The sequence below is a fragment of the Arachis hypogaea genome, chromosome 14, assembly GCF_003086295.3.
Source record: "Arachis hypogaea cultivar Tifrunner chromosome 14, arahy.Tifrunner.gnm2.J5K5, whole genome shotgun sequence".
NCBI lineage: Eukaryota > Viridiplantae > Streptophyta > Magnoliopsida > Fabales > Fabaceae > Arachis > Arachis hypogaea.
The window spans coordinates 112,885,357-112,957,445 of record NC_092049.1 but is presented as its reverse complement, the minus strand read 5'-3'; the positions used below and the strand labels follow the sequence as shown (position 1 = coordinate 112,957,445).

At 35.2% G+C, this 72,089-nt stretch overlaps 2 protein-coding genes and 2 non-coding genes across 6 annotated transcripts; 1 reads left to right on the top strand and 3 right to left on the bottom strand.

Moving 5' to 3' along the window:
- Window positions 1-4,242: 4,242 nt before the first annotated feature.
- On the bottom strand, window positions 4,243-4,350 carry LOC112745936 (small nucleolar RNA R71). Its single transcript, XR_003173840.1, has one exon. It is a non-coding gene; the product is annotated as a small nucleolar RNA R71 (small nucleolar RNA).
- Window positions 4,351-25,094: 20,744 nt separating this feature from the next.
- LOC112746359 (small nucleolar RNA R71) lies at window positions 25,095-25,202 on the bottom strand. The gene has a single exon (XR_003174248.1). It is a non-coding gene; the product is annotated as a small nucleolar RNA R71 (small nucleolar RNA).
- Window positions 25,203-48,167: 22,965 nt separating this feature from the next.
- On the top strand, window positions 48,168-50,066 carry LOC112742947 (uncharacterized). Its single transcript, XM_025792187.2, has 4 exons — window positions 48,168-48,214; window positions 48,464-49,103; window positions 49,231-49,452; window positions 49,558-50,066. Exons 1-4 carry the CDS (start codon window positions 48,168-48,170, stop codon window positions 49,921-49,923), a joined length of 1,275 nt encoding a protein of 424 aa, XP_025647972.1. The 3' UTR covers window positions 49,924-50,066.
- A 4,584-nt stretch (window positions 50,067-54,650) lies between these two features.
- Window positions 54,651-61,644, bottom strand: LOC112743725 (protein DETOXIFICATION 44, chloroplastic). 3 transcript variants are annotated; one of them, XR_011871094.1, is made up of 13 exons: window positions 61,285-61,644; window positions 60,596-60,720; window positions 60,036-60,188; window positions 59,774-59,916; window positions 58,731-58,866; window positions 58,128-58,224; window positions 57,922-58,022; window positions 57,096-57,259; window positions 56,692-56,763; window positions 56,456-56,572; window positions 55,670-55,765; window positions 55,248-55,540; window positions 54,651-55,099 (listed from the first exon to the last, which is right to left on the bottom strand). XR_011871094.1 is itself a non-coding variant. In XM_025793040.3 (13 exons), exons 1-13 carry the CDS (start codon window positions 61,563-61,565, stop codon window positions 55,039-55,041), a joined length of 1,668 nt encoding a protein of 555 aa, XP_025648825.1. In that variant the 5' UTR covers window positions 61,566-61,644; the 3' UTR covers window positions 54,651-55,038. The 3 variants fall into 3 exon arrangements, 2 of the variants coding, with proteins under 2 accessions (XP_025648825.1, XP_025648826.1); XM_025793040.3 differs by having other exon boundaries at window positions 55,419-55,540; XM_025793041.3 differs by having other exon boundaries at window positions 55,419-55,540; window positions 60,039-60,188.
- Window positions 61,645-72,089: the final 10,445 nt, after the last annotated feature.

Here is a 72,089-nt window from a genome sequence, read left to right as displayed (position 1 = left end):
TTCACCAACCGATCGTCCATGCGATCTCATCGCCACTGATGAGCGAATAATTTATACGCTTTTTGGCATTGTTTTTAGTATATTTTTAGTAGAATCCAGTTACTTTTAGGGATGTTTTTAATAGATTTTATGTTAAATTCACATTTCTGGACTTTACTATGAGTTTGTGTGTTTTTCTGTGATTTCAGGTATTTTCTGGCTGAAATTGAGGGACTTGAGCAGAAATCAGATTCAGAGGTTGAAGAAGGACTGCTGATGCTGTTGGATTCTGACCTCCTTGCACTCAAAGTGGATTTTCTGGAGCTACAGAACTCGAAATGGCGCGCTTCCAATTGCGTTCGAAAGTAGACATCCAGGGCTTTCTAGCAATATATAATAGTCCATACTTTAGCCAAAAATAGACGATATAAACTGGCGTTCAACGCCAGCTTTCTGCCCAAATCTGGCGTCCAGCGCCAGAAAAGGAGCCAAAACCAGAGTTGAACGCCCAAACTGGCACAAAAGCTGGCGTTCAACTCCAAGAAGAACCTCTACACGTGCAACACTCAAGCTCGGCCCAAGCACACACCAAGTGGGCCCCGGAAGTGGATTTATGCATCAATTACTTACTTCTGTAAACCCTAGTAGCTAGTTTATTATAAATAGGACCTTTTACTATTGTATTAGATATCTTTGGTCTCAGTTTTAATCCATTGTTCATCTTAGGAGACTATTGATCACGTTTTAGGGGGCTGTCCATCTCGGCCATGCCTGGACCTTTCACTTATGTATTTTTAACGGTAGAGTTTCTACACTCCATAGATTAAGGTGTGGAGCTCTGCTGTTCCTCAAAGATTAATGCAAAGTACTACTGTTTTCTATTCAATTCATCTTATTTCGCTTCTAAGATATTCATTCGTACTTCAATCTGAATGTGATGAACGTGACAATCATCATCATTCCCTATGAACGCGTGCCTGACAACCACTTCCGTTCTACCTTCGATTGAATGAGTATCTCTTAGATCTCTTAATCAGAATCTTCGTGGCGTAAGCTAGAATGATGGCGGCATTCAAGAGAATCCGGAAGGTCTAAACCTTGTCTGTGGTATTCCGAGTAGGATTCAATGAATGAATGACTGTGACGAGCTCCAAACTCGCGATTGCAGGGCGTTAGTGACAGACGCAAAAGGATAGTAAATCCTATTCCAGCATGATCGAGAACCGACAAATGAATAGCCGTGCCGTGACAGGGTGCGTTGGTCATTTTCACTGAGAGGATAAGATGAAGCCATTGACAAAGGTGATGCCTCCAGACGATTAGCCGTGCCGTGACAGGGCATTGGATCATTTTCCCGAGAGATGACCGAAAGTAGCCGTTGAAAATGGTGATGTATCACATAAAGCCAGCCTTGGAAAGGAGTAAGACTGATTGGATGAAGATAGCAGGAAAGCAGAGGTTCAGAGGAACGAAAGCATCTCCATTCGCTTATCTGAAATTCTCACCAATGAATTACATAAGTATTTCTATCCCTATTTTATTATATTATTTTCGAAAACTCCATAACCATTTGATATCCGCCTGACTGAGATTTATAAGGTGACCATAGCCTGCTTCATACTGACAATCTCCGTGGGATTCGACCCTTACTCACGTAAGGTATTACTTGGACGACCCAGTGCACTTGCTGGTTAGTTATGCGAAGTTGTGAAGATATGTTTAGACCATGGTTCTGTGCATCCATTTTTGGTGTCATTGCTAGGGAATCAATTTCGAACAACAATTCACAACCTGAGTAGCAATTTCGCATACCAAGTTTTTGGCGCCGTTGCCGGAGATTGTTCGAGTTTGGACAACTGACGGTTCATCTTGTTGCTCAGATTAGGTAACTTTCTTTTTGTTTTCTCTTCAAAAAATTTTCAAAATTCTTTCAAAAAATTCTTCTTTTGTTTTCGGAAAAAAAAAAGAAAAAAAAATTTTATAAAAATGTTTTCAAAAATATAATTTTTCTTCAGAATTTTTAAGAATGAATTCTAGTGTTTCATGAAGCATGGCTGGCTGTAAAGCCATGTCTAATACGACTGTAGGGCATGTTAGACATGTCATGTTTGAATTACATGCTGAAGCTTGGCTGGCCATTGGCCATGTCTAGTGTTTTGGACCGGAGCTTTCATTGAAAGCTTGGCTGGCTCATGAGCCATGTCTAATTCCTGGACTGAAGCTTTAGACTAAACATGGCAAGATTCCTGGAATTCATGTTAAAAATTTTGGAATCCTTATTTTTTTCTTTTTCATATAATTTTCGAAAAAAAAATACCAAAAAAAATTAGAAAATCATAAAAATCAAAAATATTTTTCTGTTTCTTGTTTGAGTCTTGAGTCATGTTATAAGTTTGGTGTCAATTGCATGTGCATCTTGCATTTTTCGAAAACTCCCATGCATTCATGGTGTTCTTCATGATCTTCAAGTTGTTCTTGGTAAGTCTTCTTGTTTGATCTTGATGATTTTTTGTTTGTGTCTTTTATTGTTTTTCATATGCATTCTTGAATTCTTAGTGTCTAAGCATTAAAGAATTCTAAGTTTGGTGTCTTGCATGTTTTCTTTGCATTAAAAATTTTTCAAAATTGTGTCTATGATGTTCATCTTGACATTCATAGTGTTCTTGGTGTTCATTTTGACATTCATGGCATTCTTGCATGCATCACATGTTTTGATCTAAAAATTTCATGCATTGCATCTTTTTAGTGTTTTTCTCTCTCATCATAAAAATTCAAAAATCAAAAAAATATCTTTCCCTTTTTCTCTCATCAATTTCGAAAAGTTGGATTGACTTTTTCAAAAATTTTAAAATCAAGTTGTTTCTTATGAGTCAAATCAAATTTTCAATTTGAAAATCTTATCTTTTTCAAAATCTTTTTCAAAAATCAAATCTTTTCCAAAATTCTTAGTTATTTTTGAAAATTCCAAAAATATTTTTCAAAAATCTTTTTCTTATTTTTATACCAAATTTTCGAAAATAACAATAACAATTAATATTTTGATTCAAAAATTTCAAGTTTGTTACTTGCTTGTTAAGAAAGATTCAAACTTTGAGTTCTAGAATCATATCTTGTGATTTCTTATGAATCAAGTCATTAATTGTGATTTTAAAAATTAAATCTTTTTCAAAAACTAATTTCTATCATATCTTTTCAAAAATATCTTCTTATCTTATCTTTTTCAAAAATTTGATTTCAAAAATATCTTTTCTAACTTCCTAACTTCTTATCTTTTCAAATTTGTTTCAACTAACTAACTAACTTTTTGTTTGTTTCTCATCTTTTTCAAAACCACCTAACTAACTCTCTCTCTCTCTAATTTTCGAAAATATCTTCCCCCTTTTTCAAAAATTTCTTTTTAATTAACTAATTATTCTTATTTTTATTTTTGATTTTAAAAAAAAAATTCGAAAAATACTAACATTTTTCAAAAACCATTTTCGAAAATCACTAACTCTTTTTCAAAAAACTTTTCGAAAATTCTCTCTCTCCCATCTTATTCTATTTATTCATTCATTTACTAACATCTCATCTCACATCTCAACCCTCCTCACAGTTGTGTTTCTTCCATTATATTACATTCTTTGTCTCCCCCTCTTCTTCTACTCACTCAGGGATCCCTATACTGTGGTATAAAGGATCCATATTATTATTATTATTATTATTTTTCTGTGCCCTCTTCTTTGTCATATGAGCAGGAGCAAGGACAAGAATATCCTTGTTGAAGCAGATCCAGAACCTGAAAGGACTCTGAAGAGAAAATTAAGAGAAGCTAAATTACAACAATCCAGAGATAACCTTTCAGAAATTTTCGAACAGGAAGAGGAGATGGCAGCCGAAAATAATAATAATGTAAGGAAGATGCTTGGTGACTTTACTGCACCTAATTCCAATTTACATGGAAGAAGCATCTCCATTCCTGCCATTGGAGCAAACAACTTTGAGCTGAAACCTCAATTAGTTTCTCTGATGTAGCAGAACTGCAAGTTTCATGGACTTCCATCTGAAGATCCTTTTCAGTTCTTAACTGAATTCTTGCAGATATATGATACTGTTAAGACTAATGGAGTAGATCCTGAAGTCTACAGGCTCATGCTTTTCCCTTTTGCTGTAAGAGACAGAGCTAGATTATGGTTGGATTCTCAACCTAAAGACAGCCTGAACTCTTGGGATAAGCTGGTCAAGGCTTTCTTAGCCAAGTTCTTTCCTCCTCAAAAGTTGAGTAAGCTTAGAGTGGATGTTCAAACCTTCAGACAGAAAGATGGTGAATCCCTCTATGAAGCTTGGGAAAGATACAAACAGCTGACCAAAAAGTGTCCTTCTGACATGCTTTCAGAATGGACCATCCTGGATATATTCTATGATGGTTTATCTGAGCTATCAAAGATGTCACTGGACACTTCTGCAGGTGGATCCATTCACCTAAAGAAAACACCTGCAGAAGCTCAAGAACTCATTGACATGGTTGCTAATAACCAGTTCATGTACACTTCTGAAAGGAATCCTGTGAGCAATGGGACGCCTATGAAGAAGGGAGTTCTTGAAGTTGATACTCTGAATGCCATATTGGCTCAGAATAAAATATTGACTCAGCAAGTCAATATGATCTCTCAGAGTCTGCATGGAATGCAAGCTGCATCCAACAGTACTCAAGAGGCATCTTCTGAAGAAGAAGTTTATGATCCTGAAAACCCTGCAATAGCAGAGGTAAATTATTTAGGTGAACCTTATGGAAACACCTATAACTCATCATGGAGAAATCATCCAAATTTCTCATGGAAGGATCAAAAGCCTCAACAAGGCTTTAATAATGGTGGAAGAAACAAGTTTAGCAATAATAAACCTTTTCCATCATCCACTCAGCAACAGACAGAAAACTCTGAACAAAATACTTCTAATTTGGAAAACTTAGTCTCTGATCTGTCTAAGGCTACTGTAAGTTTCATGAATGAAACAAGATCTTCCATTAGAAATTTGGAAGCACAAGTGGGCCAGCTGAGTAAAAGGATCACTGAAATCCCTCCCAGTACTCTCCCAAGCAATACAGAAGAGAACCCAAAAGGAGAGTACAAGGCCATTGACATAAGCACCATGGCCGAACCTACAAGGGGAGTGGAGGACGTGAATCCCAAGGAGGAAGACCTCCTGGGACGTCCAGTGATCAATAAGGAGCTTCACTCTGAGGAACAAAAGGACTCTGAGACTCATCTAGAGACCGTAGAGATTTCATTGAACCTCCTTATGCCCTTCATGAGCTCTGATGAGTATTCCTCTTCTGAAGAGAATGAGGATGTTACTGAAGAGCAAACTGCCAAGTTTCTTGGTGCAATCATGAAGCTGAATGCCAAATTATTTGGCATTGATGCTTGGGAAGTTGAACCTCCCTTGTTCATCAATGAACTAAGTGATCTGGATCAACTGACATTGCCTCAGAAGAGACAGGATCCTGGAAAGTTCATAATACCTTGTACTATAGGCACCATGATCTTTAAGGCTCTGTGTGACCTTGGTTCAGGGATAAACCTCATGCCCCTCTCTGTAATAGAGAAACTGGGAATCTATGGGGTGCAAGCTGCTAAAATCTCATTAGAGATGGCAGACAATTCAAAAAAATAGGCATATGGACAAGTAAAGGACGTATTAGTAAAGGTTGAAGGCCTTTACATCCCTGCTGATTTCATAGTCCTGGATACTGGAAAGGAAGAGGATGAATCCATCATCCTAGGAAGACCTTTCCTGGCCACATCAAGAGCTGTGATTGATGTTGACAGAGGTGAACTAGTCCTTCAATGGAATGAGGACTCCCTTGTATTTAAAACTCAAGGATCTCCCTTTGCAACCATGGAGAGGAAGCATGAAAAGCTTCTCTCAAAACAGAGTCAACCCAAGCCCCCACAGTCAAACTCTAAGTTTGGTGTTGGGAGGCCACAACCAAACTCTAAGTTTGGTGTTGAACTCCCATATCCAAACTCTAAGTTTGGTGTTGGAGAGTTTCAACAATGCTCTGAACATCTGTAAGGCTCCATGAGAGCCCACTATCAAGCTATTGACATTAAAGAAGCGCTTGTTGGGAGGCAACCCAATGTTTATTTATCTAATTTTTATTTTCATTGTTTTTCATGTCTTTATAGGTTCATGATCATGTGGAGTCACAAAATAAATAGAAAAATTGAAAACAGAATCAAAAACAGCAGAAGAAAAATCACACCCTGGAGGAGCATCTGTCTGGCGTTCAGCGCCAGAACAGAGCATGGTTCTGGCGCTGAACGCCCAAAATGGGCAGCTTCTGGGCGCTGAACGCCAGAACAGGCATGGTTCTGGCGTTCAACGCCAGAAATGGCACACAAATGGGCGTTGAACGCCCAAAATGGCCACCAACCTGGCGCTGAACGCCCAGAGTTGTATGCAAAGGCATTTTTACATGCCTAATGGATGCAGGGATGTAAATCCTTGAATACCTCAGGATCTGTGGACCCCACAGGATCCACTCAGGATCTGTGGACCCCACAGGATCCCCACCTACCTTCACTTACTTCTTCTCACCACTCTCTTTCACACAACCCCATAAACACTCTTCCCCATCACCTCTTCACCACTCACATCCATCCACTCTTCCCCATAAACCTACCTCATAAACCCCACCTACCTTCAAAATTCAAAACCAATTTCCCACCCAAACCCACCCATATGGCCGAAACCTTCCCCCCCTCCCTTCCCTATATAAAGCCCTCCATTCTTCTTCATCTATTCTTTCTTTTATTGCTCGAGGGCGAGCAAAATTCTAAGTTTGGTGTGGTAAAAGCATAAGCTTTTTGTTTTTCCATTACCATTGATGGCACCTAAGACCGGAGAATCCTCTAGAAAGGGGAAAGGGAAGACAAAAGCTTCCACATCCGAGTCATGGGAGATGGAAAGGTTCATCTCCAAAGCCCATCAAGACCACTTCTATGATGTTGTGGCCAATAAGAAGGTGATCCCTGAGGTCCCTTTCAAACTCAAAAGAAATGAGTATCTGGAGATCCGACATGAAATTCAAAGAAGAGGTTGGGAAGTTCTAACAAATCCCATCCAACAAGTCGGCATCCTAATGGTTCAAGAGTTCTATGCTAATGCATGGATCACCAAGAACCATGATCAAAGTAAGAACCCGGATCCAAAGAACTATGTTACAATGGTTCGGGGGAAATACTTAGATTTTAGTCCGGAGAATGTGAGGTTGGCGTTTAACTTGCCCATGATGCAAGGAGATGAACGCCCCTACACTAGAAGGGTCAACTTTAATCAAAGGTTGGACCAAGTCCTTATGGACATATGCGTGGAAGGAGCTCAATGGAAGATTGACTCCAAAGGCAAGCCGGTTCAACTAAGAAGAGTGGACCTCAAGCCTGTAGCTAGAGGATGGTTGGAGTTCATTCAATGCTCAATCATTCCCACTAGCAACCGGTCTAAAGTTACTATAGATCGGGCCATCATGATCCATAGCATCATGATTGGAGAAGAGGTGGAAGTTCATGAGATTATACCTCAAGAACTCTACAAGGTGGCTGACAAGTCCTCCACTATGGCAAGGTTAGCCTTTCCTCACCTCATTTGCCACCTATGCAATTCAGCTGGGATTGACATAGAGGAAGATGTCCTCATTAAAGAAGACAAGCCCATCACTAAGAAAAAGATGGAGTAAGCAAGAGAGCCCATTCATGGAGCTCAAGAGGCGTATGAAGCTCATCACCATGAGATCCCGGAAATGCCTCAAATGCACTTTCCTCCACAAAACTATTGGGAGCAAATCAACACCTCCCTAGGAGAATTAAGTTCCAACATGGGACAACTAAGGGTGGAACATCAAGAACACTCCATCATCCTTCATGAAATAAGAGAAGATCAAAAAGCAATGAGGGAGGAGCAACAAAGACAAGGAAGAGACATAGAAGAGCTCAAGGACATCATTGGTTCCTCAAGAAGGAAACGCCACCATCACTAAGGTGGATTCATTCCTTGCTCTTATTTCTTCTGTTTTTTCGTTTTCTATGTTATGTGCTTATCTATGTTTGTGTCTTCATTACATGATCATTAGTAGTTAGTAACTTTGTCTTAAAGTTATGAATGTCCTATGAATCCATCACCTCTCTTAAATAAAAACTGTTTTAATTCAAAAGAACAAGAAGTACATGAGTTTCGAATTTATCCTTGAACTTAGCTTAATTATATTGATGTGGTGACAATGCTTCTTGTTTTCTGGATGTATGCTTGAACAGTGCATATGTCTTTTGAAGTTGTTGTTTAAGAATGTTAAATATGTTGGCTCTTGAAAGAATGATGACTAGGAGACATGTTATTTGATAATCTAAAAAATCATAAAAATGATTCTTGAAGCAAGAAAAAGCAGCAAAGAACAAAGCTTGCAGAAAAAAAAAATAGGCGAAAAAAAAATATAGAAAGAAAAAGAAAAAGCAAGCAGAAAAAGCCAAAGCTCTTAAAACCAAGAGGCAAGAGCAAAAAGCCAATAACCCTTAAAACCAAAAGGCAAGGGAAATAAAAAGGATCCCAAGGCTTTGAGCATCAGTGGATAGGAGGGCCTACAGGAATAAAATCCTGGCCTAAGCGGCTAAACCAAGCTGTCCCTAACCATGTGCTTGTGGCGTGTAGGTGTCAAGTGAAAACTTGAGACTGAGCAGTTAAAGTCAAGGTCCAAAGTAAAAGAAGAGTGTGCTTAAGAACCCTGGACACCTCTAATTGGGGACTTTAGCAAAGCTGAGTCACAATCTGAAAAGGTTCACCCAATTATGTGTCTGTGACATTTATGTATCCGGTGGTAATACTGGAAAACAAAGTGCTTAGGGCCACGGCCAAGACTCATAAAACAGCTGTGTTCAAGAATCATCATACTGAACTAGGAGAATCAATAACACTATCTGAACTCTGAGTTCCTATAGATGCCAATCATTCTAAACCTCAATGGATAAAGTGAGATGCCAAAACTATTCAAGAGGCAAAAAGCTACAAGTCCCGTTCATCTGATTGAAGCTATGTTTCATTGATAGTTTGGAATTTATAGTATATTCTATTCTTTTTATCCTATTTTGATTTTCAGTTGCTTGGGGACAAGCAACAATTTAAGTTTGGTGTTGTGATGAGCGGATAATTTATACGCTTTTTGGCATTGTTTTTAGTATATTTTTAGTAGAATCCAGTTACTTTTAGGGATATTTTTAATAGATTTTATGTTAAATTCACATTTCTGGACTTTACTATGAGTTTGTGTGTTTTTCTGTGATTTCAGGTATTTTCTGGCTGAAATTGAGGGACTTGAGCAGAAATCAGATTCAGAGGTTGAAGAAGGACAGCTGATGCTGTTGGATTCTGACCTCCCTGCACTCAAAGTGTATTTTCTGGAGCTACAGAACTCGAAATGGCGCGCTTCCAATTGAGTTGGAAAGTAGACATCCAGGGCTTTCCAGCAATATATAATAGTCCATACTTTAGCCAAAAATAAACGATGTAAACTGGCGTTCAACGCCAGCTTTCTGCCCAAATCTGGCGTCCAGCGCCAGAAAAGGAGCCAAAACCAGAGTTGAACGCCCAAACTGGCACAAAAGCTGGCGTTCAACTCCAAGAAGAACCTCTACACGTGCAACACTCAAGCTCGGCCCAAGCACACACCAAGTGGGCCCCAGAAGTGGATTTATGCATCAATTACTTACTTCTGTAAACCCTAGTAGCTAGTTTATTATAAATAGGACCTTTACTATTGTATTAGATATCTTTGGTCTCAGTTTTAATCCATTGTTCATCTTAAGAGACTATTGATCACGTTTTAGGTGGCTGTCCATCTCGGCCATGCCTGGACCTTTCACTTATGTATTTTTAACGGTAGAGTTTCTACACTCCATAGATTAAGGTGTGGAGCTCTGCTGTTCCTCAAAGATTAATGCAAAGTACTACTGTTTTCTATTCAATTCATCTTATTTCGCTTCTAAGATATTCATTCGTACTTCAATCTGAATGTGATGAACGTGACAATCATCATCATTCCCTATGAACGCGTGCCTGACAACCACTTCCGTTCTACCTTCGATTGAATGAGTATCTCTTAGATCTCTTAATCAGAATCTTCGTGGCGTAAGCTAGAATGATGGCGGCATTCAAGAGAATCCGGAAGGTCTAAACCTTGTCTGTGGTATTCCGAGTAGGATTCAATGAATGAATGACTGTGACGAGCTCCAAACTCGCGATTGCAGGGCGTTAGTGACAGACGCAAAAGGATAGTAAATCCTATTCCAGCATGATCGAGAACCGACAGATGAATAGCTGTGCCGTGACAGGGTGCGTTGATCATTTTCACTGAGAGGATAAGATGAAGCCATTGACAAAGGTGATGCCTCCAGACGATTAGCTGTGCCGTGATAGGGCATTGGATCATTTTCCCGAGAGATGACCGAAAGTAGCCGTTGACAATGGTGATGTATCACATAAAGCCAGCCATAGAAAGGAGTAAGACTGATTGGATGAAGATAGCAGGAAAGCAGAGGTTCAGAGGAACGAAAGCATCTCCATTCGCTTATCTGAAATTCTCACCAATGAATTACATAAGTATTTCTATCCCTATTTTATTATATTATTTTCGAAAACTCCATAACCATTTGATATCCGCCTGACTGAGATTTACAAGGTGACCATAGCCTGCTTCATACCGACAATCTCCGTGGGATTCGACCCTTACTCACGTAAGGTATTACTTGGACGACCCAGTGCACTTGCTGGTTAGTTATGCGAAGTTGTGAAGATATGTTTAGACCATGGTTCTGTGCATCCATTTTTGGTGCCATTGCCAGAGAATCAATTTCGAACAACAATTCACAACCTTAGTAGCAATTTCGCATACCAGCCACCGCTTTTTGAATCTCCTCAAACTCAGTAGAAAACACATATATATACAATACAAGTAAAACACAGGTAGAATCATATATGGCAATTAATTCAAATAGCAATTAGACATTTTATACAGGTAGGAAAACAGTATCAAGTCGGCAAAGCATACAAACAGATAGAAAATGTACATGATGAATGCCTGCCCTACTGGCTGTGATATCACATTGTCGGTTCAACTGCCAACCCGACACATCTCCATGGAGACGTCGCCCTTCAGATTTCTAATATGGGAACCCCCGAGATATAGTGCCCAGATCACTGTCCAGGTACCGGCGCCTACATGCCCTATAGATCCGAAGGGATGCGAGCGGGATCTATCGCCACCGACCTCACATCTAAGCGCAAGCGGGATGAACCACCGCCCTTACGCCACTGACGCTACCTCAAATAGGCGGGATCCAACCTCAGCCCCTGCCCGGGCGCATAGCGTCTCATAATCTCAGAAAATCATTAGTTCAGTGGTTTTCAAAAAGCATTTTTACATATACAGAGATCCATCACCTCAATTCGAGCCCCGACTTATCTCAATCACTGTCATTCATAACTCAGTTTCCAAATATCAATAATTCATCATTCCTCATCCCATATATCATTCATGCTTCACCTAACGTCAAACTCCTTATCAGCACACCAGAAACCTAGGCTTCCGTTTTCTAATTTATCTTAAAACCATATACTAGAATCCTTAAGTTACATCCCATGTTCTAATACTCAGAACTAAGCCCGAAAATCTTAAAATGGTGTTTTAGGAGCTCACAACCTTGTTAGGAAGGTAGAATAGTTGAAAAACAAGCAAAATTTGAGAAACAGGACGTGTGCGGCCGCACAGGGGTGTGTGCGTGCGCACGTCCAAGAAATTTTTAATAGTGTGCGTATGCACAGGTGTCAAAACTTAAATTGGTCTGTTCACTCGCACGACCTGTGCTAGCGCCCCCAACAGACTAACCATCCCGACGTGTACGTCCGCACAGGTTGAAGTTTTTCCTTAGATATGTGCGCGCACAAGCTGTGCTAGCGCTGCAAACAGAGCGCACTTCCCTGCCTGTGCGTGCGCACAGGTTGAAATTCTTGCAGGGTGTGCGTCCGCACGAGAGTGTGCGCCCGCACATATCAGTAATCATGAAATTCTGCAACATTGTAGAATTTCAGATTTTTAACATCAACTTTGAGTGATCATAACTTCCTCTATAAAATTCTAATTTTTACAAACTTTATATCGATTTAAAGGATTTTCAAAGATCTTTAATTCTAAACAAATTTCAATCAATTTTGAAAACTGAGGCAAGAGTTATGATCGAGCAAAGTTCACCAAAAACCCAATTTTACCAAATTTTACAATTACCACCATATCTTACCATACCCATACCAAAATCATACCAAACCATCCAAAACTCCTTATTCATCAAATTGTACCTGTTGTATCATAATACACCAACCTTACCACATTCTCCTTCTCATTTCATTACTCTCAATTCCAACATCAACTATATAACACTTATAATCAAAATCACCATTTCATAAATCACAACACTACAATTATCATAAGGAACCAACTTCCAATCCATACAACATTCAACATCATCTCATCATTATAATTCATCATAAATCAACCCAACATTCATCATTTCATCAACATTTAACACACCAACCATCATTTTAGTTCAACCTATCTTATTGGTCACTAGCCTATGTGTCCAAGAATATTATATACTACATAGAGAAAACTGAAATCATACCTTAGCTGATCCCCAATATGCACCAAAACCCCAAATTGAGCCCAAGACAAGCTTTCAAGCACAATCTATGCCACCAAGAATCTCCACAAGCATCAACAAGCTCCAAACATCACCATAAACAAGCTATATGTACATAAACCATCATAAATCAACCTAGGGCTCATTATAATTGAAATTTCACAAGAGTTTCAATGCCTCTTACCTTGCTCAACAGTTTTGGAAGCCAAAACCAACACCAATCAAAGGCTAGGGTGTACCTAAACACCCAAAAATCACAAAACCTCACTTAGCCAAAACCCTAAAAACTCAAAACTTTGAAGAGAGGAACTGGGAATATTTCGTGATTAGCTCAAGAGTTTCTTGGGTGAGTTTTATAGAGCTCTTCACAAAGAATGCGTAGCCGCAAACGGTGCGGCGATCAGAGCTCTCTAGCTCAAGATATGAGCTTTGGAAGATTGAGATGAATAGTGCTCAATCTCTTCTCCTCTCCTCCTTTCAATTTCTGATTGTGTGTGTTTGTTAGTGTGTTGTGATGCTGATTGGTTCATTAATTGAGCCTTTTATATGTTGGGCTTGGGCCCAACTTGGACCCGGTCCAATCTGTTAGCGTTTTTAGCCCATTTGGCCTAACTTCGGGCCAAACCTTTAAAATTAACGCCCAGTTTTCAACTTCTAATATTTTTCTAAGGTTTTTGCCGGTTTTCACTTTTTCTCATGCGGTACCGGCCAGACTTGAACCGGTTGAACCGGTTCAACTGTCGGTTTGCGATTTTTCACAGTTTTTCGCAGAAAGCACATTTTCTGACTCAGAAAGACCTACCAAGTCCGAAAATCACCTTTAAATCCTCAAATTCTCACTTTAACTTTTCAAAGTCTAATTAGGGCAATTTATCACTTAATTAACCGATTGATTAGTTACGGTTCTTACACTTACTACTAGAATGTCACGCTCCAGCTGCACCACTTTGATAGTGAGGAGTATTACGACGACTCCTATATACTTAATAACAAAATATGAGCCTTTCCAAAACTTGAGACCCTATAAACCATTCGTTTAAAAGAAACAGAAATACTTTTTATTTGAAAATGCACATACATACACACAAATCAATCACAACCACTAAAATATATATATATACACACAATAACTAAGTTCTTTATACAATAACTTACAAACATAATCATCACGACTCCTAACCCTCTTTACAAAATACAATATTAATGGCGAGGAGAAAAAAATAAATAACTAAATTAATATAACAATATCGTATAAACAAAACGCAATTAAACTCTTCGTAAGCTTCATCCGATTCTTGAAAAGGTAAAGTTGTAGGAGGTGAGAATCTAATCACATGGTCTGACCACGAATTTTCAAAATTGCCATAAGGAGATATTTAATAAGAAAATTATTTTCAAACACAGTGATCATCGCTTGTCTTATGAATCTTTTGAAAAGAAACGGTTTAACATTCAAAAATCCAAAATCTTTTTTAAAGAAAATCAGTTAATTATCCAAAATCCAAAACCTTTCTTTTCTTATAAGAAAATCTTGAAAGTTTTCTAGACCTTATGAATGACCAACCTGTTCCAAGCATAGGTTCAATAAGTCTATGATGAATCAGCTTGATTTTTCATACTTAACTAAACCTTAATCAGAGACCAATCATGTAATCAATTAACACTATCATTAATTCTGCACCAATACTCAATTTCAAAAGTACCTCACCAGAACAAACACAGGCAAAACAGACAAGAAAAATACAGGTATAGATAATAGTTACAATAAGTAGCTCAGATAACAGTTAATAATAGTTAAGCAATTAGGCAAACCAAAACAAACTCAAACCCAAACAATGCATGCAAATGCATATGATGTATGTCTGCTCTATAGCTGATGAGTCTCATACCTTATCTGGTGCAAGTAACCAACGCCACTGCCTCTTACCCGGTCATATATATCTCAATCAAATTCAAATTTATTTTCAAATTCATTCTCAATATCATTCAATTCATTCAACAATCAAACTTTAAAATCAATCCTCATCATCCTTCATTCCTTATTATCACACTCCCATTTCGTTCATCAACAATTCATACTTAAAACATAATTCATTATTTTCTAAATAAATTAACTCAAAATATAATCTTTTTCTTAATAACTCAAAATTAAATAATAAAATCCTTAAAATCCAAATCTTTCTAAATAACCATTTCCAACGAAAGCTTCAATTTTTATAAAAATTTTGGCAGCATCTCCTCTAAAATTCGGACTTTGCCACCCTTCAAGGGTCCTAACCAAACTATTTCTCAAACTCTTTTCAAATCATTTCCAAAATCAGACCGAATTTGATATCTCAATTCATTTTCAATTCTCAAAAATCATTTCCAATAAATCAAATAAATCAAACCCAACATCTCAAACCATTTTCAATCCTCAAATATCATTTTCAATAAATTAAACAAACCAAATCCAATTTCAACCATTTTTAATATAAATTTATTTTTCAATATCAATTTAACTTCAAAACCAAGAAAACCACTTTTCATAATACTCAATCAAATTAACTTTCCAAATTCATTTTTTTTATCAACAACCACACACAACTCAAGCAACCAATAATTTCATCAAGCAAACAATCACATCCATAAGATTCACATAATCACATAAATATGTTTTTCATATCAACACCTATTTATAACAATTCTGTAATATAAAATAAACTAAAAGAACCCTACCACAATCGCTACTTAACCACACGACAAAATTCCTTTAAAACCCTTAATTCGCAACAGTAGCGTCAACTTAGTCCATCCTTGTAGCAGCAACAATTCATCAAACAAAGCATGTAAGAAATAAAACTCAACCCTGAGATATTAACGCCACGTAAAACTCAATAACTTATAAGAGAATAACAACGGTAAGGGTTTTGGGATAAGATCGACTTACTGAACTCAGAGAAGAACCAAAGAACGGAACTGCTGCAGCTCCAACGGTTAACTTCAACGATGTCCAAGTCATTTTCTCGTGCCCAGGCACGGCGGGCATCCCTCAACAATGGTTCAATGACAGCAAGGATGGTAAATCCAGCCTTCCTTCTCACATGCAACAATACCAACATTCACCACGGTCACCCCTTCCTCCCAGACAACCCAACAGCAACGGCGGCGACCACCGCGATGGCTCCTACTCCCCTTCCTCGTCGCAATTCTTCCTCCCCCACTAAATAGCGTCGACAGCGACGGATCTATCTCCCTCTTGCTCGTTTTTTACTTGGCGGCAGCATTGGAAGCGACGAACGATGACCCGTGACACTAATGGCGACAAGGCACTGCCTCTAACAGCTTGACATCTCTCTTTTCCTCTATCGCTGGCAACGACGATGCGCAAAGCTCCTCCAGCGGCGGCGACGCATTGGTGACAGCTCCTCCCCTCTCATCGTCGCACTCTCACCCTCTCTCAAGTTTGACATCAGCGGCGGCGATGAGCTGGACAGTGGCAGTAACGGTGGAACGACCCTCCCTGGGCGCAACACTCTCTTTCAGATATCTTTCTTTCTTCTTCTACTCTCTCCTCTCTTGCCATTAGTGTGTGTGTGTTGATGAAGAAAGGAAAGGGAAAATGGCGGCTAGGTTTAGGGGAAAAAAGGGTGAGTCTGTTGTAATAGATCTAGGGTTAGGGTTATGGTTTTAATTTGGAAATTTTTGGGTAATTTGATAACTTTAATAAAATTAGGGATAATAGAGTAATTGAAAACCAATTTTAATCTAATAATAATATCTATAAAAATACTATTTAATTATCAACTTAAATTTTATTTTCAAATAAATACTCTAATTTAATAATTGAAGATAATCAAGTTAGTTTCCTTTAAATTATAAAATAAAGTTCAAAATATAATTATTCAAATTCAAAGCATATAAAATCATCATCATCATCATCATCATCATCATCATCATCATCATCATCATCATCATTATTATTATTATTATTATTATTATTATTATTATCACTAAAATTTTAAATCAATAATAAGAAAGTACTCAATTAATATAAAAATCTCTAAAAATATATTCTCGAATAAATAAATAAATCATAAATAACTGTTTCTTGATGGTTTAAGGATTATGTTTATGAGAATTGGTGAAGTAACTGGTTCTTGATGGATGTTGAGGATTTCAGAATGTAATTGGTTGGATATGAGAAAACCTTTAATGGTGGTTAAGTCCAATTTTAGAGAAGTTATGTCAAAAGTTTTCTAAGATTACAAGTAAGAGTAACTAGCATAAATCTTAATAAGCTTTAAATATTCTATCTCTAAAGGTTTGTGATTTTCTTGAGGATTGTAATTTTGATTGAGATTCTTATTATAATGTAATTATTGAGATTAAGAATTTTGGTGAGAATTAATAAATAAAGATTTTTATTGACGTTGAGGATTGAAATGCAAAGTTATGACCGATTAGATGTGGTCAATTAATGTGAATAATAATTGTGATTAAATGAGTGAATTGTTATATATGTACATAGACTATGCTTGAGAAAAGAGTAGCTGAGAAATGGTGAATTTTTCTTGGGTCGGTTGAGGTATTACGACCCTTAAAGTTTAAGATTTCTGTTATTCAAATTAGTTTGAAAGAATGAGATTTTGGTTAAATTTAGAAATGTATTAAGGAACTAAAGTGGAATTTGAGTATTAGGATGAACCTAAGCATTATTTGGGTCAGCTTGAAAAAGCTCAAAAGTGAATGATATGTTTTATTATCTGACAACAAAGTATGAATTTGATTAAGTTTTTGAAGGGTATGCAAACTCGATTGTAAATTTAAGAATAAATAAGTAAGGAATGTGATTCCATGCATAGTGTGGACCTAATATATTATTATTGAAAGTAAAGGTCAAAGTATGATTTTAAAAAGAAAAGGTTTAATATATGATTAAAGAAAGTATGTTATTTGAATTGTGATATGATTTTTAATTAGCAAGGACATGGATTTTGTCCCGCTTGTGTGATTTTGAGTTGTTAAGCCTTTCTGGCAAGCCTGTATTCTCCAGTTACCTCCGTATGGAGTCTAAGAACCATTCTAAGGGTTTGAAATGTGTCAAGGATGGATTTAATAAGTCTAATTGAAATAATTCCCCTATAAAACTTGTTAAATGAAATAAGAGAGTTGTGGGGATGCTGGTTTCGTCCTGCCTACGGTGAGAATGGTGGCTTTGTCCCACTCACGAATTGACAATGATGTTAAATGTTCTAGTGATATAGGGGTTTATGATGAATTATAACTTATGAAATTGGTTAAGATTGTGATTATGATTGAATATGATTATAATTGTGATATAACAATTGAATTGGCAAGGAAAAATGTTTTGTCTCATTTGCGTGATTGTGATTGAGATGTGATTATTGATTGACAAAGACATGGGTTTTGTCCCGCTTGCGTAATTGTGATTGAGATGTGATTATTGATTGACAAGGACGTGTGTTTTTTTCTGCTTATGTGATTGTGATTGAGATATAACTACTGATTGGTAAGGATGTGAATTTTGTCCCACTTACATTACTGATAAGACACCTGCACCTGACAAAGATGGTGGTTTTGTCCCACTTGCTCTATGTTGAGGTGGATAAGTGAGGTTGAGGATTCTTTCTCTTGTTGCATCAGAAAATTGGATAAAAGATTAATGATTCCCTTCGATTCAATTTTCAGCTGTGGTGTGAACAAGTTAGGTTGATGATTCACTTTCTTGTTGCATCATAGTCTCTCTTGTTGCAAGGTGGAAAGGCACTCTCCTTCGTTTTATATGGCACGGCCTCACAGGAAAAAATGGTAGGGCACTCTCTCTCGATTTATTCACCCTGATGATATATCCAAGAAAAAGTGGTAGGGCACACTCCCTCGATTATATTCCTTTTGGGGATGCGCAACAGAGATATGATGTCAATGTTAGCTACCGGATGTATCAAATTTGGCAGTATAACCGACACATGAGTTCATGGCTAGTAGGACAGGCATGCATCATATTGAATTTGTTTGTATATTGCTTGAAATTGTTTGTCTATTGTCTATGCTTGTGTAATTGGAATGTGTTATGATTATTTGCTTGATTGTATGCTTGCTTGTGATTGAGATTGTTTGTTTGGAATTATAATGAGTGATAGTAGTCTTTAAAGAAAGAGATTGACTGGATGGTAAATTCTAAAAAGAAACAATAACATACTCATAATTAGAAATAAGAAAAGTAAACAACAGCAAATTAAATTGGTTAATTGTGAGAAAAGGATAATTAAAAAAGATAAAGGTAGTGAGGAATGAGTTATGAGAGAGAAGCAGTTGAATCCTAAAAGTTAGAAAGACGAAGGAAATTTGCAAGAGAATGATTCATAAGACAAGCACTAATCAACTGCCGTAAGGTAATTTATGTTTTATATCTTCTTATGACAATTTTGAAACCCCTTATTGAGACCGTGTGGTTTGGTTCTTACCTATTACATTCCAATATTTTTCAGGTAACGGATGAGGAAGCCTTTACAGAGATTACTAAGTATTAGACATGCATCACTTTATTTTATTTTTTTTGAGTGCCTTGCTTATTTCTTAGATGCCTCGCTTTGTTATTGTTATGAATTCTTGTAAAAATGATAGGAACTACTGTTATTAATATATGTTTGTATGATACTTGTAGAAACTATTCTTGTAAATGAAGTATATTATGTGTATAGAAGTATATTAGATTTAGTTGTTTGAGTTGTATTGATTGTTGATTATCTTGTGCAGTCAAAATATGGAATGTATGTATGTATTTAAAAAATGCCTTTAGCTTTAAGTTTTGTTCTTAAAGGCTCCTATATATATAAGTAAGTAATATAGGGTATACATGTAATACTTTTATCATTAGCGATATCATGACTTAAGTATGATATCATGATAGTAAGGGTGTTACAATAAATCTCTCTAAAGATCTTCGATAATTCTAAACTTTAGTGACGACAAACTAAACTTATCAAGTTTTTATATAAAGTTTACCCCACTTGAAAAGGTGGTGTATGGATTGAGAAATTGGTTACGAAACTTACTGTTTTTATATTACCCTAAGTGAAAATCTAAATTTACAGCCTAATCTCCTACTAGGAATAAAGATCATCAATCATTGAGCAAAGTCTAGCACATCAAACTCAAATATACAAATCATATAAATCACATGCAAGGGCATAATTAGCCACATATCACTAAATCAATCATATGCATTTACTTAAGAGAAATTAGACAAGTTAATCTTATTTGTTTATGGTGCAGATTGTGAGTTCTTTGGTCTCTTATTTTCAGAATTATTCCTATTATAATTTGTCACCTATTATTCTATATGAGTATATGCATAATATTCTATTTATTTTTTTGATTGTTTTGAGAATGTCTCATGTGCATTTGCCTATATCTTTAAGTACGAGTAGAATGTTCCTAGGCAAGCGATGTTTTAACATTGGCACATATACATTTGACTAAATAATTACGGTGATAAGTGTCAAATAATACATTTGGGAGCATAATAACCTTTAGCAAACACTACTAGATGATCACACATTTCTAATCTTATTTCATCACATAGAAGAGATTTAATTGCATGACATTAATTATAACTAAATGATAATGAATTAATCTTGCAAGCATAGAATTGCTCTGATAAAAAAATGTAACACCCTAATATTTTTAAATTAGGCTTAATCCTTATTTGGATTATATTGGTTGTTGATACTCAAATTTTACGAAATTTTTGAAATAAAATATTTATATAAAATAATTTATAAAAAATAGTGGATAACTAGTTTTTATTTTTGAAAGCCATTTGAAAATAGAGAGAGTCTTGATCATTAGAATCATTACTAGTTGAAAAATATAAGTGGACCTAGTGATACTAATACAAAAAAATGGGCATACTAAATTATAAAGGTAAAAATAGTGATAAACTTTACTCATATCAAATAATCATATAATATAAAAACAAACGTCATAGCCACAATTGTAGTCACTCAATAAAGATAAAACAAGACACACAAGAAACCCTAATTCTCTCACTTTGCATAGCTATGTCTAAAACAATTACTTATCCTCAATCTTTAATATGAATTTGAACAAGTGCTTAACATTCCATATCTATGTCCTTGATATTCCACTCCTAATTATCTTATATAGTATATTGGTCTTTTCAGCTCAACTGCGTAGCATATTGCTTTGCACCGCATTGTTCCTGTAGATAGTATAGGGAGAGGGGTGAGTGATGAGCGGATAATTTATACGCTTTTTGGCATTGTTTTTAGTATGTTTTTAGTAGAATCTAGTTACTTTTAGGGATGTTTTCATTAGTTTTTATGTTAAATTCGTATTTCTGGACTTTACTATTAGTTTGTGTGTTTTTCTGTGATTTCAGGTATTTTCTGGCTGAAATTGAGGGACTTGAGCAAAAATCAGATTCAGAGGTTGAAGAAGGACTGCTGATGCTGTTGGATTCTGACCTCCCTGCACTCAAAGTGGATTTTCTAGAGCTACAGAACTCAAAATGGCGCGCTTCCAATTGCGTTGGAAAGTAGACATCCAGAGCTTTTCAGAAATATATAATAGTTCATACTTTTCCCAAGTTTAGATGATGCAAACTGGCGTTCAACGCCAGCTCTCTGCCCAATTCTGGCGTCCAGCGCCAGAAACAAGCTGCAAAGTGGAGTTCAACGCCCAAACTGGCACAAAAGCTGGCGTTCAACTCCAAGAAGGACCTCTACACGTGTAACACTCAAGCTCAGCCCAAGCACACACCAAGTGGGCCCCGGAAGTGGATTTATGCATCAATTACTTACTTCTGTAAACCCTAGTAGCTAGTTTATTATAAATAGGACTTTTTACTAGTGTATTAGACATCCTGGATTATATTTTGATCCTGTGATCACGTTTTGGGGACTGGCCATTCGGCCATGCCTGGACCTTTCACTTATGTATTTTCAACGGTAGAGTTTCTACACTCCATAGATTAAGGTGTGGAGCTCTGCTGTTCCTCAAAGATTAATGCAAAGTACTACTATTTTCTATTCAATTCAACTTATTCCGCTTCTAAGATATTCATTCGCACTTCAACCTGAATGTGATGAACGTGACAATCATCATCATTCCCTATGAACGCATGCCTGACAACCACTTCCGTTCTACCTTAGAATGAATGAGTATCTCTTAGAATGAATGAGTATCTCTTAGATCTCTTAATCAGAATCTTCGTGGTGTAAGCTAGATTGATGGCGGCATTCAAGAGAATCCGGAAAGTCTAAACCTTGTCTGTGGTATTTCGAGTAGGATTCAATGATTGAATGACTGTGACGAGCTTCAAACTCGCGAGTGCTGGGCGTAGTGACAGACGCAAAAGGAGGGTGAATCCTATTCTAGTATGATCGAGAACCTCCAAGATGATTAGCCATGCAGTGACAGCGCATCGGACCATTTTCACATAGAGGAATAGGATGCAACCAACGACAAGGGTGATGCCTCCAGACGATTAGCCGTGCTGTGACAGAGCATTTGGACCATTTTCCCGAGAGGATTGAAAGTAGCCATTGGCACCGGTGACATCCTTACATAAAACCAGCCATAGAAAGGAGTAAGACTGATTGGATGAAGACAGCAGGAAAGCGGAGGTTCAGAGGAACGAATGCATCTCCACACGCTTATCTGAAATTCTCACCAATGATTTACATAAGTATTTCTATCCTTCTTTTATTACTAAATTTCGAAAACTTCATAACTATTTTATATCCGCCTGACTGAGATTTACAAGGTGACCATAGCTTGCTTCATACCAACAATCTCCGTGGGATTCGACCCTTACTCACGTAAGGTATTACTTGGACGACCCAGTGCACTTGCTGGTTAGTTATGCGAAGTTGTGAAGATATGTTTAGACCATGGTTCTGTGCATCCGTTTTTGGTGCCATCGCCAGGGAATCAATTTCGAACAATAATTCACAACCTGAGTAACAATTTCGCATACCAAGTTTTTGGCGCCGTTGCCGGGGATTGTTCGAGTTTGGACAACTGACGGTTCATCTTGTTGCTCAGATTGGGTAACTTTCTTTTCGTTTTCTTTTCAAAAAGTTTTCAAAAATCTTTCAAAAAAAATCTTTCAAAAAAATTTCTCCTTTGTTTTCAAAAAATTTTTAAAAAAAAAATTTATTAAAAATGTTTTCAAAAATATATTTTTCTTCAGAATTTTTAAGAATGAATTCTAGTGTTTCATAAAGCATGTTGAAGCCTGGCTGGCTGTAAAGCCACGACTGTAGGGAATGTCAGGCGTGTCATGTCTGGATTACATGCTAAAGCTTGGCTGGCCATTAAGCCATGCCTAACCCTTTGATTGGAGCTTTAGACAAAAGGAGAATGCTAGATTCCTGGAATTCATATTAAACATTTTGGAATCCTTATTTTTGTTTTTCAAATAATTTTCGAAAAAAAATTATAAAATCATAAAAATCAAAAATATTTTTTGTGTTTCTTGTTTGAGTCATGTGTCATGTTATAAGTTTGGTGTCAATTTCATATTCATCTTGCATTTTTCGAAAAAATTCATGCATTCATAGTGTTCTTCATGATCTTCAAGTTGTTCTTGGTAAGTCTTCTTGTTTGATCTTTGCATTTGCATGTTTTGTGTCTTTTCTTGTTTTTCATATGCATTCTTGAATTCTTAGTGTCTAAGCATTAAAGAATTCTAAGTTTGGTGTCTTGCATGTTTTTCTTGCATTAAAAATTTTTCAAAAATGTGTTCTTGATGTTCATCATGATCTTCATAGTGTTCTTGGTATTCATCTTGACATTCATAGCATTCTTGCATGCATTCATTGTTTTGATCCATAACTTTCATGCATTGCATCATTTTTCTTGTTTTTCTCTCTCATCATAAAAATTCAAAAATCAAAAAAATATATTTCCCTTTTTCTCTCTTAAAATTTCGAAAATTAGATTTGACTTTTTCAAAAATTTTTAAAATCTAGTTGTTTTTATGAGTCAAATCAAATTTTCAATTAAAAAAATCTTATCTTTTTCAAAATCTTTTTCAAAAATCAAATCTTTTTTTCAATTTTTTAGTTATTTTCGAAAATTTCAAAAATATTTTTCAAAAATCTTTTTCTTAATTTTATATCATATTTTCGAAAATAACAACATCAATTAATGTTTTGATTCAAAAATTTCAAGTTTGTTACTTACTTGTTAAGAAAGATTCAAACTTTAAGTTCTAGAATCATATCTTATGATTTCTTGTGAATCAAGTCATTAATTGAGATTTTAAAAATCAAATCTTTTTCAAAAACTAATTTCAATCATAACTTTTCAAAAATATCTTCTTATCTTATCTTTTTCAAAAATTTGATTTCAAAATATCTTTTCTAACTTCCTAACTTCTTATCTTTTCAAAATTTGTTTCAACTAACTAACTAACTTTTTGTTTGTTTCTTATCTTTTTCAAAACTACCTAACTAACTCTCTCTCTCTAATTTTCGAAAATATCTTCCCTCTTTTTCAAAACTTCTTTTTAATTAACTAATTATTTTGATTTTTTTTTTAATTTTCGAAAAACTACTAACCTTTTTCAAAAACTATTTTCGAAAATCACTAACTCTTTTTCAAAAAAATAATTTTCGAAAATCCTTCTCCCTCATCTCCTTCTAATTATTTATTCATCTACTAACATCTCTTCCTCACATCACTCACCAAAAATCCGAACTCCCTCTCTCTCTCTGAGTTCAGATTTTCTTCTTCTTTTCTTCTACTCACACAAGGACCTCTATACTGTGGTATAAAGGATCCCTATTATTATTATTTTTTTTTCTGTGCCCTCTTCTTTGTCATATGAGCAGGAGCAAGGACAAGAATATTCTTGTTGAAGCAGATCCAGAACCTGAAAGGACTCTGAAGAGAAAACTAAGAGAAGCTAAATTACAACAATCCAGAGATAACCTTTCAGAAATTTTTGAACAGGAAGAGCAGATGGCAGCCGAAAATAATAATAATGCAAGGAGGATGCTTGGTGACTTTACTGCACCTAATTCCAATTTACATGGAAGAAGCATCTCCATTCCTACCATTGGAGCAAACAATTTTGAGCTGAAACCTCAGCTAGTTTCCCTGATACAGCAGAACTGCAAGTTTCATGGACTTCCATCTGAAGATCCTTTTCAATTCTTAACTGAATTCTTGCAGATCTGTGATACTGTTAAGACTAATGGAGTAGATCCTGAAGTCTACAGGCTCATGCTTTTCCCTTTTGCTGTAAGAGACAGAGCTAGAATATGGTTGGACTCTCAACCCAAAGACAGCCTGAACTCTTGGGATAAGCTGGTCACGGCTTTCTTAGCCAAGTTCTTTCCTCCTCAAAAGCTGAGCAAGCTTAGAGCTGATGTTCAAACCTTCAGATAGAAAGAAGGTGAATCCCTCTATGAAGCTTGGGAAAGATACAAGCAGCTAACCAAAAAGTGTCCTTCTGACATGCTTTCAGAATGGACCATCCTGGATATATTCTATGATGGTTTATCTGAGCTATCAAAGATGTCATTTGATACTTCTGCAGGTGGATCCATTCACCTAAAGAAAATGCCTGCAGAGGCTCAAGAACTCATTGACATGGTTGCTAATAACCAGTTTATGTACACTTCTGAGAGGAATCCTATGAGTAATGGGACGCCTATGAAGAAGGGAGTTCTTGAAATTGATACTCTGAATGTCATACTGGCTCAGAACAAAATATTGACTCAGCAAGTCAATATGATTTCTCAGAGTCTGAATGGAATGCAAGCTGCATCCAACAGTACTCAAGAGGCATCTTCTGAAGAAGAAGCTTATGATCCTGAGAACCCTGCAATAGTAGAGGTGAATTACTTAGGTGAACCTTATGGAAACACCTATAATCCATCATGGAGAAATCATCCAAATCTCTCATGGAAAGATCAACAAAAGCCTCAACAAGGCTTTAATAATGGTGGAAGATACAGGTTTAACAATAGCAAGCCTTTTCCATCATCCACTCAGCAACAGACAGAGAATTTTGAGCAGAATCCATCTAGCTTAGCAAATTTAGTCTCTGATCTATCTAAGGCCACTGTGAGTTTCATGAATGAAACAAGGTCTTCTATTAGAAATTTGGAAGCACAAGTGGGCCAGCTGAGTAAAAGGATCACTGAAATCCCTCCTAGTACTCTCCCAAGCAATACAGAAGAGAATCCAAAAGGAGAGTGCAAGGCCATTGAATTAATTACCATGGACGAACCCAAAGAGGGAGAGGAAGACGTGAATCCCAAGGAGGAAGACCTCCTGGGATGTCCAGTGATCAATAAGGAGCTTCCCTTTGAGGAACCAAAGGAATCTGAGGCTCATCTAGAGACCATAGAGATTCCATTAAACCTCCTTATGCCATTCATGAGCTCTGATGAGTATTCCTCTTCTGAAGAGAATGAGGATGTTACTGAAGAGCAAGCTGCCAAGTTCCTTGGTGCAATCATGAAGCTAAATGCCAAATTATTTGGTATTGAAACTTGGAAAGATGAACCTCCCTTGTTCACCAATGAACTAAGTGATCTGGATCAACTGACATTGCCTCAGAAGAAACAGGATCCTGGAAAGTTCATAATACCTTGTACTATAGGCACCATGATCTTTAAGGCTCTGTGTGACCTTGGTTCAGGAATAAACCTCATGCCCCTCTCTGTAATAGAGAAACTGGGAATCTATGGGGTGCAAGCTGCTAAAATCTCATTAGAGATGGCAGACAATTCAAGAAAACAGGCTTATGGACAAGTAGAGGACGTGTTAGTAAAGGTTGAAGGCCTTTACATCCCTGCTAATTTCATAGTCTTGGATACTGGAAAGGAAGAGGATGAATCCATCATCCTAGGAAGACCTTTCCTAGCCACAGCAAGAGCTGTGATTGATGTGGACAGAGGAGAATTAATCCTTCAATTAAATAAGGACAACCTTGTGTTTACAACTCAAGGATCTCTTTCTGCATCCATGGAGAGGAAGCAGAAAAAGCTTCTCTCAAAGCAGAGTCAATCAAAGCCCCCACAGTCAAACTCTAAGTTTGGTGTTGGGAGGCCACAACCAAACTCTAAGTTTGGTGTCAAACCCCCATATCCAAACTCTAAGTTTGGTGTTGGGAGGTCTCAACAAAGCTCTGCACATCTGTGAGGCTCCATGAGAGCCCACTGTCAAGCTATTGACATTAAAGAATCGCTTGTTGGGAGGCAACCCAATGTTTATTTATCTAACTATATTTTTCTTAGTTATATGTCTTTATAGGTTCATGATCATGTGGAGTCACAAAATAAACAAAAAATTTAGAAACAGAATCAAAAACAGCAGAAGAAAAATCACACCCTGGAGGAAGCATCTACCTGGCGTTCAACGCCAGAACAGAGCATGGTTCTGGGCGCTGAACGCCAGAATTGCACCCTGGAAAGGAGCTAGCGCTGAACGCCCAGAACAAGCATGGTTCTGGCGTTCAACGCCAGAAATGGGCAACAAATGGGCGTTGAACGCCCAAAATGGGCACCAACCTGGTGCTGAACGCCCAGAGTTGTGTGCAAGGGCATTTTACATGCCTAATTTGGTGCAAGGTAGTAAATCCTTGAACACCTCAGGATCTGTGGACCCCACAGAATCCCCACCGACCTCCACTCACTTCTTCTCACCCCTCTTTCACACAATCCCATAAACACTCTTCCCCAAAAACCCTTCACCAATCACCTCAATCTCTCTTCCCCATCACCTCTTCACCACTCACATCCACCCACTCTTCCCCATAAACCTACCTCATAAACTCCACCTACCTTCAAAATTCAAAATCAATTTCCCACTCAACCCCACCCTAAATGGCCGAAACTTACCCCCCTCCCTTCCCTATATAAAGCCTTCCATTCTTCCTCATTTTCACACAACACAACCCTCTCTTCCTCTTCTTGGCCGAAACACACCTCCCCCCTCCTCTCCATATTTTCTTCTTCTCCTTCATCTATTCTTTCTTCTCTTGCTCGAGGACGAGCAAAATTCTAAGTTTGGTGTGGTAAAAGCATAAGCTTTTTGTTTTTCCATTACCATTGATGGCACCTAAGACCGGAAAATCCTCTAGAAAAGGGAAAGGGAAGACAAAAGCTTCCACCTCCGAGTCATGGGAGATGGAAAGGTTCATCTCCAAAGCTCATCAAGACCACTTCTATGATGTTGTGGCCAAGAAGAAGGTGATCCCCGAGGTCCCTTTTAAACTCAAGAGAAATGAGTATCCGGAGATCCGACATGAAATTCAAAGAAGAGGTTGGGAAGTTCTAACAAATCCCATCCAACAAGTCGGCATCCTAATGGTTCAAGAGTTCTATGCCAATGCATGGATCACTAGGAACCATGATCAAAGTAAGAACCCGAATCCAAAGAACTATGTTACAATGGTTCGGGGAAAATACTTGGATTTTAGTCCGGAAAATGTGAGGTTGGCGTTTAACTTGCCTATGATGCAAGGAGATGAACACCCCTACACTAGAAGGGTCAACTTTAATCGAAGGTTGGACCAAGTCCTCATGGACATATGTGTGGAAGGAGCTCAATGGAAGATTGACTCCAAAGGCAAGCCGGTTCAACTAAGAAGATTGGACCTCAAGCCTGTAGCTAGAGGATGGTTAGAGTTCATCCAACGCTCCATCATCCCCACTAGCAACCGATCTGAAGTTACTGTGGATCGGGCCATCATGATCCATAGCATCATGATTGGAGAAGAAGTAGAGGTTCATGAAGTCATCTCCCTTGAACTCTACAAATAGCCGAAAAGCCCTCTCCTGGGGCAAGGCTAGCTTTTCCTCATCTTATCTGCCATCTATGTTACTCAGCTGGAGCTTCCATAGAAGGAGACATTCACATTGAGGAAGAGAAGCCCATCACTAAGAAAAAGATGGAGCAAGCAAGAGAGCCCATTCATGGAGCTCAAGAGGCGCAGGAAGCTCATCACCATGAGATCCCGGAGATGCCTCATATGCATTTTCCTCCACAAAACTATTGGGAGCAAATCAACACCTCCCTAGGAGAATTAAGTTCCAACATGGGACAACTAAGGGTGGAACATCAAGAGCACTCCATCATCCTTCATGAAATAAGAGAAGATCAAAAAGCAATGAGGGAGGAGCAACAAAGACAAGGAAGAGGCATAGAAGAGCTCAAGGACATCATTGGTTCCTCAAGAAGGAAACGTCACCATCACTAAGGTGGACTCATTCCTTGTTCTTACTTTCTCTGTTTTTCGTTTTCTATGTTAAGTGCTTATCTATGTTTGTGTCTTCATTACATGATCATTAGTAGTTAGTAACTTTGTCTTAAAGTTATGAATGTCCTATGAATCCATCACCTCTCTTAAATAAAAAATGTTTTAATTCAAAAGAACAAGAAGTACATGAGTTTTGAATTTATCCTTGAACTTAGTTTAATTATATTGATGTGGTGACAATGCTTCTTGTTTTCTGAATGTATGCTTGAACAGTGCATATGTCTTTTGAAGTTGTTGTTTAAGAATGTTAAATATGTTGGCTCTTGAAAGAATGATGACTAGGAAACATGTTATTTGATAATCTGAAAAATCATAAAAATGATTCTTGAAGCAAGAAAAAGCAGCAAAGAACAAAGTTTGCAGAAAAAAAAAATATAGAAAGAAAAAGAAAAAACAAGCAGAAAAAGCCAAAAGCTCTTAAAACCAAGAGGCAAGAGCAAAAAGCCAATAACCCTTAAAACCAAAAGGCAAGGGTAAATAAAAAGGATCCCAAGGCTTTGAGCATCAGTGGATAGGAGGGCCTAAAGGAATACAATCCTGGCCTAAGCGGCTAAACCAAGCTGTCCCTAACCATGTGCTTGTGGCGTGAAGGTGTCAAGTAAAAACTTGAGACTGAGCAGTTAAAGTCAAGGTCCAAAGCAAAAAAAGAGTGTGCTTAAGAACCCTGGACACCTCTAATTGGGGACTTTAGCAAAGCTGAGTCACAATCTGAAAAGGTTCACCCAATTATGTGTCTGTGGCATTTATGTATCCGGTGGTAATACTGGAAAACAAGGTGCTTAGGGCCACGGCCAAGACTCATAAAATACCTGGGTTCAAGAATCATCATACTGAACTAGGAGAATCAAAAACACTATCTGAATCTATAGATGCCAATCATTCTGAACCTCAATGGATAAAGTGAGATGCCAGAACTATTCAAGAGGCAAAAAGCTATAAGTCCCGCTCATTTGATTGGAGCTATGTTTCATTGATAGTTTGGAATTTATAGTATATTCTCTTCTTTTTATCCTATTTGATTTTTAGTTACTTGGGGACAAGCAACAATTTAAGTTTGGTGTTGTGATGAGCGGATAATTTATACGCTTTTTGGCATTGTTTTTAGTATGTTTTTAGTAGAATCTAATTACTTTTAGGGATGTTTTCATTAGTTTTTATGTTAAATTCACATTTCTGGACTTTACTATGAGTTTGTGTGTTTTTCTATGATTTCAGGTATTTTCTGGCTAAAATTGAGGGACTTGAGCAAAAATCAGATTCAGAGGTTGAAGAAGGACTGCTGATGCTGTTGGATTCTGACCTTCCTGCACTCAAAGTAGATTTTCTGGAGCTACAGAACTTAAAATGGTGCGCTTTCAATTGCGTTGGAAAGTAGACATCCAGAGCTTTTCAGCAATATATAATAGTCCATACTTTGCCCAAGTTTAGACGACGCAAACTGGCGTTCAACGCCAGCTCTCTACCCAATTCTGGCGTCCAGTGCCAGAAACAAGCTGCAAAGTGAGTTCAACGCCCAAACTGGCACAAAAGCTGGCGTTCAACTCCAAGAAGGACCTCTACACGTGCAACACTCAAGCTCAGCCCAAGCACACACCAAGTGGGCCCCGGAAGTGGATTTATGCATCAATTACTTACTTCTGTAAACCCTAGTAGCTAGTTTATTATAAATAGGACTTTTTACTAGTGTATTAGACATCCTGGATTATATTTTGATCCTGTGATCACGTTTTGGGGGCTGGCCATTCGGCCATGCCTGGACCTTTCACTTATGTATTTTCAACGGTAGAGTTTCTACACTCCATAGATTAAGGTGTGGAGCTCTGCTGTTCCTCAAAGATTAATGCAAAGTACTACTGTTTTCTATTCAATTCAACTTATTCCGCTTCTAAGATATTCATTTGCACTTCAACCTGAATGTGATGAACGTGACAATCATCATCATTCCCTATGAACGAGTGCCTGACAACCACTTCCGTTCTACCTTAGAATGAATGAGTATCTCTTAGATCTCTTAATCAGAATCTTCGTGGTGTAAGCTAGATTGATGGTGGCATTCAAGAGAATCCGGAAAGTCTAAACCTTGTCTGTGGTATTCCGAGTAGGATTCAATGATTGAATGACTGTGACGAGCTTCAAACTCGCGAGTGCTGGGCGTAGTGACAGACACAAAAGGAGGGTGAATCCTATTCCAGTATGATCGAGAACCTCCAAGATGATTAGCCATGCAGTGACAGCGCATCGGACCATTTTCACAGAGAGGAATAGGATGCAACCAACGACAAGGGTGATGCCTCCAGACGATTAGCCGTGCTGTGACAGAGCATTTGGACCATTTTCCCGAGAGGATTGAAAGTAGCCATTGGCACCGGTGACATCCTTACATAAAGCTAGCCATAGAAAGGAGTAAGACTGATTGGATGAAGACAGCAGGAAAGCGAAGGTTCAGAGGAACGAATGCATCTCCACACGCTTATCTGAAATTCTCACCAATGATTTACATAAGTATTTCTATCCTTCTTTTATTACTAAATTTTGAAAACTACATAACTATTTTATATCCGCCTGACTGAGATTTACAAGGTGACCATAGCTTGCTTCATACCAACAATCTCCGTGGGATTCGACCCTTACTCACGTAAGGTATTACTTGGACGACCCAGTGCACTTGCTGGTTAGTTATGCGAAGTTGTGAAGATATGCTTAGACCATGGTTCTGTGCATCCGTTTTTGGTGCCATCGCCAGGGAATCAATTTCGAATAATAATTCACAACCTGAGTAACAATTTCGCATACCAGTGAGAAATATATGTTTCTCAGTAGTTTATCTATATGGTGCATTATATCAATTCCTAACTACTCTGAGTTTTAAAATAGAAACAACAATGATGTAATATCATTCAATTATTATTTTCAAAAGTCCTTGTTAGTCAAAGTGATGTCACTTTTAGATGCTTCTTGTTTACTTATGTTATGACACACGTGACTCATGATTGAATGCCTATAATGTTAAATTATACAGAATGCAAATATATGAATATTGACTTAGTTTTTCTTGATATTCTCCTAACTTCTCTTTATATGAAAAAAAATGATCTCTTATTGTAACACCCTACCACACAGAGCTTTACGCTTAAGTCGTAAAACACAGGTGGCGTGGTATTACGACTTAAGCGTAAAGCTCTGTGTGGTAGGGTGTTACACTTATTGACATAAATTCTTATGCAATTTATGAAATTTACTTTAACTTTTAAATATTCTATATGTCAGGAGTTTCACAGCCTAGGGAGATCAAGATCAATGAACACAACTGATGAGCGGATATTTCATACACTTTTTAGTACTGTTTTCCTAGTGTTTTTGGTTATATTTTGTTAAGTTTTATCAAGTTTTAGTAGGTTTTAGTGCAAAAATCATTTTTTGGATGCTACTTTTAGTTTTGATATTTTTCCTATGATTTTAGGTAATTTTTGGGTGATTCTGGCAAGTTCTGGAAAAGTATGATTCAGAGACAGAGAAATAACTGCAGATGTTGTCAGATTCTGACCTCCGTACATTCGAACGAGCATTTTTAGAGCAATAGAGGTCCCATTGATGCGCTATTGATGGCGTGTGAAAGCTAAAATCCAGGACTTTCTAGTAATATATAATAGTTCATAATTATCTTTGAAAATGATGGCCCAAAACGGGCGTTAAACGCCCTACTGACCCCCTGCCTGGCGTTTGGATGCCCCAGAAGGACCAAGATGGCGTTTGGACGCCCAAAAGGAAGCAAGCCTGGCATCCAACGCCCCAAGAGGAGTCCCAGAACGTGGAGTCACCCCAAGCTCAACCCAAACACTAACCAAGTGGGTCCAAGAAGTGGATTTTTTGCACCTCTAAGTCTAGTTTATCATATTTTTGTATTCTTTTCATTATTAGATTAGTATAAATAGAACAAAGATCACCATTGTAAAGAGGATCTCTCTTTGGCTTATTCGAACTTTTTACTACTATTTTCTGTAAGCTATGTGTAAGAACCGGCTTAACCGCTTTAGTAAAATAATAGTTTTTAAGTGCCCGGAGTAGATTCAAAATTTAGAAGTTTTAATTTGAAAATTTAAAGGTGAAATTTGATTTCAATAAATTTTTCTGAGTTGGAAAATGTATCTTTTTCGAAAAGTTTTTGTAAAAATGCGTATTGGCGTTTAAGCTGGCAGTACCGGCTCTAGTCTGTTCAGTGCCACGTATTTCAGAAAATAAGATTTTAAAAGTTGATTTATTGTTTTGACAGGATAAAAAATAATTTAGAATCGAAAACCGGGCGCTAATCTTAAAGGTTTTAGCCCAAAGTGGGCCAAACGGGCTAAAACCGCTAACGGGTTGGATCGGGCCTAAACCGGACCCAAGGTCCAACATATATATGTGTGTTTAATGAGTTTTAAACTCATTTTGTTGGAGAGAGAGAGAGAGAGAGATAGAGAGAGAGAGAGAGAGATATGGTGATGGTGGGGGGTGGAACCCCATTGTCATTATTCATCATCACCTTCCGAGAGCCATAACTTGAGCTACGGAACTCCGATTGACAAGCCGTTTGCGGCCACGCAAAGCTCTTGCCGAGCTCTTTGTTTCTATCTAAGAAAATCTGGTAAGATATCTCAACTTAAGCCCCAGTTTTCTGGCCTAACTTTCTGCGTTTTGGGATTTGGTTTTTGAGTAAGTTTTGTGATTTTGGTTGTTTAGGTGATCTCTAGTAGTGGGTAATTATTGAATTTTACCCCTAATCTCATTGGGCAAGGTAAGGTCTTACTAAACTCTTGTGTTTAGTTATTTTTGTGAACCCTAAGCTTGATGTTGGTATGTTATATGTGTATGGCTTGATAGTTGGTGAGTCTTGGAGGTGGTGTTGGTGCTTGAGGCTTGTTGATCTTGTTGGAATCAAGCTTTTGGTGTTTTACGCATATTGAAAATCGGTCAAGGTATGGTTTCGGTTTTCTTTATGTAATATGTAATGTTTCTGGACAGTTACGCTAGTTGGCCTTAAGATAGGATTGGATGTTTGGGTGTATGTTTAATTGTATGTGATTTTGATGTTTGAAGATAAGTTGTATGCTGGGAATGATGATATAGAGTTTTGGAATATGGAATATATGAATTTTGATGTTGATTGTTGGTAATTAATGACTATGAAGATTAATGGTGAATGATGCAATTTATTATTGTTTATGAGGATTGTGGGAAAGTGAATGTTGATAATGATTGCTAATGTTGAAATTAATTGTGGAGGAGTATGAATATTAATGTTGATGATAAATGGGTGAAGGATGTGAGTTTTATGAGAATAATGTGAAGAATGAACATTTTGATGAATTTGGGTAATGTTAGATATTGTTTGGTGATGATTATTGTGATTTATAAGGAATTGTAATGGTTGTTGATGTTGTTGTTGATTGATGATGATTATGAATATTTATGACGATTTTGGATGTTGATGATTAAGGGTTTTGATGGTGTTGAATGGTGTAATTGGGATATTATGGATGGTTGCGTTGGAAGAGGAAGGGTATAGACTTCTATGTTGTTTTGTTATTGTTTGGGTTGTGATTAGTTTGGTTTTGGATTGGAAGTTTTAGTAAAACTGAGGTTTTTAGACTTTTGGTAAAAATAAATTTTTGGTGAACTTTGACGGATCATAACTTGAGCCTCAGTTTTTAAATTTTGTTGAAATTTACTTTAAATTAAAGTTCATTGAAAAATCTTTAAACGGATATAAAGTTTGTAGGAAATGGATTTTTGTAGAGGAAGTTATGATCATTCAAAGTTTGATGTCAAAATCTGAATTCTATACATGCTGCAGAATTTGTGATTTCTGGTTTGTGTACGCACGCACACCCCTGTGAGTTTTTTAACCTGTGTGCACGCACAGCCTTGTGTGCAAGCACACACAGGGGAAGGCTTGCTGTTGAGAGCACTAGCACGACCTGTGTGCACACACAACCAACGAAGTTTTACAACCTATGCGCACACACAGCCCTGTGCGCACGCACACGTTGGAAGGTGCACTCTATTGAGGGCATTCGCATGCCTTGTGCGGATGAACAGGGTCGAAATTTTACTATCTGTGCGTACGCACACATTTTGAAAATCCTCCTGGGCATGCGCACGCACACCCTTGTGCGTACACACATGCCCTATTTTTCAATTAAAATCTTGTTTTTAATTGTTTCAACTTTCCAACAAGCTTGTAAACTTCTGGGACACCTATTGAAGGCTTTTTGGCTTGTTTTTTAATGTTGTTGTTGCTTTCCTCGGAATGATTTATGAGGAAATAGATGTTGTTATTGCTTTCCTTCTCTGCCGCAAGAGTGTGCCGGGCACTATATCCTCAAAATGAGCATGCAAGTGTGACAGGCACTATATCCTCGAAACGATAGTATGCCTGGCACTATATCCTCGGAATAAAAGCATGCCAGGCGCTATATCCTCGGACGTGGCAGAAAGGCGACATTCGGAAGGATGTGTTGGGTTGGCATTCATAGACCGACAAGTGATATCACGAGCCAATAGGACAAGCATTCATCATATGCATCTCTTATGTGTTTGTTTGCTTTGATTACTTGAGTTTGCCTAATTGTATAATATGCCTACTTGCTTCTTGAATTACTTGTTATATATGACTACTACCTGTATATTACTTGCTTGCATTATTTGTGATTGTCTGGTGCTGAGGAGGTTAGGTAGGTGGTGGCGATGGGATCGCACGGAGATTAGGTTGGCGAAGGCTGTGGGATACAGCGGTGTGATTAGTATTAGTTAGAATTCCCCTAAGTTTAGATAACCCAGTTTATGGTTTAAGCTCTTTAGTTATTTATTTTATTCTAAACTTGAATATCCGTATGCAATGTGAAGTTCTAGGATTGCCTTCGGCGTCCCGGAGCCTTATATCTTACATTATTGGGCACTGTTACCATACTGAGAACCTCCGGTTCTCATACCATATGTTGTTGTTTTTCAGACGCAGGTTACAAATCCACCTCAGTGAGATTGCGGATATGGTGACAGAGCAGAGTATGGTTCCTCCTTGTTTTATTTCTATTTTACTTTGTTGTAGTTACTCCCACATCTCTTTGTCTATTTATCTTTATGGCCTTAGATGCTTACTTGAGAGATAAGTTGTATAAGCTGTTTTAACTCCAAAACTCTGTATTTTCTGTTTATAACTAGTCGGCTTAAACTCCGCAAGCTGCGGCTAGTTCCCTATGATTATTATACTCTTATATCTATATATGTTCTTTTCTCTTGCATCTATATCTTGTATCTTGTGCGTTAGCTTCGTGTGAACGTTTCGCGCTTTTGTAATTCTGTCTTTGAGCTTAATCCTTCATCGAGCTTCTAGAATATATTATTTTCTTCTATATATAAATATGTATAAACATTAGAATTGTCATAACCTTTGCTTTACGGCTAGAGGTAAGGCTTAGGGTAATTAGGGTGTTACACTATGAGCAACTAAACCTCCTAAGTTAGGGTTAGGAGCTCTGTTGATTCTCATGGATTGATAATATTACTGTTTCTATTTCAATATGTCTGATTCTATTCTCTTATGCATTCTCGTTCTTCAATCTTAATGAAATGGGGGTGAATCGTGACATTCATCCTTGTTCTACATGGATTCCGTGCGAGTCTTGACCCGGATAGCATTGAACTAAAGCTAGAGAATGCATTGTGGATTCCAAGAGAGTACCTGGGCAACTTTGGATACGTGACATGAAATCCCGTTAACCGTGGGTTACTGAGGTCTCTGTGGCACTAAGGCTAGAGTCAGAAAAGCAGCATTCTCTGATCCGGAAGATCTGACCTTGTCTTTGGCGTTTTGAGTAGGATCGCTAAGGGGAGTGGATTGCTTAGAGCTTCATCTGCGGCTACAGTGAGAAGCCATGAGTTAACTTGATGAGAGGACATGAGTTACTCGGATATGGTAGACTGCTGTGGTTTAGAAGAGATTAACTTGACGAGAGGACATGAGTTAATCACTTACGGTTGCCGTTGAATGAATCATTCGTTATTGAAGTAGATAGTAAAAAAAGTTAATCCGGAAAGATAAAGCATCTCCGAAACCTTAACTGAATCCTTATCACTGTTTTCACATCAATCTGGTATTTCGTTCTTTATTATTTCGTTTATGCATTCAATTACATAACCATCTTTTCTAATCGCTTGACTAAGATTTACAAGATAGCCATTGCTTGCTCAATCCGACAATCTCCATGGGATTTGACCCTCACTCACCTGAGGTATTACTTGGACGACCCGGTGCACTTGCCAGTTCAGTTGTGCAGAGTTCAATTCCGTGCACCAACAACTCAGATCAACTATGAACACATGAGAAAAAGGAGAATTGAAGAATCTGAAATAAAATAAGATGGTACTCAATAAATTGAATGCTATATTCAGTATTACTATATATATACATATACACACATTGCAAAGAGAGTTCCTTAATACACACATACCAGAGAAAGAGAGAGAGCTAAACACACTCTAGCAAACATAACAGAAACTAACTAACTAACTTTAACTCTTTTATATTTTTCATTTATTTATTACACTATCCTTAACAACCCCCTCAAATTTAGTGAGGATTTGGATCCTAATCTAAGTTTGCTTTTAAACTTATCAAAGAGGATGACTGGGAGGGGTTTAGTAAACAAATCGGCAACTTGATCTAAGGTTGAAATGTGAACTAAATACAGCTACTTCCTATTAACAAGATTACGAATAAAATGTAAATCTATTTCCAAGTGCTTGCACTTGTTATGCATAACTGGATTCGAAGCAAGTAGACACGTGATATTGTTATCACAATAGACTATGGGTGCTATGGATTGAGGAATTCCAAGTTCACCAAGCAATTGCTAGATGCTCATTATTTCAGTTTGAGCTTAAGCAAGTGATTTGTACTCTACTTCCGTTGTGGAGCGGCTAATTTTGGTTTGTTTGCTACACTTCCAAGTAACTAGATTTGTTATTTATCTAAAAGAGTCAGTTGAGTTTGAGATCTTTGAAATCAAACCTGCCTTCTTTTTTAGGTCTAGTCATTTTATCCTAACTAATCTACATCATTCACTTTTCAGAACTTTGCTGTCTCCACTAGAACTGGGTTAGAATACTATGAGCTCTATTTAGCAAGCTGTCTCAAAGTTTAAAATATTATAAGGTATAGATTAGTATGGTTTTACCAACTGATCGGAGTACGAACTGTCTTCCTCTATTAAACAACAAACACCTTTTTTATATTTGTATTCTTTTGAGAATCTTATCTTTTGATTAAGTTAAGGGTTTATATATTGTTATTTATTATATTAAAGTTTGAGATAAATAATTTTATAATATAATATTAATATTTTAATGATTAAACATTTAAATTTTGATTTTTTAAAAATTACAGCATAATAATATTTTTTTTTATAAACTATTGACACACAAATGAAGTATTAGATGGAAGAGAAAAAATAAATAAATAAGATATAATAAATATTTTTTATTATGTACACACAAAAAAAAAGAAAAAGATAAATATTAAAAGAGGCATGTAAAATCATATATGACTGTTCCGGTATCTAGGGGTGAGCACGGGTCGGTTTGGTTCGAATTTATGGTGAAATTAGAACCGAACCGATCAAAATATAATTGGTTCGGTTCGGGTAATTAGATACCCAATGACTTTGAAATTCATAAAAAAAACCAAATTTTTATCTTAAAAATTCAATAAGTACAATAAACATGTAACATCAATAGAAATAATCCAAACATGTTAAACACCAAATACATTAAAAACTAAACTCATTAAAATCCAAACATATTAATAATGTATAATCATTGTCTAATGAAAAAGTCGTATATATTATTTTATTTTTTGTTATTTAATTAATATATGATCGGGTTCGCGGGTTAGTTCGGGTTCCACACCTCCAAAACCGATACCCGAACCAATCACCAACAAAAATCATCGGTTTGATTCGAGTTGGACCTGATTACCCATTGATTTCAGAACTAATTTAATTGGTTCGGTTCAGATTCAGACGGGTAATCGAGTACCCGCTACCCGTGCTCACCCCTACTGGTATCCCTTCTTCCCAAAAGAGGTAGAAATTCATAAAAGGTGTACGAGGAGAGAAAGCCATAAAATCTTAATTGTTAACTCGGTTATCAAGTTATCATAAAAAAACATTGAAACAAATGCAATGTATTGTTCCTCCGATCTTGGATGTGTACTATTGTGTAGGAATACCACTTCTACTATTTCTTATTAGTTGTTGGCATCTTCGTAAACTATTTTGGCTTTTATAAATATAAATTACGACGTAATACAATTTGTGTGGGTACTTAGTATTAAACTATTGATGGTTCCTCCTCTTTTTCTTCATATATTTGTATATAAATATATATTTTATTTAATTTATTTTTAATATATATTTTATATTTTAAAAAATATTTTATAATAATAATTAATTTTAATATATACTTAATATTATTATTGATGTGTATAATATGTATATAGTTCATGCAAGAGCAACTACCAAAATTTTATTTTTTCTCATTAAAATACATCTCATTTTTATAACAATAAAAATATTTTTAAAATATTATAAAATACGATAAAAATAATTAAAAAGAATATTATTTTTTAAATAACAAACAACGATTTTTATATTTACTAAGTCGTTTATACATTTGAATTAAAATTTTTTAAGAACATTTGGATAACTATTTAAAAAAATATATACAAAAATTTGAATATAAATTTTATTTTTATACTTTTTATTTTTTTAAAATAATTTTATTAATTGGCAATAAAAACTGCAAAACAAATCGACTTAACCTAAAATACTAAATTTTAAGGATAAAAATATCTTTTTGTTATAAAATAACTAAATAAATAAGGAAGAGGTAACAACAATAAAAATATAAAGAAAGAGAAAGAAGCATTGCAACGAAAAGAGAGAGAGAATTGTTTATTGTTGTGTGTCCAATCTCTCAGGCTATGTAGCCTTATTTATACTTGTACAAGGTTATCTTTTTCGACCTTTATTAAAAGCTAGTCTTCATAGGAATCTTAAGCTTTTTCCTTGAAAACTTCAGCCACCCATATTAATGGTCATCCACATCATATACTTATCTTAACACTCCCCCTTGGATGACCATTTAGGATTATTGCTTCGTTAAAACCTTACTAAAGAAAAATCCAGTGGGAAAAAACCTTAGTGAAGGAAAAAGAGTACAATATCCTTTGTGATAGGGACTGCCTCATTAAAAACCTTATCAAGAAAAATCCAATGGGAAAAAAACCTGACCAAGAAAAAAAGAATATAGTCTCTCCCTCTTGCCAACATTATTTTATATCTCGAAATCAGCGCATCCCAATCTGATGTACCAATCTTTCAAAAGAAGATTTTGGGAGTGACTTTGTGAATAAATCTGCCAGATTATCACTTAAGTGGATCTGTTGGACATCAATTGTCCCTTGATTTTGAAGATCATGAGTGAAGAAGAATTTGGAAGAAATATGCTTTGTTCTATCACCTTTGATATATCCGCCTTTAAGTTGAGCAATACATGTTGTATTATCTTCAAAGAGGACAGTTGGAGCTATCTTTTGATCAATCAGTCCACATGATGATAGAATATATTGGATCACACTCCTCAGCCAAAAACACTCGCGACTAACTTCATGTATCGCTAGTATTTCAGCATGATTAGAGGATGTTGCAGCAATCGTCTGTTTCATGGACCTCCATGATATAGCTGTACCACCATATGTGAACAGGTATCCTATTTGAGATCTCCCTTTATGTGAATCAGACAAGTATCCAGCATCTGCATAGCCAACTAACTGTGACTTGGATCCATAGGGATAAAACAATCCCATATCAACCGTTCCATGAAGATATCAAAAGATTTGTTTGACTCCACTCCAATGTCTTCTGGTTGGAGAGGAACTATATCTTGCTAGTAAATTCACAGCAAATGATATATCGGGTCGCGTATTATTAGCAAGATACATTAATGCTCCAATAGCACTAAGATATGGTACTTCAGGACCAAGGATATCTTCATTTTCTTCTTTAGGACGGAATTGATCCTTTTCCACATCCAAAGATCTTATGATCATTGGAGTACTCAATGGATGTGACTTATCCATATAAAATCTTTTCAAGATCTTCTCTGTGTATGTTGTTTGATGAATAAAGATCCCATTTTTTATATGCTCAATCTGCAGGCCGAGACAAAATTTAGTCCTTCCAAGATCTTTCATCTCAAACTCTTCTTTTAGAATTTTTACATTGTTGGAATCTCTTCAGGAGTCCCAATGATATTTAAATCATCAACGTACACAGCAATTATAATGAATCCAGATGCAGATTTCTTTACGAAAACACATAGACAGATATCATCATTCTTGAATCCACTTTTGGCCAGATACTCAGTAAGACAATTATACCACATTCGTCCAGATTGCTTCAGACCATATAAAGATCTTTGTAATTTGACTGAGTATAACCCTTGCGAATATTCATTGGATGGTTTAGATATCTTTAATCCTTCAGGGACTTTCATATAGATATCTCGATCTAACGAGCCGTACAAATAGGCTGTTACCACATCCATTAAATGCATATGCAGTTTATGATATGCAGATAAACTGACCAAATAACGCAATGTTATCGCATCCACTACAGGGGAATACGTTTCTTCATAATCTATATCGGGCCTTTGTGAAAAACCTTGTGCCACAAGTCGGGCTTTATAGCGCACAACTTCATTTTTCTCATTTCGTTTTCTCACAAATACCCATCGGTATCCAACAGGTTTTATATCTTCAGGTGTACGGACTACAGGTCCAAAGACTTCACGTTTTGCAAGTGAGTCTAATTCAGCCTTCATGACTTCTTCCCATTTTGGCCAATCATTCCTTTGTCGACATTCTTCGACTGATCTTGGCTTAAGATCCTTACTTTCATGCATGATATTTAATGCCACATTATATGAAAATATTTCATTGACAATTATCTTATTTCGGTCCCATTTCTCTCCTGTAAAAATATAATTTATCGAGATCTCGTCATTTTCACAATTTTTAGGTACCTGAACGTCTTCTGGCGTTATATCAGAATTTTGGACAACTGTAGGTGTCTTTACTATGTCTTTTTCAATAGGAATAATATTTACCTCTTTTCTCTTTTGAGGATTTTTATCTTTGGAACCGACAGGCCTGCCACGCTTCTGGCGTGAATTTGCTTCAGTGTCTATTTGTCCTACTGGGACATCAATTCGAATTGGGGTATTTTTCACCCTGCCACGCTTCTGGCATGAATTTGCTTCAGTGGCTACTTGTCCTACTGGGACATCAATTCGAATTGGGAAATTTTCCGCTGGTATATAAGATTTGGTTATCCTCTTTGTATCGGAAAATGCATCAGGCAATTCATTTGCTATTCTTTGCAAATGTATAATCTTTTGAACTTCTAGTTCACATTGCCCTGATCGAGGATCTAAGTGCATCAACAATGATGCATTCCAATTAAGTTCCTTTTCAGGAAGCTTATTCTCTCCCCCCTAATGTTGAAAATTTTGATTCATCAAAATGACAATCTGCAAACCGGGCTTTAAATACATCTCCCGTTTGTATCTCAAGATACCTCACTATAGAGGGAGAATTATATCCAACATATATCCCCAATTTTCTTTGGGGTCCCATTTTGGTGCGATTAGGTGGTACAATGGGAACATATATTGCACATCCAAATATTCTTAAATGGAAAACATTTGACTGCTGGCCAAAAGCTAATTGCATAGGAGAGAACTGATGGTAACTCGTTGGCCTCAAACGAATAAGTGCTGCGGCATGTAAAATAGCATGCCCCCAAACCGAGGTTGGGAGATTTGTTCTCATAATTAAGGGTCTAGCAATCAATTGGAGGCGTTTAATAAGTGATTCTGCTAACTCATTTTGTGTATGAACATAAGCTACTAGATGTTCAACACTTATTCCATTAGCCATACAATAAGCATCAAAAGCTTTGGAAGTAAATTCACCAGCATTATCAAGACGAATTGCTTTGATTGCATTTTCTGGAAATTGTGCTTTTAATCGAATAATTTGAGCTAGTAATCTCGCAAACGCCAGGTTGCGAGAAGACAATAAGCACACATGTGACCATCTCGAAGATGCGTCTATCAGGACCATAAAATATCTAAAAGATCCACATGGTTTTAAGAATCTTCTAGTTCTTTAGTGAATGTCCATGAGAGTTTTCAATAATTCTCCTCATTATGGTTGTTCCCGGATGACCCAATCGGTCGTGCCAAGTTATGATTTCATTTAGGCTAGTAAACTTCTGGTTTACAGTGGCATGTGATTCAATTGCACTAATCTTGGTATAATATAACCCAGATGAAAGTGAGGGTAATTTTTTCAATATAACTTTCTTATTTGAATCATGAGTTGTGATACATAAGTACTCATGATTTCCCTCATTCATTGTCTCAACATGATATCCATTTCGGTGAATATCTTTGAAACTCAACAAGTTCCTCAGAGACTTGGTAGATAATAGTGCATTATTTATTACAAATTTTGTTCCTTCAGGAAACAAAATTATAGCTCTTCCAAAGCTTTCTATCACATTGCCCGAGCCAATAATAGTATTAACATACTCTTCTTTTGGCACAAGATGGGTAATATATATTACTTTTAAGAATAGTGTGCGAACTTGCACTATCTGCAAGGCAAATATCTTCAGAATATATCCTTGCCATTTCTCTTCAAAGATAAATAATAATAATAAAATGAGTAAAAGTACATGCACAGTAAAATTATTCACATGAATACTTAACAAACACATACATATATCAAACTATTCCATCATTGATCAAATAGCCAATATTTCCTTCAGAATCCTTAAAGAAATTAGATACATCATAATGAGTGGTGGAATTTTCATCATTTGAAACAAAACTTGTTTCCTTTCCTTTGTCATCCTTTTTCAAAGATGCTTGATAAAGATCAACTAGGTGCCTTGGGGTACGACAGGTACGTGACCAATGGCCCTTTCCACCACAACGGAAGTATTTATCCTCAATTGATTTACTTTGCCCAATATTTCTTTCTTTATCTCACTTATGGTGAGATCATTTCTTGTGAATATAATTCTTCTTCCTTCCATAACTTTTCTTACTACTAAACCTTGCCATTTACCTCTTCTGGGGTAGTTTGCTGCATTTACTTCAGGAAATGGGGCGGCGCCAGCTGGGCGCGCTTCATGATTCTTTTAAGAGTAACTCATTGTTGCGCTCAACAACAAGAAGGCAAGAAATTAGCTCAAAAAATTTTTAAATCCTTTTTCTCGATAGCTACTGCAGGAACACATTCGAGGCATGGAAGGTCGAAAAAGTTTTCTTTAACATATCGGGCTTGAGGAGGTATCACTGTCTTTTGATGATTGTACCTTTCTTCAAGGTCTTTTCGCAGATCTGTAGGATCTTTTAATGTGGGATATTCATTTTTCAATCATACTTCAAGATGATGACGAAGAAAAATTATGGATTTGGCTTTATCCTTCTGGGATGTATTATTTTCAGCCTTAATGGTATCTCCAAGATCCATTGAATCAAGATGGATTTTAGCATCTAGTATCCATGATAAATAATTATTTCCAAATATATTAAGAGCATTAAATTCAAGATGAAAGAGTTTCGACATAAAGAAAATTTGTTACCTGGAGTCTTCCTAAAATTTCGTTAGAGCTTCGTGCTGATAACGTGTTATAAAATAACTAAATAAATAAGGAAGAGGTAACAAGAATAAAGAGGTAACAAGAATAAAAATATAAAGAAAGAGAAAGAAGTATTGCAACGAAAAGAGAGAGAGAATTGTTTATTGCTGTGTGTCCAATCTCTCAGGCTATGTAGCCTTATTTATACTTGTACAAGGTTATCTTTTTCGACCTTTATTAAAAGCTAGTCTTCATAGGAATCTTAAGCTTTTTCCTTGAAAACTTCAGCCAGCCATATTAATGGTCATCCACATCATATACTTATCTTAACACTTTTCTTTTTAAAAATTTATAAAGCACGGACACTTTTTTTGATTTGCCATGTCCGTGTGTCGGAGATGTTTTGAACACGACACTCATTAACACTCGTCCGACGCGTGTTTTATGTGTCTAACAGTGTCCTAATAAAACATAAAAGAATTTTCTCCTGACACATTTGGATACACCTAAATACCATCACATGTCAACGTGTCTAACCTTATTTTTAACATGTATTCTTGAAATGAGTTTAGAAATAATATATTAATAATTATTAAAACAAAAAATATTTTAAATACTTTATATAATTAAAAAAATATATTAAAAATAATTAAAAGATTAATTTATATTTTAATATCAATAAAATACTAAAATATCATTACAATTTATCTAAAATATACTTTATATTTTTTATATATGCCGTGTTCTGTGTCTTATAAGAATTTTAAAATCGTGTATCATGTCTCGTATCAGTGTCTGTGTATCATAGTCAAAAACCAATCTTTAAAACACTTTTGTTATTAATGTTTGATATTTTTGTCGTATTTTAAACTATTTTAAGGATATTTTTGTTATTAAAAAAAGTAAAAAATATTTTTATCAACATTTTGAAAAATTAAAAGTAATTTTGATAGTTTACCTTTATTTATATTTTTTTTATAAATTTAAATATTTAAAACAAATAATTTTATGACATAATATTAAAATTTTTATTACAACAAAAAAAATTCATGAGTCCAAGAGAGAATAGCGTATTCAACATATAAGTAATAATATTATCATTCTTATTTTTAGTAATAGTACCCCATAACTTTTGGTATTTATGTTTGAATAAATCTATAATGGAAGAGTGCCATTCTTGACTATTAAAATATGGTACTTTGATAATTAAATTAAATAATATAGACAAAAAATTTAATAAAAAATAATAACTAAAGCCAAATTAACACTTAATAATGGGCCTATTTAAAAAATTTATTTATTATACTTTGACATATAAAAGAGTCAGAATAAAAAAGAATGGTACAAAAATGTTAATTATACTTGAGTACCAAATCAATTTATATCATATATCATTGCCTTACAATATATCTAATAGAGCACACCTAATGTACTCTATTAACATATTGTATTAAAATTTATGTATTCAAAAGGAGTACATAATGCAACATTTTTTGTAAGTTAACATAACTTAGTTTTTTTATAATTATTTAATTTATTTTAAATTATACATTTTAAATTATAAATTTTTAATTTTAAAATTTTAATTATAAATTTTAAAATAAAATTAAATAATTAAAAATTATTATTTTATATTTTTAATTAAAGAATTATTTTCAATCATTTTAAATAAATAACGACGGTCACTGTTTAAAAGAAAATGGCTATTGAAATGATAATAATTTGATATTATATATTTATTAAAATTAATTATTTTAATTATTATATATATTACTTTTAAAATTTTTATATATGTTTTATAATTTTAATATATATTATACATATGTAATTAATTTGATAATTTAGTTTTTTATATATTTAATATGGCTAAAAACTAATACCAACTTTGTTATTATTATAAATAAAAAATTGTTCCAGAAAAAATTTATGAACAAAGAAACAAATGCAATTCACATAAATGAAATTTAAGAGTAGCTCAATGCAATACAAGAAGAGGAAGTACTATTAGTACTTAGTAAAGAGTACTTCAAAGCGAAAAAAGACCCTTAATTTATACATGGCCATGTGTTTTTCTGCAAACACCTGTCTGTTGCCACACTATAAAATCTCCTGTTGTCATATGTCTTCACTTGATATGACCAAAATTCACATCATACATTATTAAAACTAGTCACATAAATGGTCTTGTACAAATTTTATGAGTATCTTTTAAGCGTTTACCCCTTCTCTATTTTAAAGGATAATAAAAAAAATTGTATATGTCATCTAAATTTGGTCTGTGTTTATTTTTAAGCCTGAGACATGAACATAAAAATAATAATAAAAATATCTCAATTTAAAAAAAACATATAAAATAATATATATTAAGATAGATTTTGTAAAAAATTATTTTATTTTTGTATTTATGTTTTTATTTTTGTTGTGGAACCCAATTTTAGTGTTTCTTAGTATATATGTTAGATTAAAATTTATAAATAGAAGTTAGTATTAGTTGATTTTATGAAATTAATTTATATCAGGAATGAGTGAGTGTTACTATTATTTATGTTTGATAGTTTTATATTAAACTAAATTATAATAAAATGAATATTATTTGAATTATATTATTTAAAATTATATTTAGATTAAACAAATTATTAAAAAAAAATATAAATTTATATTACTTAAAATCATTTGTTAATATTTTTTCGTTATAACTTTTTTTAAAAATAACTTAAATTTATGTATTAGTATTTATTGTATTTTTTTGTATACTTCTGATACTCTTTTTTTTATTTAATTTGGTCTTCCTAAATTAAAAAAATTTATACCAGAATGAATATTAAAAATTTTATTAAAAAAACAACAATATCACAACATTTAAAAAGAATTCTAAAAAAATAACAACAACCATAATATAAACAGAAAAAATAAAAAAATGAGTAAAATGATATAAATAAAAAAATATTTTCTTTTGCTTAGCATAGACATAAAAAAAATCAAATATGAGAATTCTAATGATTGTTATATATTTTTTTTCTATAGATGAGATTAAAAGATAAAATTAGTAAAAAAAATAAATTATAAATAAAAATTGATGTAGAATTATTTTCATGTAAAGTTAATAGGTTAAAAAAATTATCAATTTAGTTAAAATTTTTGAATTATCTAATAATTTTTAATTACTAATTTTAAATAAAGATAAAATCACATGTATATTTAGAGAGAAAAAAAAAATCACAAATGATGTTACTGATTATACTACTGAGTACTGATTGGCTAGATCAAACAAACTCTTTAGTCTCCAAATTACTCATGATGTTGCTGATTACAGAGCACTGAGTTCTAAGTACTTATCTATCATCCCGTACCAAGCGGCTACATCAATACAAATTTTCAAAAACCCTTAGACACTGTTACATCGGAATGTCACGCATCCTCAACAACAACAAAAAGACTGAAACTATTCCTAGGTCAATAGTTTCTTTCTGATTTTTCAATACTTTTGATACACTTGACTAGTTTCTTCTTATTGTTGAATTATTTTAGCTATAGTTTTTGTTCTATCATTTCTTTTGTCTTCATAGTAGTTTTCAATTGTTATTTCACTGGGGTTGGAGATTTTTTTCTATAATTCTTATAAGTTTCTATATATGAATTCCTATATTTTATGAATTCCCATGCTTTGGTAACAAACTATTTTAAGGAGTTGAAGTTGACAGAATTTTGGTGTTTGCTGTAGAAATAGGAGATCGCGTAGGAGACGCACTGGAAGTAGAGAGTATTCTTGAGAAATGGAAGGAGTACAATAAGCAGCAACAACAACTCATAAGTGAAGGAGATGAGGTTGAAGTGATTCACAAAGTTCCTGCAAAGGGATCCAGAAAAGGGTGTATGAGAGGTAAAGGTGGACCACAGAATTATGATTATAAATTCAGGGGTGTGAGGCAGAGGATTTGGGGCAAATGGGTTGCAGAAATCCGCAAACCTATCAACAGCAAGCATGTTGGTGAAAAAGCAAACAGGCTTTGGCTTGGAACTTTTTCTACTGCACTTGAAGCTGCTTTTGCTTATGATGAAGCAGCAAGGACCATGTATGGCCCTGGCGCTCGTTTGAACTTTCCTCACCATTATGGCATAAAATCAATAGGTTCTAATGGATCATCTATTAGTACAGGATTTGATCAAAAATCACCAAGTGGAACCTATGTAGATATTTTGAACAGTGATAATGTTGCAAAAGTTGATTGGTTGGAGGGGAATCTCGGTATGGGTCTGGAAGAACAACTTAAGTTTTCTCAGGCAAACGAATTATTGGAGATGGAATGTGAGGGAGGAATTCTTCAAGAGCCTTTTAAGTATGTAAAGGAATTCTGGTATAGTTGAAGAGTGTAATAATTACATGCTAGAGAATCCTACGTGCATGGCTATGACGTGCATGGCTATGAATATAGGAGCTGATTATAACTCTTGTGATACTACTGCACAGGGGATGACGGAGAAGAGTGAAGTGGAAAATTACAAATCTAGTAATGAGTTGAACTGCACAAACCATTGCTTTGGATATTTGCATAATATGATTCCAAACAGTAATCCAAAGTATGAGCAGTTCAATAATCTCAAATCTGAGGCAACTATTCCAACCAAAGATATGGAGGGAGTACTTGCAGAAATTCTGCAGTTTTACAGAACATGTTCCGAGATGAATAATGTTTAGTCACAAATTGATCAATTTACATATAAGCAATATATTGTTAGTGATTGCAAGAATGAAGCAGCCAATATAATAGGAGATTCAAAAAATCATTCTATGCAGAGAAGTAATTATCTAGTTACGAGTGGTACTTTTGGATCAATTGCAAATGTGTCAGAAAATGAGGATTTGAATATCAATAATACTAATAAGGACTCTACATTACAAGAGAAAAGAAATCATGAAAATTCAGAGTGCGGATGTAGCTCTGGGCAGAGTAGGAAGTGTTCTGATACTAGGTGTTCTGATACTTCGCAACAGTTGCAAAATTTGGGTGGTTACTTACCTGAACACTTGAATAATATACAGTTTGCAGACATGGAAGTAGGTCATGATTATAGTTTCTTGAGTCCAGACTATGACTTTGGTTTATTGGAAGAGAAGAAATTACTTGATGTGTGCTTTTCACGTAGAAGATCTAGATCGTGATATTTGTTTTTCGTATTTCATAATAATAGGATTAATGCTTTGTGTTTTTAGTTTCTTTTTTTTTTTTTCATTTTGGTGAGGTTATTGCAGTATTTGTTTTTGCCACACTATAATGATTCAAATAAGGCCTAGTTTGCATTATCTTTTTCCACATCTCAATTACTATATATATTATATATTATGTAAGAACTATGCAATAAGATATAAATGTTGAACTGTGGTGCCATTTTATGTGAAAATTAGAGATCTCTCGTGTTAACTGAGGGTTTGAACATGTATATACTTCAACCTCAAGCATAAAACACGTAAAATTGCAAAACACTTCTTTTTTCTATATTTTCAGAATTGTTTAGTGATGTGGAAATTACTGACTTGAACAATACAAAGGACTATATTCCATTTAGAAGAATCATATATCAAAAGAAAAAAAAAATGCGTAAATTGTCACAAATATGCAAGATTGCCTTTCCCTACGAATACTTAACAAAAGACTGTGTAATCTCCTAATAAGTATAAATTTCTTCTATGACTTGTTCCCTCTCTGTGTACTTCTTTGGAAACTATATATATTCTAACTAGCTGTATCAGCAACATTTTTATAGATTATCAAAACTAACAAAATAAATGGTCTTATCCAAATTTTATCAGTGTCTTTTGAGCCTTTGTCCCTTCCCTCTTTTGAAGGGTTAACCAGAAGAACGTCTCATATGTCATATAACTTGGTCTGTATTTGCTTTTAAGGCTGAGATATAAATATAAGGATAATGATAAAAATATCTCAATTTAAAAAATATATAAAATAATATGTATTAAAATATACCTTCTCTTTTCTTATAACTTTTAAAAAACTTCATCTTTAATCTATTTTAAATTTTGTGTTAACTAATGTTGACCTTATCTATTTTTCAAGAAAAAATAAATTATTTTTTAGAAAAATACCCTTTAACAAAAATTATATTTTTGTCATTAAATTTTGCTTACCAAAATACCCTTTAATAAATTATTTTTTTATTAAATTATATTTTTATCAAAATATTTTTAAAAAAATTTAATAATTAAATTATTTTTTTAAGATACCCTTCAATAAATTTTTAATTATTAAATTGTGATTTTACCAAAATTTTTGTTAAAATAATATATATTGATATCAAAAAATTAATAGTAAAATATAACTATAATTGTTTACAAAAATTTTAGTAAAATCACAATTTAATAATTAAAAAATTATTAAAGGTATCTTAGAAAAAATTAATTTAATTATTAAATTTTTTTAAAACTATTTTGGTAAAAAAGTTATTAAAGGGTATTTTGGTAAGCAAAATTTAATAACAAAAAAAATAAAATTTTTGCTAGAGGATATTTTTGTAAAAATAATTTTTTTTTTTTGAAAAATAAATAAAGTTAACATTAGTTAACACAAAATTTAAAATGGAGTAAGAAGGAGATTTTTTAAAAATCATAAAAGAAGTAAATGTACCTTTTACAAATATTGAAAAGGAAATTTCATTTTAGCATCTCTAAGAGAAAAGTGGAATTTTTTTAAAAAATTATTAGAAAAAAATAAATTAATATTACTTAAAATCATTTGTTAACACTTTTTTTTCTATAACTTTTTTAAAGAGAACTTAAATTTATGTATTAGTATTTATTAATTTTTTGTCATAATTTTTTAGAATTTTTTTGGTACTCTTTTTTATGTAATTTGGTCTTCTTAGATTAAAAAATTTTATATCAATAATGAATATTAAAAATTTTATTAAAAAAAATAACAATATCCATCACAACATTTAAAAAAATTCTAAAAAAATAACAACAACCATAATATAAATAGGAAAAATAAAAAAAATTAGTAAAATGATATAAATAAAAAAAATTTTTACTTAACATAGGCATAAAAAAATAAAATATGAGAATTCTAATAATTGTTATTTATGTTTCTTTTTATAGATGAGGCTAAAAGATAAAATTAGTAAAAAAATAAATTATAGATGAAAATTGATGTAGAGTTATAAAGTTAATAGTTAAAAAAAATATTAATTTAGTTAAAATTTTTAAATTATTTAATAATTTTTAATTATCAATTTTATATAAAGAGAACTATACGTGACTTAAGCATTGAAGCAAAAATTATAATTTTATTTTAAGTGAATGAGAATTTATACATATTACATATGAGCAATGCTAGGAAACCAAAAGGGTATTAGCCAAAAATCAGCCAAATACCTTTGGGTCAATCCAAAATCTCTACGAGTTAATATATATGGATGTTTCTTCTGCTAAGTATCAGAATGTTTCTTTTTCATACTAAATGGATGTTCTTTTATATATTTATCGAATTTTTTTGTATTACAAATGTGAATGTCTCTATTTCTTTAAAAATTTTATATTTTTTTTAAATTTTATTTATATATTTAATTTTTTTTGCTAAAATATAATTGAACGTTTCTTTTGTTAAGTATTAGGATGTTTTTTTTTCATATTAAATAAATATTTTTTTAATAATCCCTCTCATGGCTATTCTGATGAGAAGCACGGGACTTGAATCAGGAACTGAAGCCTATCAACGCCGTGTCTATGGGGAGTGCGAGGGGAGTTTGTCATAGCGCCATAAATGTGAATGCAACCGGGGAGGGTATTAGTGCAATGCATAGCCAACCAGTCCTTGCAAAGTACAATTTGCTACCAATATAGTCCGGTAGAGCCGAAAGCAAGCGACCGAAGAAGGAAAAGGAGGCATACACCATCACAAGTGTAGAAATGTCACAACTCGTGCCCACTGGCTCCGCAATCTGTCCTAGGTTATTGCTGTACACAAGCCCAATAGTTCCTCCGCAAATGTAGGTAACATAGTAGAGCCAGAAATCCAGCCTTCCAAGAACGGCGTCGCCACACTGCTCTTCTTCCAACATCCTTTTGCAGCTAATTGAGGAGGTGGTTGAGGAGGGAAGAGGAGAAGGTTTTGTCGGTGACGAAGTCGAAGGTGGACTTCGTGTTGAAGCCGTTGTACTGGATGCGCTTGTTGAGGGCGTCTCGGAGAGCATGGAAGTCGCCGGCGCTTCCAGCAGCATTAGTGAGAGAGAGGTCTGTGTGTGATTATTGGAGGTGGGTAGGTTAATGTGAGAGAGAAAAGAAAGACTTTTATAAGTTTTAATTAGGTTTACTTAATTAATTTTAAATTTTTTAAATTTTGAATTTCATAAATTTAAAATTAATTATTAATATAAATTAATGTGGTTTTGTTTAGTTTTTGGCTGGTAACCTTTTGGTTCATATACTTTTCCATTACATATACATCCAGATAGAAAAAAATAAACAAAAAAAATTTGAAGAGTTAAAAATTAAACTTGCATTTTCTGATTCAATTGTTAAACTAAACAAATTCTTAATCTCTAGGTCACCAATGATGTTGCTGATTACACCACCGAATGGCTAAATCAAACAAGCTCTTTAGTCTCCAAGTTACTCATGACGTCTTTAGTCTCCAAGTTACTTATGACGTTGCTGATTACAGCAGTGAGTTCTAAGTACGTACTTATCATCCCATACAAATTGGCTACATCTAGTACAAATACTCAAAATCTCTCAAAATTCCTTACACACTGTTACATGGGAATGTTACGCATCCTCAACAACGAAAAAACCTTGAACTATATATTTCAGTAACAATTTCAAAGCCCGTTAAGATTGAAACTATTCCTAAGTCAGTAATTACACTTAACTAGTTTCTTCTCCTTGTTGAATTATTTTAGCTGTGTTTTTTGTTCCATCATTTTTTTTTTATCTTTTTTTCAATTGTTGTTTCATTGTGGTTGGAGAATTTTCTTTTTTTGTTCCATCATTTTTTTTTGTCTTCTTTTCAATTGTTGTTTCATTGTGGTTGGAGAATTTTCTTTCTATAATTCTTACAGGTTTCTGTATATGAATTCCTATCTTCTATGAATTCCCGTGCTTTATTAACAAACCATTTTAAGGAGTTAAACGAAGTTGACAGAATTTTGATTTTGTTCGACAGAAGTTGACGCAGTGGAGGAAGTGCTTCAGTAGAGAGTACTCTTGAGAAGTGGAAGGAGTACAATAAGCAGCAACAACAACTAATCAGTGAAGGAGATGGAATTGAAGTGATTCACAAATTTCCTGTGTTGGTGAAAAACCAACTTGCCTGAACACTTGAATAATATACAGTTTGCAGACATGAAATATGTCATGATTATAATTTCTTGAATCCATTGGGTGATTACTTGCCTGAACACTTAAATAATATACAGTTTGCAAACATGGAAGTAGGTCATGATTATAGAGAAAAAAGTTACTCGATGTGTGCTTTTCATGGAGAGGGTCTAGTTCCTGATATTTATTTTCCGTATTTCATAATAATAGGGGTTAATGAGTGATGTGCTTTTAGTTCCTTTTTTCATTTCGGTGGGGTTATTGCAGTATGTTGTTTTTGCCCCACTATAATGATTCAAATAAGGCCTAATTTGCATTATCTTTTTCCACATCTCGATCACTATATATAATTATATACTATATAAGTACTATGCATAAAGCTATAAATGTTGAACTGTGGTGTCATTTTATGTGAAAATTAGAGATCCTTCGTGTTAATTAAGAGTGTTAATTAAGAGTTTGAACATGTACTTCAACCTCAAACATAAAACACGTAAAATTGCAAATCACTTCATTCTTCTATATTTCCAGAATTGTTTAATAATGTGAAAATTGCTGTCTTGAACAATGCAAAGGACTATATTCCATTTAGAAGAATCACATATCAAAAGAAAAAGAATGCATAAATTGTCACAAATATGCAAGGTTGCCTTTCCCTACGAAAGCTAAACAAAAGACTGCAATCTCCTAATAAATACAAATTTCTTCTATGACTTGTTCTCTCCCTCTCTGTACTTCTTTGGAAACTATATAAATTCTATCTAGCTGTATCAGCAACATTTTCATTTTGGTAAACTGGTTTGCACCAAGTACTGCTACACTGTTATGTATTCTATCCAATTGCAAGGGTATGGAAATCAGGCCTATTTTTCACAACATAGAGCTCTTGATCATGTTCTGGCCATTCAAAAAGTTGGCCTTTACTGGATGACTTCAAAATAATGTCGGTCAGTCTCCACCGCCATCTTTATACCAGATCATACTCCACGGGCCATTTTTGCTGCTCAACCTATCAAAACATGTGTTTAAATTATTTATATTTAAATCACTTTCCATAATTCCCTCTAAAGTTTTCTCAAGTCTGCTTATAGCTCTAGCTATAGGAGTAGGACTATGAAAAAGATTAACTCAAATAAAGTTGCAAGACATTTTCATACATGTGACAGCATGCCATATCACATGTTGACAAGCATGTCCAGTTTCATGCTGGGATTCCTTTTGGTGCAAGGTTCCCAATATGGAGGGTATAGTGAGTCATAACAACCAACAAAAAGTGTCCCAACTGTCACCATAATAATGAATTAGATGTGTCAATGCCAAATATCTACCTCCATGCTCCGGCGAGAACACGCATAGTCATGAAGAGAAACAACCCTGCCCAGACTCCAGGAAGTCCAAGTTCTGGAGCAGCTACAAGCAAGAACATTGAAGAAACTAGTCCAACCAGCATCTACCCCATAACGAAACCCAAGAAACAAAATGTAAGGATAGAGGAGGGAACAAACGACGAGAAAAAGATATAAAGCAAAATTAGTCATGAGACTTTTAAGTATTTGTAATCATCAGGTTTTACAATTACCGTTGAGTACGCAGCATAACCATAGTCTGATACCCCATAGTAAAGCCCATCAATGACAAATGCCAAAGCATTCACTGGTTGAGTTCCAGCCACAAACTGCACAGTATGATTAAATTTCAGATATTTCAAACATTACTGATACGTACATGCATCCACAGACAGAAAGGAGGATCATGCATAATATAATAGCTGAGTAGACATTTAATAGCCACGCTGAAACTTAGCCTAGCTAAAAAGAAGATATTATATTTCAATCAGTCCAAGAAGCTTTTGTCATGCAAGGTATGATTCATCAATACTAGAGTCGTGATAGTCTGATGTTACAAATATATAAACATACAACAAAATGAACCTTCAGTTATTAGCCAACCAACAATAAACCATTTGCTTATTTAAGTGGAGCTCAACACTTCACAACAATTTATACTGGTTAGTTAATGTCAAGTCTAACCTCCCAAAAAGAAAAAAGAAAAAAAAATCCTGAAGATAATCTAGCTAAGATATAAGATTATACATTCATCATCACTAAGTAACCTTGAAAAGATAAATTGTTTGTGATGCTCCATTATTTGGGAGGAAAAGAAGGGAAACAAAAAAGAGTCGATTCTTATGCTTTGCATGAAAATGATGTCGCTAGAAAAAGATGCTCTCCAATTAATGTCTTGAACTGGATTTCAATTTTTAGTTGGTGTTAAGGACCTGACTTACACACAAACTTCAACTTCTGCAGGCTCGTTGCTTTGACTTTTAAATCAATCAAAGTCAACAAGAATTGTTATTTCTTACCAATATGCCTGACCGAGCAACACTCAGAACTTCCAAGTCTGTGGTAAATAAGCTTGAAAATGATCCAAACCCAAAGAATAAGATCACGGACAAAGTAATTCCTGTTCCTAAACCAATCTGCTTGACACATAAAAGAGAGTAGGTGAAACGAATTCTGGATGGATCTGTGTACAAGTTATATCATTCAACTAAGAAAGTAAGAACAAAGTAAGTTGCTGGAGGCAATAATCAAGCACCTGTAATACTCTATATGTAATGAGGCGTGCTTGCTCGTAATTTCCCTGCGAGTAACTGCTGGCAAGAAGTGTCTGTAAAATAAATGTCATTACTCATTACAATATTACACAATAACAGGACATCATTTTGAGCCCCACTCAGAATTTTGAAAAGACTTTGGCTTATGAGCAAAAAGTCTTAAAACTTGACCATACCCAACCTGCTTGTTTACTTGGTCAGGGAAAGCCCCCAAATGTCCATAAAATAAACAAATGCAGTTCATAATTATAAAATAAAACTTCATTCGACTAGATTCATTTGTGTCTTGGAAACTGAATATGATAAACTAACGAGAGATATGTTTTGATCATGTTCTCTGCGGTACTTTGTTACTTCATAGTCATTTATGAATGCAAGATCTAACCTGACCAGCAAGTGCCAGAGCATCAGTGAGCAAAGATATCGGCAGCCAAACTTGCATGCAAATTTGATGACCAGCCATAGGTATAGGGCCCTGCTTAGCTGCCATAGAGGTTGACAGTGTCAAAGTCAGAAACACAGCCACAGTCCTGCCGATAAGAAGACCACCTACAATACAAAATGCAACAGTCAAAGTAAAACTAACTGCCTAATTAGCTCGGTTATGTCTCCGATCCAGTTAGAGTTAAGAAAACAAAAACCATATTTCGTGACTAAAAGTACAAAATACACATTATAATGTGTGAACAGACACAAAAGCCCTGTTAAAGTGATCTATTCAATCAAATTCTCCTTTCAGGAACAATGCGATCATAATATTCTTGAAAAATGAACTCTATGGGATCGTAATTTTCAAATCAGTCAATCATATCTGATCCTATCAGCAAATCCTTCCAGTTTCTCGAAATTCTCGTTCCAGTTTACTAGTTACTAAAATGCGCAATCCAACTTGAAGCTACATGTAAAATCTATAGCCAACAGTAGCAATAAATACAAAACCACAAATAGAATACACTATCCATTCAAAGCATGAAATAAAGAAAAACTGAAACTATTGATCCCTGAACTCATGTTAATCTGATTAGTTATAAAGCTAATAATCATGCAAATTTGAAGTTCATCTTGAAATTTTCAATGCATTTGTACAGAAAGAACTAGTAATAATTTTTCCAATCCGCTCTGATAATTTTATTATCATTACCGAAACAAAAAAACTTCCTCTGTATATGGACAGACTTAGCAACACTACGACTTAATTTAGAAAGAGGTACCAGATTTCAGATAGCTGAAAAATTTTCTCCCATCAAAGTGAAAAGGCGTTAGGAGCACATTGCCGGTCAATTTCCATAGAAGAATAAAAGCAATTAAGTATCTGGTGAGCAAAAGAAAAATTGCGTCAAATGCAGAAGATTACATAAATTCAGGGGCATGTGCAAAATGCACAGATAAAACTAAGTTTACCACATTGTTGACGTACTCAGAGATCACTGTAGCAGCTGCAGCACCACTAATGCCAAGGCCAAAAAAGAATATTAATATTGGATCCAATATCGCATTAAGAACGTTGCCAGCACCTGAAAATTCAAGCGAAGCAATCCCCATCAATACATCCACAAATTTTTCACATCAACAAGACTAAAGTGCAGACATAAGTCTACAAAAACTAAATATTGTCGAAGAAATAATTTGAGAATCTGCTTGTGCTTCTTCTATGCAGTAACAGTAAAGAGTCAAGAAATGAAAATGAGAACAGATATTCCATATAAGCTATTTGCTTTGTCATTCATTTATTAGCCTGTGTTGTAAGATTCCATTCTTTCTGGATTGAGTATAATAGGAAAACACAGCCTTTACTAAGAGTGCAGACTGTTGAAAAGAGGAGGAAAACAGGGCCTTTACGAAAAGAAAAGAAACCATGGAGTTAAAAAGGATGGAGTAAACCACAGAAAATGCCATGGGAAGAGGACGGAATTCTAGTTTCACACGCGGGGAGGATTGGGGGGGGGGGGTAATATTTCTAATTTTCAATCAAATTTGAGCGAGAAAAGATAAAGGTATAGGATGCTGATGCAGTACTTGCCAACAGCATATAGAGGCGTCTTTGTATCCTTAAATCCACGAAAAGTGCCTTGAGCAGCTAATGCAATCACAATTGCTGGAGCGCCGAAGGCCCTTAGCATAAGAAAGTTCTCAGCAGGTCCACGCATAGGGGAATCCTGTACAGAAAATAAATGGATTATGGAGTAGATGATATTAATAAGATTTTTATCAAGTCTAAGGAGACAGAAGTAAGGTTCAATTATAGATAACGAAATGTTCCGTGAAATGGTTTTCCAAAAATGCAATGTTTATTTCTATTAAGCTCAGACCAACTAAAAGGAGAAAAGAAATACTGGGACATAGAAAAATCTCTTGTTATGCATATAATGACCGATGACAGGGAATTTGAAGCAAGAAAAAGTAAGTTTACATTGATTGACTAATTGTCAATATATTTCTTGAAGTGGATGGCAACATAATTAATTAACTGAAAGGTAACTAGTACATAATGATATTGGTGTTATAATAAGGTTCTAACCCTTAAATATAAGAATTAGTAACAAGAACTATCACATGTCTATTAGAATTGAACATGGATTTGGAAATGAAATTCAGTTCCTTTTATTATTGTGCAATATTGACGTCAATTCATCAAAAAAGTTATGCACCACTATATAGAATAAAAAGAATGGCTTAAAAGAAAAATGCAATGACTGCTTTTAAAAACAGATTAAGAAAAAAAAAAGTAATGAATCTGCAACTGTGTAACAGAGAACAAGCCTATGAGAAGCAAATTGAACTTTCATGATTCAACTTAAAGTAAGATTGCTTCCAACTGAGATTTTACACAATAGTTCTACAGAGAAGTTGTAAAAAAGCATTCACTGATTTATATTACATGGAAAAAAAAAAATCCATTCTTCCACCCTCCCCCCCTTCCCTCTCTTTTTTTTCCTATTCATATGGTTGGCCGGGTGGTGTTGTCTTGGACAACCAAGTGTAGACTCTGAAGAAAATAACATGTTGACACAAAATAAATATACAAGGTAATTATTGATCAATAATCAGCCAAGGTTGACATACAGCAGGTATACCCATGATGTTCATAATGATGCCAGAACCAAGGGAAAGAAGCACAGTTTCAGCAATTCCAAGAGTAGCAGCAAGTGCTAAAGAAGTTGATACTGAAGGAATACGCCTCTTGCTTTGGTATTTGCCACCAAAATCTAGATGATACCAAAGTGAACAAAACCGTCAGTAGAGGCATCTAAAGAAGGGAACCTATGACCATGTCTGGAAAACTAGTCAGACTATTAAAGAGGTGTAGCTTTCTTATAAAGCTTACTACTTTCATCAGTTTGACTGGAATCCTTGCTGATCAGTGCCTGTTCCTCGGCAACAAAGGATGTGGTAATATTAAGTAAAGGAATGTTAAATATTTTTGACACCAAATTAAACACAGAAGTTGAAACCCCAACTGCAGCCAATTCAGCAGGCCCTGCATATATAAATATAATTAAGGGGGATTTCTCACTACAACAACAATCATCAATCAAATGTATGTCCAAACAAACAGAACCTAAGACAAGCAAATACTTGTAACCGTCATCACCAACTACAATTACAAGATTACAACTATCTATTAAATAAACAACAAACTAGCAATTCAGAATGGGCTTTCAGGGTGAGAATAAAATTAAGCCAAATAAGCTGCAGGCAGATTAAATTACAATTCCATACTTTCGACCAGTTTAAAACAAGAAAATGCAAACCAATAAATAAAATTAATTTAATCAAATTAGCTTACTTTATACAAGAGTATGTTTGAGTTAATGATTGAAGAGATTATTAACAGAAAGTTACTAATAACTAACTAACTAATTCACCATCTGTAATAATAAGTACCTATGTGGCCGACAAATGCTGTGTCGATCAGTGAGGTAAGTGGATCAGCTGCCAATGCCAAAGCAGCAGGTAGTGCAATGGACAGTATTTCCTTCCCCAGTTCATCAAATTTAAGCCACCCATCTCTGTTCAAAGCAGGTATATTAAACTTCAAAACTCCAATTTACATGCAAATAACCTAAAAATAGAAAAGAAAGACAAACTTTTTAACTGAAAATTCTCAGTCACACATTAAATCAGATTCAAAGAAAGAGAAGGCAGAAACTTTATCAAATTAAATCCTCAAAGTTCAATCTTAATTAAAATCGAAGAAACAAACTTCAAAATCCCAAATCACAAATAAATAACATAAGAATAAAGCCATAGACTAATTTCAAAAGTTCCATTTACATGTAAGATTGAGCTAACAATAGCTTCATTAATTTTAAATCTCTTTCAAAACGAAGAAACTAACTTCAACTCAAATCTCTTCAAAAAGAAGAAACTAACTTCAACTCAAATCCCAAATTCTGCAACAAATTAAATTCAAACAAAGCTCAATCATGATCAAGTTAAAGCCACACATTTCAGCTGAAACCCCAAGAAACACACTTTTAAGCCCCAATTACGCATAAACTAAGCCCAAAAAAAATAGAAAAAAGAAAAGGAAAAAAAATCCAGCTCTGATAGTAACTCAATTGAAGCATTACCCGAATCGACGAAGAAAAGCAAAGGAATCATCCGAAGAAGACGAATTGCGAGAAGATTCATCTTCAAGGGAGCTAGTTTCAACGGAATCATTGGTGGTGGTGGTGGTGGCACGGTTGTTTTTCAAAGAAGCTTTTGGTGCGATTCGGATTCGAATGCGAGAAAAGCAATGATAAGGCTTTGGGATTAAAGTAGGAGATTTGAATGGTGGATGATAGCAATGGTGAGGTTGAAGTTGCAGAGAGTGAATGCAAAGAAAGCGGTGACATTGAGAAGATGCCATTGAAGCACCTGCACCACCCACACAGTGTGAAGAACGAAATTTGACGGAATGTCATGCACTGAATAACGGCATAACATAACCATATATTTATTTTCATTTTCATTTTATTTATTTTCCTTCTTTTTTTTTTTTTTTTCATTTTAATGGACACGTAATTTTACTCTGTCGCAAAAAATAAATAAAAGCAATAATAAATATGTATTTGGTGGGGCCATGTACTGCTTGGGCCTCAAATGATTGTTAACTTAATGGTTTCGGCCTCATATTCTGAATCTGAGATTTTCAATTTGGTAGTGGTAAAATATGAATCACAAATTTAAAATATAAATTTTGTGAGGAAAAAAAAGATTTATAAAGAATAAACTACCATTTGAAATATTTAAGTGTTAATTATTGTTCATATTCTAACTCAATAATAAAGTTAGATCTAAAGTGGACAAGTCTAATTTTACAAAGAGAAAAGGTCCAAATAATTTTGTTTTGTCTATCTAAACCTACATAAAGAATAGATTTATTAGTCTGTGCTGTTAGGATACTCTCTTATTGTTTAGAAAATTGAAACTCCATAAATTTTTAAAAAGAAAATACCGTAAAAACTCATTTTAATCGTATATTAATTTGATTGTACATGCATATTGATAGGATTATTAAATCATTAATGCATTTTTCTCGTAAAATTACAAACACATTAATGATAATTTTAAAATATATTTTTAATAAAAGACAATTATAAAAAAGATATATAATAATTAAAATCAAGTTACCAATTAAATTTTATAATCTAAATTTAATTTAATAAATTAGTTATTTACATGATATTTTAGACAATTAAAAGTGCTTTAAATATTTTGACGTAACATTATTTAAATACAATTCAATTAGGTATCATTTAAAAGTTGTATAATATTCAGTTTTTTATTACAATAATTAAAAAAATAAAATAAATACATCTAAAAATTATAAATACATTTAGTGTCTTTTTAAAATTAAATACACATTCAAAATAAAAATTAAATAAAACTGAAATTTAAAATTTTAATTTTAATTTTAAATTTTTATTTCAGATTTAATATATTTAATTATTAATTAATTAGAATTTAAATACACATCCAAAAATCAAATTAGTTAAAATTTAAAATTTCAATTATATATATATATATATATATATATATTTTACTAAAGATAGGAAGACTCAAAACTGCAACTTCTAAATGAGTATGGAGAGACTATGTCATTTGAGTTATACCTCATTGATATGTGTTGTTATTTATCAGATTAAATTTTGAGATAAATAATTTTATAATATAATATTAATATTTTAATGATTAAAATATTTAAAGTTTGATTTTTTAAAAATTACAGCATAATAATATTTTTTACTTTTATAAATCATTGATGCATAAATCAAGTATTAGAAAAAATAAATAAATAAATGAGATATAATAAATATTTTTTTATTATGTACACAAAAAAAGATAAATATAAAAAGAAACATGTAAAATCATACATAACTGTCCCGTATTTCCGCTTCCTAAAAGAGATAGAAATATATAAAAGTGTACGAAGAGAGAAGGAGACAAAAACTCAATTGTTAACTCAATTGTTCTCAAGTTATCATTACAAAACACTGAAACAAATAGAATGTATTGTTTCTCCGATCTTGAATGTGTACTATTGTGTAGGAATACCACTTTTACTATCTTTCATTAGTTGTTGGCATCTTTCTAAACTACTTTTGTTTTTATAAATATAAATTAAATAATACAATTTGTATTGGTACTTAGTATTGAATCATTGATAATTCTCCTCTTCTTTGTCAATGGAAATTAAAATTAATCAATATAAATGACTAAACAAAAATGTTATTTATATATTAAAATTAATTACTATAATTAGATATTATATATTTATGTATAAATATATATTTTATTTAATTTATTTTTAATATGTATCTTATATTTTAAGAAATATTTTATAATAATAATTAATTTTAATAATTAATTTTAATGTATATCTAATATTATTATTGATGTTATAATATGTATATAGTTCATGCAACTAACAAAATTTTATTTTTCTTCATTAAAATATGTCTCATTTTTATAACAATAAAAATATTTTTAAAATATTATAAAATACGAAAAAAATAACTAAAAAGAACATTATTTTTTTTAAGTAGGAAACGGCGATTTTTATATTTACTAAACCACTTATACATTTGATTTAAGATTTTATAAGAATATTTGAATAACTATTTAAAGAATATATACAAAAATTTGAATATAAATTTTATTTTTATATTTTTTATTTTTTAAAAGTAATTTTAGTCATTGCCAATAAAAATCGCAAAACAAATCCACGTAACCTGAAATACCAAACTTTAAAGATAAAAATATCTTTTTTTTATAAAAAATATCAAAAACCAATCTTTAAAACACTCCTAGAGAATATATATATAATGTTTGACATTTTTGTCATATTTTAAAAATATTTTTGTGATTAATAAAAGTGAGAAATATTTTTATTAACATTTTAAAAAATTAGAGATGATTTTGATAGTTTATCTTTATTTATACATTTTGTCTTATAAATTTAAATATTTAAAACATAATTTTATGACATAGTACTAAAATTTTTATTACAAAAAAAATTCATGAATCCAAAAGACAATAGCGTATTTAAAATATAAGTAATAATGTTTGTTATGTGGGTAACCTGAGATAGGTGGATTGGGCTTGAAGAATTGACCCAAACGTTAGTGGAAGGTGGCCTCTGATTTGTTCACGTTCGAGAGCAGCCGTCCAAGTTGTGCGTTGGATGGAATGGAGGGTGATACCTGCAAAGACACTCTGATGCCTAAGTCAGCAAGGGGTTAAACAGGTTTAGAATGTATTGGAACTTGCTTTTACCTGAGTGGGTCAATGTATTTATAGGTGATGATCTAATAATCACCGTTGGAGTAGTTTTACTTCTGAAGGTGGATAACCGTCCCTTTATCTTAGGGTTGTTGAGATATCTCTTCTAGAAGTGGGTGAGAGATTTTAGGGGCAGTTACTTATTTGAATAAGTGTTATCTGCCAGCTTATGTCGAACCCGACTTCTTTGGAGAGGAGCTTATGTCGAGCTCGACCTGTTCTGACGAGGTTGGATAAGTGGTGAAGGCCAACCTCTAGATTGGACCTTTTTGGCTTACTTGGGCCTGAATCATAGTGTTGGACTAGGGTATAAACAGTGCCCCTACTCGAGTCTGATCTTTTAGCCATGAGTGGGATTCGAGTATTAATTGAACTTGGGTTCGTTCAAGTCGGAAACCGACGTAATTTTAGTTTAAAAGCAACGTGATTTCGAATTTCTCAACTGTCGTATCTAATCAAACGTCACATCCGTTTGGGATTTCGCATTTACACGTGGAGGCAGTTATATTAGTAACACTGTAACGACGCGTTTCTTTAATGATTTATTTTACCGTTGTGCCTCTGACCTGTTATAAATACTTTTCCCTCTTCTTTCTTTGTTTTCTTTCGTCTTCTTTTCGAAGTTTTTCCCTGCTTTCATACTCCTTTGCTCAAAAAACTCCCTTTTGGCTCTTCGTTCGTGGGTACTTCAGGTCGGCTACTAGAATCCCTCCCTTTTTTTCAAAAGAAGGTTAGTTCTTCTTGCCTTCTTTTATTATTCTTGGTCGTGTTTTACTTATGCTGTACGCTAGAGAGGGGTTTTCGGGTATATTTTTTATGTATGTTTGTTGATGTAGTGAGAAACTTTGGAATTTTTATGTCCTTCTTTTCGGAGAAGCTGTTTCTTTTACTGCTTGCTGGCCGTTTTTCTTTATTTGCTTTGAGAGGACTGCCTTGCTGTTAGAACCCTGTTTTTTTTATGGTTTCTTTTTCTTTTATGTAGGTTTTACTGCTTTTACCTACGCCCCCTATTTTTTGAAAATGTCTTCCTGTATTCCTGAAGCTTTGTCGCGCTGGGTAGATTCTTCCGTTTTGTATGAGCATCCCTTAGTGGATGATGTTTTTATTACTAAACTTAGGAAGCATCATAGGATCTGTAGTGTTGATGAGGATGAGCCCAAGTATGAATTGGTGGCCCCAGATCCTGAGGACCGGATTTGTTGTGGGAGAATTGCTAATTCTGATTCTCTTTTTTTTTGTGTACGATTGTCTATTTGCCCGCCTAGGGGTTGCTTTTCCTTTTTCTGACTTCGAGGTGGAGATATTGTCTCATTGTAGAGTAGCTCCTTCCCAGCATCACCCTAACTCTTGGGGTTTCATTAAGTCTACCAACTAGTTAGCCGAGAGCTGGACTTTCTGACCTCTTTAAAGATCTTTTTCTATCTGACAAAACCATTTAGCACTCAGAATAACAAGCAACGGTAGGTATCCTTCTGAGCTATTTAGGGACGAAAGGTTTTTTCAATCTTTGATGAATCATTCCACGACTTTAAAAACTTTTTCTTTAAGGTCTAGGCCGTAGAAGGCCATCACCTTCTTTTCTTGAATGATAACAATGAACCCCGATTTCCTCTGTATTGGTCGGAGGCCTCCCCTGTAGAAAAATATGGTCTAGACGATTTGGATGAGGTAGAGGAGGCTATTGTTGAGTTTTTTTGAGAGGCTTGGGGACGTGCTCCAAATCTAGATACAAAGAAGTTCCTTCTAGGCTCTCCGAGTTTTGTGCAGACCCAGCTAGGTAGTTTATGTTTCTTTGTATCTATTTCTTACGAGTTTCGACTTGCAATGTGCTTTCCTCCGATTTTGTATGTTGATTAACTTTTATTTTCTTCTTTTCAGAAATGGTGAAAAGTGGATCTAGCACTGCTTACCAAAATGTCTAGGAGGCCAAGAGGAAGGCTCGTGCCCGAGCTGATGTTGCGAAGGTCGGAGCTTCTAGCACTCCTCCTCACAACTCGAAGACCTCTTCTCGCCCTATTTTGGTAAACCCTGCCTCTGCTTCTTCTCTTCCTCCTCCTCCCCCTGTCCCCCCAGTCCAGCCTTCTTCCGAACTTGAAAAGAAGAAGCGTAAGACCTTAGAGTCCGGTTCTATTGCTGGAGAGGCCTGTTTCGATGGTCCAAAGTTCATTCGGAAGCACATCTTTTCTCATAGCCAAATTGCTATGGATGATACCTCCCTTCGAAATCATCTTCAGATTTTGGTTCGGGGAGGAGTTCGGACTGCTGGAGTTTGTACTGCCCTTTTTTATATTCTCGACAAAACTCCCTTGAATTCTTTTTAAAAACCGTGGAGGACCTTTAGGGGAGGATTGTCCTGTATCAAGAAGAGAAAAAGAGGCTGCAGGGGGAAAATGCCTGGTTGAAGGAGGAGCTGACCCAACTCCAGGAGAGAGAGAAAAAATTGATGGGCCAATGTGCCATGACTGAGGGGTTGAAGGAGAAGGCGGAGCAGAATTATGTTAGGCTTTTTTTCCGAGAATATTGATCTTCAAAAGTAGCTGGAGTCGAATCGGGAGGCCTATCAGGACCTGGAGGATTCAATCGTTGAGAGCTCAGAAGAGGCTTTCAGGGTGTTTAAGGAATAAGTCAGGGTTATTGCTCCTGACTTGGACCTTTCACCCCTCTATCCTGACAAAGTGGTCATTGATGGCGCGATTGTCTCTCCTCCTCGTCCTGAAACCGATTCCGAGCTGAAGACTCGTAGGTAACGAATCGTTGAGTCTCCTCCCGCAAGGTGGACCAACAGGAAGGATTTCTGCCGAGTTCTTCTGAGGCTCCGACTTCTGTTGCCGAAGAGATTCCTGTGACCCCTCTGACTTCTGCTGCAGACCCAAGCTCCATTCCTCTTTATGTCTCCAATCTTCCTTTCCAGTGATTTTAGCTATTAGGGCCCAGCTTGTGGGCCCTTTTTGAACAATTTTATTTTTATATGTTTGTTTGAGGTGGTGGTTTCCTGACATTTTAACCTTTTTTATGGTCATTAACAAAAAAGTTGTTTGCTTGGTTAGTCCTTTTTTGGATAAGGGCCTTTTTAACAAAATATTTTGATTATGCATGCTTGCGGATGTTTTGATGCTTTTTTTCTTCCTGAGTTTTTTACAAAAAAACCCTTCTATTTTTGTGAGAAAATCTTTTTATCGTGTGGGCTTTTTGTCTAAGTTAGACAATTTTATTTATTGTCAAAAACTCTTTTTAGAAATTTGAGAAAGCCTTCGCTTCTATCCTCGAAGGGTTTTCCTATCTCATTTTGTGTTCCATTATTTCGAAATTACATATTCAATTTTGTTTATTTGAACTATTTTCATAGGTTATTTTTGCAATACACTTTTGTTTTTCTCGGGCTTTCCGACTTGTAAGTTGTTAGCGATATTACTTTCGAGTTATCATGATCGTTTCTTATAACCTCTTTACACCGATTTGTACCTCGTTGTTATCTTGCCGACCACTCAGGTCGGTCAAAGAATTTGCATACTTTTTTGAGCTTAAATCGGTGTGTTTCATAGGATAATAATACTAATGGAATTTATAAAGAGATAAAGTAAATGCTTATTGATTGATGGAGATAACTTTTACAAAAGTTGTTGTCTAGCTACTAAGGGATTTAAAACTTTTAACCCTTAGTTCCCACTTTGATACCTCGTTAAAACCTCCTTCAGGAAAACCCGTTTTTGGGAAAAATCATGAAGTTAGAAAAAAGAGTACATCAGAGAATAGAGTTTGCTTCTAGCTATAATAGCTCTTCATGTTGTAGGCATGCCACGACCTGGGGAGCTCATTACCCTCTAGGTCGGATACTTTGTAATACCCTTTTCCGAGTACTTCTATTATCCTATATGGCCCCTTCCAATTGGCAGCGAGCTTTCCTTCACCTGACTTGTTTACGCTGATGTCATTCCTAATCAAGACCAAGTCGTTTGAGGTGAAGCTTCTACAAATGACTTTCTTATTGTATCTGTTTGTCATCCTTTGCTTTAGTGCTGCTTCCCTTATATGGCCTGTTCTCGAATTTCAGGGAGTAGTTTGAGTTCTTCTTTATGTGCCTGAATATTGCCGACCTCATTATAGAATCTCACCTTTGGACTTTGCTCATTGACTTCAACTGGTATCATGGCTTCTATGCCATGAGCAAGTCGAAAGGATGTTTCTGCAGTAGCTGATTGAGGTGTGGTTTGATAGGCTCACAATACTTGAGGAAGCTCCTCGACCCAAGCCCCACTTTGCATCTAGAAGCATTTTCTTTAATCCAGCCAGTATGAATTTATTGGCTGCCTCAACTTGCCCATTTGCATGTGGGTGTTCAACCAAGGTGAACTAGTGCTTGATCTTCATACTGGCTACCAAGTTTCTGAATGTAGAGTCGGTGAACTGGGTTCCATTATCCGCGGTGATGGAATAGGGGATTCCATACCTGGTAATGATATTTTTGTAGAGAAACTTTCGACATCTCTGGGCTGTAATGGTGGCCAAGGGTTCTGCTTCAATCCATTTTGTGAAGTAGTCTACTCCCACTATGAGGTATTTTACTTGTCCAGGTGCTTGGGGAAAAGATCCGAGTAGGTCCAATCCCCATTTTGCAAAAGGTCATGGAGAAGTTATGCTTATAAGTTCTTCAGGGGTAGCGACATGAAAGTTAGCATGCATTTGGCATGGCTGACACTTCTTCACGAACTCGGTAGCATCCTTCTGTGAGGTCGGCTAGTAAAATCCTACTCGGATAACTTTCCTGGCTAAAGACCTTGCTCCAAGATGGTTTCCGCAAATACTGTTGTGCACCTCTTCCAAAACTTCTGTTGTCTTTGAGGTCGGGACGCACTTCAACAATGGTGTGGATATTCCTCTTTTATATATGATATTTTTCACCAAGGTGTAGCTTTGTGCCTCCCTACGAATTTTCTTGGCTTCTTTTTCCTCTTTGGGTAGGATGTCAAATTTTATGTATTCGATTAATGGGATCATCCGCTCGAGTTCTAAGCCGGATACCTCTAGGACATCTTACTTGACCTCTGTTTTCATAACAGAGGGCTCTTGAAGAGTTTTCTGGATCAGACTTCTGTTATTCCCTCCTGGCTTGGTACTTGCTAACTTGAAGAGAGTGTCCGCTCTACTGTTGAGATCCCGAGTTATGTGTCAGACCTCGGTCTCTAAGAATCGCCTAAGGTACTCCAAAGTCTTATCTAAGTACCTTTTCATATTTGGGTCTTGGACCTAATACTCTCCATTGATTTGAGAAGTCACCACTTGAAAGTCAGTAAAGACCACTACTTTGGTTGCCCCGACTTCTTCTGCTAGCTTCAACCTGGAAATCAAGGCTTCATATTCTGCTTGATTGTTAGAAGCGGAGAATTCGAATTTTAGGGAGACTTCTATTTGGGTTCCTTCTTGGTTGACTAGTATTATGCATGTGTTGCTTCCGACCTTATTGGAAGAGCCGTCCACATACAACTCCCAAGTTATGGAGGTCTCCTCTTGATCTCCCGCGTATTCTACCATGAAGTCGGTCAGGCACTGGGCTTTAATCGCTGTCCAAGTTTCATATTTAAGTCAAACTCAGATAGTTCTATAGCCCATTGAACCATTCTTCATGCAATGTCTGTTTTTAGAAGTATTTGCTTCATGGACTGGTTCGTTCAGACTTTTATTGTATGAGCTTGAAAATAAGGCCGTAGCCTTCGAGACGCCACTATTAATGCATATACGAACTTCTCGAGTTTTTGATACTTTAACTCGGGGCCTTGCAAAACTTTACTGGTGAAGTATACAGGATGCTGCTCGACCTCATCCTCCCGTATTAGTGCTGATGCCACAGCCTTTTCGGCTATAGACAAATAGAAGACGAGTTCTTCCCCGATTTCAGGTCGGGTCAAAACGGGAGGTTGGCTCAAAAACCTTTTGAACTCCTAAAAAGCTTCTTTGCATTCAGGAGTCCATTTGAACTGGCATCTTTTTCTTAGTAGAGAAAAAAGTGGTAGGGATCTCAATGCTGATCCTGCTAAAAATCTGGAGAGGGCTGCAAGTCCGTCGTTCAGCTGCTGGACCTCCCTTAAAACAATTCGGGCTTTTCATTTCCAGGACTGCTCTACACTTATCGGGATTAGCTTCAATCCCCTTTTGTTTTAGGATAAACCCTATAATTTTTCTAGCCTCCACTGCAAAGGTGTACTTTGTGGGATTCAATCTCATCCAGTGCATCCTTATGGTGCTGAAAACTTGTGAGAGGTCGGTCAAGAGGTCGGCTTCATCCTTGGTTTTTATTAACATGTTGTCCACATATACTTCCATTAAACTCCTAAGGTGAGGTGCAAACACCTTATTCATCAGCCTTTGGTATGTGGCCCCTGCATTTTTTAACCCAAAGGGCATGACCACATAGCAGTAATTCGCTCTAGGCGTGATGAAAGATATTTTTTCTTGATCCGGCCTGTACATCGAGATTTGATTATAACCCGAGTACGCATCCATGAATGACAAGTATTGATATCCCGAGCTGGAGTCTACTAGGAAATCAATATTTGGAAGAGGATATGGGTCCTTTGGATACGCCTTATTCAAGTCGGTGTAGTCGACGCACATCCTCCACTTGCCGTTTTGCTTCTTAACTAGCACTACGTTTGCCAGCCAGGCCGGATATTTAACCTTTCTGATGAAGCCGACCTCTAAGAGGGCTTGTATTTGATCCTCGACCACTTGAGCCCGTTCAGGACCGAGTTTCCGCCTTCTCTGTTGAACAGGTCGAGATCCTGGGTATACTAACAATTTCTGCGCCATGAGCTCGGGATCTATCCCGGGCATGTCGGAGGCTTTCTAAGCAAAGAGGTCGGAATTTTCTTGTAGGTACCTTATCAGCTTCTGCTTCAAATCTCTTTTCAAGTTAGCTCCTATGTTGGTATTTTCTCCGTCCTCTTGCCCGATTTGAACTCCTTCGGTCTTCCCTCTGGGCTATGGTCCCAGCTCTTCTTTAACTCGGATACCTCCGAGCTCTATAGTGTTTACTTCCTTGCCTTTACCCCTCAGGTTTAGGCTTTCATTGTAACACTTTCTCGCCAGCTTCTGATCTCCCCTGATGGTTGCAATTCCCTCTGGTGTTGGGAATTTCATACAAAGATGGGGGGTAGATACCACTGCTCCAAGCCGATTTAGGGTCGTTCTTCCTATCAAGGCATTATAGGCCGAACACACATCGACAACAATGAAGTCGATGCTTAGAGTTTTGGATTTCATTCCCTTTCCAAAAGTGGTATGTAGGGGTATGAATCTCAGTGGTTTTTTGGCGTATCCCCCAGTCCGAAGAGGGTGTCAGGGTATGCTCTTAACTCCTTTTCATCCAATCCCAGCTTGTCAAATGCTGGTTTGAACAGGATGTCTGCCAAGCTCCCCTGATCCACCAGGGTTCTGTGTAGATGAGCGTTGGCGAGAATCATGGTAATTACCACCGGATCGTCATGTCTAAGGACAATACCCTGTCCGTCTTCTTTGGTTAAACAGATGGTTGGGAGGTCGGGTAGTTCGCTCCCAACCTGGTAAACTTCCTTCAGATGTCTTTTTTGAGATAATTTTGTGAGTCCTCCCCTAG

Coding starts and splice junctions, on each gene's coding strand:
- LOC112742947 (XM_025792187.2), top strand. CDS start 48,168: ATGTCACGCATCCTCAACAACAACAAAAAGACTGAAACTATTCCTAG. Junction 49,104..49,230: donor TTCAAGAGCCTTTTAAGTAT/GTAAAGGAATTC, acceptor ACTACTGCACAG/GGGATGACGGAGAAGAGTGA. Junction 49,453..49,557: donor CATGTTCCGAGATGAATAAT/GTTTAGTCACAA, acceptor CATTCTATGCAG/AGAAGTAATTATCTAGTTAC.
- LOC112743725 (XM_025793040.3), bottom strand. CDS start 61,565: ATGGCATCTTCTCAATGTCACCGCTTTCTTTGCATTCACTCTCTGCAA. Junction 60,189..60,595: donor AGCATTTGTCGGCCACATAG/GTACTTATTATT, acceptor TTATATATGCAG/GGCCTGCTGAATTGGCTGCA. Junction 55,541..55,669: donor GTTATGCTGCGTACTCAACG/GTAATTGTAAAA, acceptor GTTATGGGGTAG/ATGCTGGTTGGACTAGTTTC.